This window comes from Myotis nattereri (assembly GCF_964212035.1).
Source record: "Myotis nattereri genome assembly, chromosome: 2".
Lineage (NCBI taxonomy): Eukaryota > Metazoa > Chordata > Mammalia > Chiroptera > Vespertilionidae > Myotis > Myotis nattereri.
Window position 1 is genome coordinate 183,200,330 of NC_138076.1, and position 72,089 is coordinate 183,272,418.

General features: G+C 40.6%; 1 protein-coding gene across 1 annotated transcript; it reads left to right on the forward strand.

Moving 5' to 3' along the window:
* Positions 1–28,074: 28,074 nt before the first annotated feature.
* Positions 28,075–33,681, forward strand: LOC308536198 (transcription initiation factor TFIID subunit 1-like; the record flags this gene model as incomplete). Its single annotated transcript, XM_081115278.1, is given in 9 exon segments — positions 28,075–28,482; positions 28,486–28,699; positions 28,702–29,126; positions 29,130–29,828; positions 29,832–30,606; positions 30,609–30,658; positions 30,662–31,621; positions 31,625–32,105; positions 32,108–33,681. Coding segments are annotated over 9 exon segments (5,586 nt in total).
* Between the last annotated feature and the right edge of the window lie 38,408 nt (positions 33,682–72,089).

Sequence of the window (72,089 nt, forward strand, 5' to 3'; positions counted from 1 at the left end):
CTCTCTTATAATCTTCCATTTACAATTTTTGTGAACACTTGAATGACTTAAATGTTAAATTACAAGGAACTGGCAAGACATTTGATGTTATGTTTGGTTACATAAAGGTTTTTGAAAAGAAACTGGAAGTCTTTAAGAGGGATGTGGATGGTGAGAGATTTAGATATTTCCCAAACATCAAGAGGCACATCAAAGACCTCCCAAAAGATGACAGAACAGACTGTCAAAGCCTTCAAAAGCTGTTTTTAAACATCATTGAGTTAACTATTGAGCAGTTCTTCTCAAGATTTGAGAAATTCACAGAACTGGAAGAGACAACAAAATTCATGAGGTTTCCAGACAGCATGAAACTGGAGGAACTAAACTTACAAATGTTTTCATGGATAGACATGGCTGACTTTGAAATGCAGTTGATTGAATTTCAGAATAGCTCAATTTGGAAGCAGAAATTTATTGACCTTAGGGTTGACTTGGAAAACATTGAAAAAAAGCGATTAGAGACAGGAGTACCAGAGAGAAGTGTTGAAAACGAACTATTGAGGACTTGGAATGCCATTCCAGAAAATTTTTTCTGTTTAAAAAACTTTGCAACAGCGTTACTCTCCATGTTTTCATCCACATACACTTGTGAATCTTTGTTCTCAGTGATGAATTTTGTTAAGTCTCATAATAGGAGTAGCCTGACGGATGACAGTAGTAGCTTGTGCATATCTCTGAAGGTCACAAAATATAAACCTGATGTAAAATCTCTGTCATCAGTGATGCAGCAGCAAAAGTCCCACTAATAATATCAAACGGAGTCATAAAGTTTTCTGTCGGACTATCAGTGTACAGGTATACATTAAAAAATAAATGTATTTTTCATCATCATATATGTGTTTTTGTCGCTCGAATGAACTTTATTATTTCTTCAAGGTTCTTCACATACGTACACCTTAAGAGATATCAAATAGGTGTAACATGTTCTCAAAAAATTAGGGTTGGCACGCAGAAAAATTTTGAGTCAGAGATTTTGCTGGTTTTGGCATGCACTCACAAAAAGGTTGCCCACCCCTGATCTAAGGCCTTCTATCAACTTGGCTAAGGCCTTAGCTGGGGCCTGTGCACAGAAGGTCACTGGTCATTCCCTCAGCTGGGGAGGAGGTCCAAAACCTAAGTTGATGGGTCCCTGATCCATGCAGTGGCAGGTCTTCTCACTAGGGCAAGGTGAGTGGGCATCCCAGGCCTGGGTTTAGGAGAACCTTCAAGACTTTGGTAGAAATACCCACTCCCCCCAGAGGTTGGGATGCAAAGTCTATGGCCTGAGAGTCAGGTGATTCCAGAGAGAAAAAAAGACAAGGAGGAGAGGAAGGTTCATATCCTAAGCTCCCACCAGGGATGTTTCCACAGAATTGTCACAGAAGAGCGAAAATAGCAATGGAGAGCATTAGTACAGACATCTTGTTGTATATAGGTCCCCGGGACCCAAGTGGGATAAAGTTGGAAAGACCCGTAACGGGCAGAGTTAACACTGGATCCAGGCTTCTGAATCCTCTCCATCACCGCTTTCCCTACTCCTGGACACAGCAGAACACACTGGGACCTGACAGCCTCCCTGGCAAATAGTTAGGTACAGCCTTACCAGAGCTGACAAGTGTCACTGAGGAGAAGGATGAGTGTGCTGTGCATCTGAGCAAAGACTGGTCCCTTTACAGGGCTCAGTCTGGCTCCTCCCAGGCACTGGGAGCCCTTAGGCCATGTTCTCTGTCTACTTCCTGGGCCATTGCCTCACTCAGGTTGGTGGGACACATATGGGAGTGTGTGTTCAGCATGTTCCAGTAAAATCCCAGGCAACTCCCAAGGGAAAGGAAACCTGAGACTAGGATGGGGAAGACAATGGGATGTGTCTTAAAAGCACAGGGATTCTGGTACAGGAAACTAAGTTTCTGAACCTAAAGAGGATGGGACTCTGAAAGGCAGCATGGTCTGTGTTTGCTCATCACCCAGTCCTTCCACAAGTTTGTTCTGATATCTAACAAAAACTCTCTCCAGTGCTTTATACGTCCATAACTGTACCAGGCATCAACTTACCTGTCGTATTGACATTCCTCCTAAACCTTCAAAACCTTGTGAGATTGTGGGAAACTGTTTATTGCCTTCACTATCTGATAAGCATAGACAGAGAACTCCCCAAAACCCCCCCGAAGGCTGGGTGCCTTTGAAGCCCTAGCAAAGCTCGGAGCTAGGCGCCACCTCTGTTTGTCCAGATAGTGGTAGCTGAAACTACTCCCCCATTTATTATTATGTAAATCCTTGCTGATGGGCTAGTCTGCCTGTTAATGGTGGGTCACCTGCCTCAGGGCTACTCCAGATCAATAAAAGATTGGAGCAGCCTGAGCATGGGTGGAAGTCCTTCTGGACTTGCCGCCTGGTCCCCCAATATTGCAAAATTATCTCGTGTCTTTTTCTCTCATTTGTTGTATGGCTCCTCTTTCAGATACCGAACCCTACTCCACGCAGGTCGTGGAAGGAAACACACTCAACATGAGATGGTGCTGTGACCCTCATGTTAAGGATGGGGAATTGAGGGAGTAAGAGGTAAGCAAAGTTCCTGTGTATACAAGATTAATAGACATCCAGGTCAAAATATGATGCCCAAAAAGCCTGATTCAAAACTTCCCTCCTAACCCCACTACTAGACCTATGGGGTCACTGCAGGGCCTGTGAACTCAAAGTCCACAGGAGGGAGGGAGGGTTACCTTACTCCCATCTTCATGTTGGGTCCTCACCAAAACGCTAGGAGAGAAAGAGGTGGCATGACCCACAGTGACAGACCAGGTAGCACAGAGAGAATAGCACATCACCTTCAGGTGAGGGAAGACATGAGATCAGAGCTCTGAGTTCTGGCGTTAGCCCCACACTCTAGAACATCGCTTTGTCGCTCCAGGGGTTGCCTGGGCCCACCAAAACAGCCACAGTCTAGATTCAGTGATGGTGACCACCATGAAATGACACAGCAGGAGATTGGGCAAACTTGCCTCCCCTCCCATGATGATGCTTCCTATAAACTCTTCAATGATGTCCCTCCTTCCCTTATGCAAAACAGTCTGCTTAGGAGTTAGTGGCCATGCCCTAGGGCCGGGGTGGGCAACCTTTTTGTGAGTGCATGCCAAAACCAGCAAAATCTCTGACTCAAAATTCTTTTGAGTCACATGTGCCAGGGGTTGCCCACCCCTGCCCTAGGGTTTGCTGTGTCCCAATCTGCTATGGAAAATCTAGTTCGGGTATAGGAAACAGGAGTTTGGAGGTCAGGATGAAGCCTGGGGACCTCTGGGAAAGGGCCCTGCTGACTCACTGCGGAGTCCTTGTTTCTGCTCTCTGCTTCCCTTAGAACATCCTCCCATGAGTGAGGGGACTGCTCAGGCATTGGGCACCCTGGGACCAGGGCCACCGCTGGCCTGGGTCAGGCCCTCAACACCCAATGCATTGCGCTTCTATGCCTGGTCTTTCTGTGTCCAGTTATGCCCACATTTGCACCAGCACCAGACCTCTCTAGTTCACTTATTTAATGTATTCTCACCAACACCAAAAGCCTACTGTGAAAGCTACAGAGGAAATCTGGCGCAGGGGGTACCTTAGAGCAGAGGAACTAAAAGGCCATTCCCACATTCGCCCTGGTATAGCTTTTGAAGTTTGAACAATGTCAAAATATTTAAAATTAGTTCTTAATTTTTATATTTAAGTTTTTTTTTTGTTCAATCTTGGCCTCACTTTCAGAGTCTGAATTATGTATAGTCCTTGGCTCCCAGAATCTAAACATCATTAATCTGTTGAAAGGTATGTTATTTTTACTTATTTACTTATTTTTCTTTAATCTTCATTACCATTACCTTGGTTAGTCCTCACAGCATCAATATAGGAAGATACCACTATTATACCCATTTTATAGAGGAGAGAACTGAGGCATGGAGAGAACAAATAAATTGAATTAACTACACGCCTGCAGTGAGTGAGTAGCAGAGCAGGATTCAAACCCATGAATCCAGAGCCCATGACCTCATGAACTACATTACTCAGTTCCCTTGATCAGCTCACAGTGGGCACAAGAAACTCACGAGCAATTGCCCGTTGGATTTGTCCAAATATTATCCTTCCATAGCATTTAAATTTCTTCTTTTGATTTAGGACTAGGGGAGAGTTTCAGAGTCTCCACTGAGAATAGAGCTAGCCAGAGTCTGAAAGGAGAACTAAATGCTGGCTGCTATCCAGAACATTCTAAACGTAATAAATATGCAGCTGATTGTAAATAATAAATGATGTGGCTCTGTTTAATTTCTTCCTAGGAAGTGGTGAAGCCCTTAGAGGTGAGTGTGGCTACAGCAAATGTTTTATCTTGGGTTGCAGGTTGGGCATTGTTCTCTGGGCCTTCTCTATGCTGTCATTGTCAGCTGTCACAGCAATAATCAATTTTTTCTTACAAAAGTCCGAATTCTAATGGCAGAGAACTCTCAGTCTCCTATCTGCAATTGCTTACAATTCAAACTAAGTTCTGCCTTAACATACTTAGTGACGCCTAAATTTAAGTGACGACCTCCTATTTTAAGGACATTCTGCGAACTTCTCAATGTCTCTTTTCTTTCCTAGGGCTTAAGCCTTTCCTTTGTGTGTGTCATAGCATTCTTCTCCAGAGCTCTAAGGATTCTTATGATTTGCTTGCTGTAGTCATGATGTTATCTATCTTAGTTATGGATCTTTGGATAATGAAATATTTCCATGTTGAAATGTAATTGCAAGTGTTCCCCAAGAGGGTAGAGAATCTGGGAGCAAATTATAATATCTGAGCATCTCAATTTATTGTCCATCTTCTTGCAGCCCCTCAGGACCCTAAAGTTAACCGTCTACTTGCTGTTATGCAGACTGCATAAGTCTGAAATAACTATCAAACAAGGAGACAACAATCTTTTGAACAATGTATGGAGATACTGCCTAGATTATCAATCTCTCAAGGCCTCTTTTACTATCTGTCCTGAAAATGATCTTTTGATGGGAATGAAAATCTACCAAATTAATAAACAAATGAAAAGGGGACAATCTTATATGTCGGTATCCTATACAAATCTTAACTTAAAGGCAAAGCTTGAAGACAATCAGCTAATTTTGTTGTAAGCACATTTCTTTCAACATCATAAAATAATGCATTGGCAAATTAACATAAATACTGTTTTAGTTCTTCACAGAAATAGAATATATTTTATACTGAGTGCTATAGAATGAAGCTAAATATTTCAAGAGTTATATTTTAAGGGCCTAAGAAACATTACATATATAAAACGGAAGAGGAAAAGATAAGAGGCAAGCTGTACTTATACTGTAGTACAGTGGAAGTTCCCAGAAGTTAGGGGAGACACACTTCGACTCTGTGACAATGTTATTCCTACACTAGAGGCCTGGTGCATAAAATTCATGCTGGGGGGAGGGGATGTCCCACAGCCCGGCCTGCACCCTCTCCAATCTGGGACCCCTCAGGGGGTGTCTGACTGCCTATGGGATCGGGCCTAAACCGGCAGTCAGGCATTCCTGTCACAATCTGGGACTGCTGGCTCCTAACCGCTTGCCTGCCTGCCTGCCTGCCTGCCTACCTGATTGCCCCTAACCACCTCTGCCTGCCTGCTTGATCGCCCCCAGCTGCCCTCCCCTGCTGGCCTGATCACCCCCTAACTGCCCTTCCTTGCAGGCCTGATCACTCCCAACTGCCCTCCCCTGCCAGCCTGATCAACCCCTAACTGCTTGCTCCCCTGCCAGCCCGATCACCTCTAACCGCCTCTGCCTCAGCCCCCACCACCGTGGCTTTGTCCAGAAGGAATTCGGATGTCCCGTCGACCCCATCTAATTAGCATATTACCCTTTTATTAGTATAGATGTTACTGCTGCTTTTGGTGTGCTCTGAGTTCAATCCCCTGCTCTGCTCTGCTTTTGGTGTGCTCTGAGTTCAATCCCCTGCTCTGCTCTGTACCTCAAGAGGCTTCAAACTATAATCCAGCTAAGACCCACCCATGTGGTGGGATGTGGGAGGGCAGGAAGGGGAATGCCAAACTATTTCTTCCCCTTACTGCTGCAGGCTCCTCCAAATAGTAACCTCTGTTCTTAGCTCTCTCTGGGCACCTCTTTCAACAAGGTCTCTGATGAGCATCTCCTGGGACCTGTTAATGTCACTGCCTTCTATTGGGTGGTGCAACTTCCCTCTATTGCTAATCTTAGATAGTCTTTCTAAACTCTGGTGGCTTCTTAGCATTTCTAACACTCCTTTAACTAGTTCCTTGTATCAAGTTCATTTGATGGAGGTCAGCATGTGTTTGCAATGAGATCTTATATATACTAAACCTTTCTGAATCCCAGTTTCTTCATCTATAGAATAAATTCAACAATATTATTCTTTGATGTTTTTTCTAGTGACTATAGGTAATGTAGATAACAGAGGTCACCAACTATGGATCGGCAGTCAAATGCAGCCGACTCCTGGTGTTTATATGGAAAATGTTATTGGAACACAGCCATGCTCATTCATTTCTTTCTTTTCCAATGCTGCTTTCATGCTACACTGGCAGCTTGGAGTAGATGCTACTCAAGGAGACCAAATGGCTTGCAGCCTAAAATATTTACTCTTTGGCCTTTTCAGAAAAACTTTGCTGACCACTGGCATATAGCATAGTGTCTATCCAGTGGTTCTCAACCTCGTGGCCCTTTAAATACAGTTCCTCATGTTGTGACCCAACCATAAAATTGTTTTCGTTGCTACTTCATAACTGTAATGTTGCTACTGTTATGAATCGTAATGTAAATATCTGATATGCAGGATGGTCTTAGGTGACCGCTGTGAAAGGGTTGTTCGACTGCCAAAGGGGTCGCGACCCACAGGTTGAGAACCACTGGATCCCATAGTAGATGTTCCATAATTGGTAGTTTTTATTTTCCTTTCATATTGAATATTCATATTTCTAGTTACACATTCCTAATTATAACACTGCGTAAAGAATTATCCTTGCCCTAGCCAGTTTTGCTCAGTGGATAGAGCTTTGACCCATGGACTACAGGGTCCTGGATTTGAGTCCAGTTAAAGGCAAGTACCTCTGTTGCAGGCTGGATCCTGGTGCATGTGGGAGGCAACCAATTGATGTGTCTCTTTCACATCAATGTTTCTCTCTGTCTATCTTCCTCTCTCCACTCTAAAAATCAATGGAAAAATATTCTTGGGTGAAGATTAACAACAACAAAAAAAGGAATTATCCTTGAGGTGTTATTAAATCTATGTAAATTAAAATTCAGAGGGGACATTAGAGATTATCTATTTTTTCCTCCTATTTTCTACTGATTCTTGTGCAAGTAGATCAAACACAATAAACGGAAAAAAGTAGCTTAACATGGGTGACCCATGCAATAAGTAAAGAAAAACTGACATTATTGAGACTAAATCTCAACTGAATAATGAAGTTACACAAAGAAGTACTTTTCAAGTTCTTACTTGTGTATGTGATGTAGTATTCAGACTATATGAAACTGTAAAAACTATAGTCAATAAAAAATCAGTGGGAGAAAAATTGCTCAATCTACTCTCATTTCTAAAGCAAAAATGAACTCTATTTTTTGAGAGAATTGGCAGGTTAATTAAGAAGCCTGTCAGTGATTATGCTAAGAACACTGACTCATTTTTAATTTAGCTTGATGTTACTTGACATATAGATGTAACCAATGTTTGTGTGAGAAGGTTAAAATCATGTATGTGAGAACTCTGTAATATACTTTGCAGGTGATTTCCACCCACAAGTTGAGTGTGATCTCATAAATAAAAAATGGATATATAAATTGAAGGAATTCCATAAGGATGTACTTGAAAAACATGGGAAGGTGTTTAAACACTTATTTTCCTTAATTGTAAAATAAAAATTATATAATCTTTCATGAAGAGAAAATGAGTAAAAAAAATGTAAATGTTTAGCTTAGCCCCTAGAACATAGTAGTTACTCAAAAAAATTGAAGTTTTCATCTCTGTTTCTTCAGGACACAAATTAGAGCCAGTTGATTCTCATTTAAAACATATTTATCTTGTTCCAATTGATTTATATCATACATGGTGCTCCAAATATGAAAAAAAAATCACTCTTTGAATTCTTTAGAATATTTGATTGATGGAATCCAAAAATCGAAGTATAAGACAATGGGTTGGCATTTTATAACAGCAAACTAACAAAGGTTTTTTGCATTGTTATACGTTATAACATTTTTGGAATGAATAAATAATATCATTATAAAAGATGGGACCTCAGTAAAATGTGTGTAAGCTTTGTTTCATTTTTAAATAGAATAAAATAAAGAGTGATTATTTTGCACTCATGTTTTTCTTGCCTTTATTAGAAAAACATCATTGTTCTAATATATAAAGGAAATTATAAAAACATTATTTGAGTAGCCTTCATTCATTCCTATTATAATTAATTCAGTTAAATATGTTTCCTACAAAGGAGTTTAATGGTCAAAGATGAGGCTCAGTTATTAATAGCACACACACACACTATAGAGACTGTAAAACTGCTAAAATATTTTAAGTCTCAGGACATGAATACCATTTTAAAATGATGACAGAAAAAAGAGATGGTCTTGTTATAAGCCCAGTGAATGACTTCAAATGACATTCAAAATATGGCATTCTGAATCAAGTGGTTTTAAAGGTACTCTGTGTGTGAGAAAAAAATCCTTATTGCATAGACAAGTTAGGAAATCAATATTATGAACATCTAAAACTCAGGGGAAAAAGTGGTTGAAAGGTTTGCAATTCACATTTACCAGAAAATACTGAAGTTAACCAACACTCCCTCAGAACTATTAAAAATACATTCACATCTTGCTACTTATAACACATCTTGATTGAAAGACCCCTAACTTTGGTCTCCATGGTCAGCAAACTGCTGCTCACGAGCCACATGTGGCTCTTTGGCCCCTTGAGTGTGGCTCTTCCACAAAATACCACATGTGAGTGTGCACGTACAGTGCGATTGAAACTTCGTGGCCCATGCACAGAAGTCGGTATTTTGTGGAAGAGCCAGTATTTTGTGGAAGAGCCACACTGAAGGGGCCAAAGAGCCACATGTGGCTGGCGAGCCGCGGTTTGCTGAGCCGCAGTTTGCCGACCACTGGTCTAGATGAACAACTGGCCAGATGAAGAATAACTGAAAAAAATTTTTGTTTGTTTTAGCTCCTGAAGAATCAGTTGGATGATTAAGACAATGAGACCAAACTTATATTAGTTTGGCAATTACATTTTAAGCTACTTGAAAAACTGCTAGGTCACTTAATAATCTGATATTCTGAGTGTCATGAATCTAGAGTTTATTTTAGAAAATTAATAGAAACATGTCTGAATTTGTAAAATCTGATAACCTAACTACCAGAACTTTGCAGCTGGAAGACCCCATTTCAGAATTTCTCAGTTCTCAGCACAATAAATGCCAAATGAATGAAGTAGAAAGAAAGGCAGCGACAGCATATTCAAAAATGTCAGTGCTGCAACTAAAATCAAACACTTCATGTTACAAAGTGCAATTAGTTTGTATTGTCCATGTGACTCTAACAATGCTTCTGAGTTCATCTGAACCTACATGGGAAGTTTGCACTCCAATCTCCTAATAGTTCATTTTTCTCTTACCAACAGATTTTTATGTGGAAGATGCTTTACTATTTCAGTTATCTAAACACTAACCAAGATGAGACACATTGAAGAGTAAATACCGTGGAATTTTAATTCCAATAAGTTTGAAAAATTGGCACGGCAATAAGTCAATTTTGTACTTCTTCTTCTCTAAAGAAAAAAAAAATTCCACTTCCCAGAGAGAGAGATATAGAAATGTTGTTCATCATAATTAAGGCTGTGTAACTAGAAATGTGTAGTATAAACATACTTAGTGCAAAATGTAAATATGGCAACAAAGTGGGTTGGGCACCTGGGTCTCATCTGGATTTCCCCAGAACTGGTTCTAGTACACAGGTAAACACAGGTGTAGATGTTTCAGATTTGCAGTATGCTATTCTAAAATTATATACTAAATCATCTTGTAATGGCCACTTTAATTAACAGCTGCAAGAGCTTCAAAAATTAACTAGAACGCAATAACTGTTGGCAATAGATGAGGAAGTTTGCATATACACACACATGCATGCATGTGTGTAAAGTAAAAATATATACCTGGAGAGAAAACCTTTGTAGGAAATTATGGTAACAGAGATATGGAAGCAGATAAACCTGAATGGAATTCAGATTCAGATCTTTTTAACGATAAAAAAAAAAAGTGGGGGAAAACAGAAAAGCAAAGTGGCCCCTTAACCTTGTTTACTTACACAGAGTGGATGCCTGTCTATATTTAAGATGCCTCTGTAAGGGTAAGAGGAGAATGAGCCCTTACTTTTTTTCATGGCCTTCTTCCCATGATTCTCTGCAGTGTGGCAGAGCATCCAACTGCGAGTCACCGCCTTTCAGGGAGGCTTTGTTCCAAGGTTCTCAGCACACACGTATTCTCCACAATTAGCTTTCCACGGAGCCCATTGCATGCAAGAATGTTTAACAATTTGAAATGCCACCGTGAGGTAGGACTGGCATTTTCCCTACTGAGGCTTCCAACTGACTTCATGACACCTAGTTTACCACGCAGGATGTGATCTAGAAAAATCAAGCGTAGGCTATCATTTTGATAATGATCACTGCAGATAAGGGTGATACCAATTTGGAGAGGATTGGTGTTGAAATTCCACAGCAAACGCTGAGAGATGGAAAGAGAACTTTGTGCAACTTTTTGTATGTATGGTAGATGGCATTTAAATAAGTAAATATACCTTATGCCAACATTGGGAGGGACTTGGAGGGAAAAGGCTGAAGATAAATGCAGGTGAAAATTCCAAAATTATGTTCAAAGTGAATCAGTACCATTTAAAGGCTCTACTGCCTCCCAGGCCAGCCTCCTATCATACCCTACTATAGAGTGCGCACATCCTTTATGCTAACTCATAAAAGTTGGCAATTTTAATGGGCTGGTGCTTCCTGTGGCCATTAGCAGGGGGCAGGGTGTAGAAGACGACTGCCCTAAGAATTTGTATGTTTAAAACTCATATCCCAAGACATTCTAGACTATGAGTTTTATACTAAATTAAAACTCAAACTCCTGTGTTGAATATACAGTAGTCAGCCCTTATCCTCAGGGTATATGTTCCAAGACCTGCAGTGGATGCCTCAAACCATACCAAACCCTACATATACTATGTTTTTCTATACATATATGCTTATGATAAAGTTTAATGTATAAATTAGGCCTAGCAAGAGATTAACACCTGTAACTAATAACAAAATAGAACAATTACAACAACATACTGAAATACAAACTATGTGAATGCGGTCGCTTGTTTAAGAGGATCCCTTGCTGAAGTCTTTGTACAGGCTCGGTGCTTTCTGATGCAACACGTCATTGTTCAGAACACATTTTCTGTTCCTGTCTTGTACCTACAAATGTATTGCCTTTTTCATATGAACTAAGCACTTATCACACACTGTGGCCAGAACTTGTGTAGTTTGAGGTGGATCAGCAACATGGATACAAATTTCTTTTTACTTCTATACAATTTCACAGATATAAAATTCATCCTTACCATAGATCTTAGCAACCTCGGCATACGTTTTTTTTCTTCCTTTATAAAGTCACGAACTTTCACCGTTTCACTTCAAAGGAAGCTCTTTACAGATTCTCTTTGGCATACCCGAAACGTCAGCATCCCTACCCCTACTCTTGTGCTTTGGGGCCATTATTAAGGAAATTAAGGGTTATTAATTGTGCTTTGAACATAAGCACTGCAATACCATGACAGTCAATCCGACCACTGGACATGGCTTCTACGTGACTAATGGGTGTGGATCAGGTACATCATGGGGATATGCAACAAAGGAATTACTCACGGCTCAGGATGCTTTATGGTATGATATTTTAACACAATACTTAGAACAGTGTCCAATTTAAAACTCATGAATTGCATATCTGGAATTTCCCATTTACTATTTTCAGACCACGCTTGACCACGGGTAGCTGGAACCATGGAAAGTGAAACTACGGATAAGGGGGACTACTGTAAACTGATGAACAAGCTCATTGTTCACCCTTGAAATTCTCTTCAGTGACATCTGACAGAACTTCGGGGTGTCTCAGAAGTATGCAGACATAATGCTCTAACATTTTGAGGCATCCTCCTATCCTCTCCTACTGACAAGACTACCTCAGGATGATACCCCGTCACTTTTCCCTAAGGCAAGGGATGGGGCTTTCAATACCATCAACAGGTATGGAGCCACATAACAGCATTCTTACATCATCGTTGAACTGCAGTCACTCTGTCTTCCACCCAGAACTTTGTGGAGAGAACTTTGTCCCCTATATACCAGAGAAGTACTGGTTATGACCCTCAAGACTAATAAACCTCCTTTAAAAACTAGCTCCTTTGGCTTCAGCCAGTAGTCTCTTTCTCATGGGGCCCAGCAACAGTGCTAGAGGAAGGCCAGGAATTAGACAGCTTGCAGCCTTCTCCAGGTGTTGCTCACACACCAAGCTCCATTGCCGGGAGCCGGTCCATGCTTGCTGTTTCAAGGGACCTGGCATATATGGCATACTGTTCTTAATATGTTTGCTCACCTTCTTGGCACTATGTGTTTTAACCAAGGTCGCCTCTCTGAGAAAGGTTGTTTCCCCAAGTAGGGATTTTCCCCTGAAGTTAGGGAGGGAATAAAATCCCTTAACTAAGTGCCAGGCGGGTAATTAATCACTTTAACTACGAATAATCATGCTTAAGCTACATAATCTTTACTCCCTGGAATGGAGATAAGAAACGCCCTAACTTTTGTAATAGAGATTGATAGGATTGGAATCAACTGGTATAAATACAGTTGAAACAAGACAACAGCAGACAGAACTTAGGAGACAGAGAGGAGAGACAGAAATTGGCACAGAACCTACACAGAACGTTCTCTAGAGACAGAAGAACTTCGCTGGAGAGAACATGGCAAAAGATCCTGGACTGAACCTGACTACAGAAATTGGCAAGGGAACCTGACTAGAACCTGGTGACTGAACCTGGCTGGAGAACCCAGACAGAACCTGGCTGGAGAACCTAGCGAGGGAACATGGCTACAGAGCCTGGCTGGAGAACCTGGAGAACCTGGCTGGAGAACCTAGCAAGAGACCATGGACACAGAACCTGGCTGGAGATCCAGAGCAGAACCTCTCTGGAGATCCAGACCAGAACTTGGCTGGAGATCCTGGCTAGGCTGCTGATCAACTGAACGCTGCCTCCTTGTCATTCCTTCTTCGCCGACTCCGTCCACACCTTTGGGGACCCCTGGACCCGCTGGGGTTGGACCCTGGCACTCCATCTCAGGGACCCTTCAGTCCCATGCAAGTCTCCTGGAAAAAGAATCAATGAGTCCACAATCCCATCGCTTCATTAAACATACCCAGCTATGTTAGAATTCTCTTAGCTCACTGGGATCGGGACTTCCTGTATTTCACTAAAGTAAATTAATGATTAGTAGCATAGTCCTTTGGGATTTCCACTCATTTGGCAGTGAGATGCCTCTGATTCCCTCCATGACTTCCTTCAGCTTTTATATTTATTTCTCTGTCACTTACTAAAATTAGTTTTTCTTTTGGTTTAATGTGTCCCATCAGCCTTCCCCCCTTCCAAAACTAACATCTCACCACCCCTCACCTTACTGGAAATGTAGTCAGTTTCCTGTTGAAACAATATTATAGTTTGTATGTATGTATTTATTTATTTTTAAATAATTTTATTGATTTCAACAGGAAGGGAGGAGGAGAGAAAGATAGAAACATCAGTGATGAGAGAAAATCATTGATCAGCTGCCTCCCACATGCCCTACACTGTGGATCGAGCCCACAACCCGGGCATGTGCCCTGACCATCGAACCTTGATCTCTTGGTTCATAGGTCCATGCTCAACCACTGAGCCATGCTATCTGGGCTGGTAGTAATTTTTGACTCAACAAAATGGTCAGTGGCTCATAAAAAATTTTCCACTGAAAAATAACGATCTGCTTTGTAGTCATTCCTTCATCAATGAGGGGTCCTGTGGCCTTCGGAAAGTTACTCAATTTCCCCCTGATATGAGTCTATAAAATACTAATTGTGAGAGGCATTAAGTTATGATGTCATCAAAAATTGTGAGTGATACTCCAGAAAAATATTTTGAAAGATGGATATGCATATAAAATCTGGAATAATACCTTAAATAATTTTAAATTTTAATAATTTAAATTAAATGAATTTAAATTGACGACATCTCAACTCACCCAATGTTTTCATCACAAAAGATGGTTTGACTTTGGGTGAGGGGCACACAGTGCAATATAAAGGTCTTGTATCATAGCAATGTACACCTGAAACCTATATGATCCTATTAACCAATATCACCTCAATAAGTTTAATAAAAAATTAATTTATTGTTTTGAGAATTAGATTTATTTTGCTTTTTCTAAGTATGTCAACGTTTGTTTGTGAACAGATAAATCTTATGAACCCTGTAGACTATAATAACAAACAAAACATTTGCAGTAGGATGGTATTGAAACCTGCTGTTCTCATTCCCAGTTTTTCTTATTTAGTGCAAATGCTCAACTGTTTAGCGGCTCAGATAACTTAACCAATGAAGCTCTTATTTTTGGCATTCTCACATTTCAAATTAATATTACATTATATTTTTTGGGGGAAAGCCCCCCACCAGTACCATCTGTGAATTGAATGGTGTCATTACATCAAAGTACTGCAATTAGAACAATAGGGTAAAATTAATGCCAATGTTAAATACAGATGTGCCAAATATGATGGGTAGTTGATACACAATTCAAATTGACAACCACGTGCAATGTGGAAAGTATCCAGGCATAACCCGAGATCCAGTTGGCCAATGGATGTCATGATTGCCTCACTGAGAACATATTTAAAAGAGATTTATTTGGCAGTAATAAAAAGTTACTTTCAAAAGACCATGGTCTCTCCTGGGTTATTCATGCAAAGCTTTTATTATCTCAGGGTAAAAATGAGCCCAAAGAAGATCATCCAAATGGGACATAACATTCCATAACCACAGAACAAAATTCCCATTTTGTTCACTTCAGGAACACAACATTTGGTATTTGCGTTATATGGCAGATCATATGGCATTATCAGTCTAATGGTGCTGCTCTTTCATTGTTGTAGCTGCAACAAGCTATTAGATTTAGCATGCATTGGGGATTTCTTAGTATAGGTTAACAGGATATTTTATTATTTGGTTTCACCATTTGAAAACATGATCATGGGCTAGAGTTCCTTTCAGTTAGGGTCTTCTAATGATTGGTATTAATGTAAATGCTGAAAATATGGTTTTACTCAGGCAATCATTAGCAGTTTAATCTTTGTCATTTCATGTTGGTTTCATTTCATGTCAAAACATGGTTCAAGGTGTGAAAGTATCGATGAGGGGTGGGGGCTATCAGCCCTTAGCTGAAAATGATAAATAGCATTTTTTTGTGTTAGAATAAATTTGATACTAAACCCAGAAATTTTTAGCAGCAACTTTAAAATAAACAATGTTTTTGTGAATAGGCACAAGTAACCTAGAAGCCTCATAGCAGCAGCCCTTATTTAATTTCCAAAATTAGACAATATTTATATGGCAAGGATATCAGTTGCTAGGTCAACAATTACATCGTGATATCATCTTATGTGTTTCTGTTAATGAAGACTATCTTGAACAGAGGTCATGATGACATTTTTCTACAAAACAAAAAAAAAAGTAGCTCCAAAATAATGGCATATCCAGGTTCTTTTCTAAAATGCCATATTTCTGAATTCTTTTCTTTCACTATCGCTTAATTTTTTCAGTCTTAAATCAGGGTTTAGAATAGAAAAGGGAGCATAAAATAATGTAAATATAGGATGCCACATGGCATAATTCTCATCTCTTTTCATCACCAATTGTTACGAATCCCAAAATTTTCCAAAGTCACTTTACAAGTAATAGTAGAGTACATTATGACCTATAGCTTTTAATATTTTCCCTGTCAAATTCTATTACCTAAATAGAGACATACATAAGTATATACTTACTGAGAACACAGTGCATACAAGCTGCTGTAGATGCAACCATGATGACTAGAACTGCTCTCACCTTAATGGTTATCACCCTATTAGGGATTTCAGATAACTGCAGCAGAGCAAAAACAAAACAAAAATAAAACAAGGGTCTAAATGTGGGAGAAGTCAGAAATGAATGCCTAGTAGAGGGGACATTTTTGGCTGAGTAGATGGAGAACTCCAGGTAGAGTATATAGAGTGAGGAAACCTAAAAACAATGTTAGGAATTAAGACTCACTTGTTCATTCAATAAGGTAAGAGATGAGGGCGGCTTGGACTAGAATGATTGAGGTGAGGATATGACTCAGGAAACACTAAGGCTTAAGAATTAGTTGATTATTAGGATGTCGGGTGCAAGAAAAGAGGAAGAGTGAAGTTTAATTATGACTACAAGTAATTTAATGGGGGTGAAACACAGGGGACAAATATTATGATGGAAAGAAAAAAATCAGAAATACTATTTGTTTCAGTTCTGTAGGTGCTTGAATTCCTTGACTAACTTCTTTTAGCTTAAACCCAAAAGGAGACTCACAGTTTGGGTTACTGGGGAAGACTAGAAATGACTTAAGGACACCCAGCCAGAGTGGCTTATTAGTTGAGCATCAACCTATGAATCAGGAGTTCATGGTTTTGATTCCTGGTCAGGGCATATGTCCGGGCTGCAGGCCCATCAATGATGTTTCTGTCTCTCCCTCTCTCAAATCAATAAAAATATATTTTTAGAACAATAATAAAATGTGGTGGTAGTAAATTGTTGCTTTAAAAAAGAAATGACTTTAAGGACAGGGACACAAGCAATGTAAGGAATCTATTCTTCTCCATCTCCTCTCTTTGACACTTTTGAGGCTTAGTTGAACAGCTTGTGAATATGGCAGAAAGCTTTGAACTTACAGCCTGGCATTATTGTGACCAAGGAGAAAAGAAGTAACTTTCCTCAGATCCTATTTTAAAAATTCAGAAAAGGACACTGAGCAGTCACATGATCATACCTGGACCATTTAATACAAATCACTGTGAATTTTATCTTCATCACTCTGGTCAACGGGCAGCCCACATCCCTCTCCAGAAGCACCCACTTCGAATGAACAGGAATTTTCCAGAAAAATGGAATGGAGAGAGGGGCAGGCAAAATATTACTCATTAAATGAGACTTAAGTCTGAAATATCTTATATATGTAAATAAACATAATATATACATACATTATATATACATTAAATATGAATATATTATGTTCTTTTATATTATATGTATTATATATAAAGTATAATTAAGTCTGAAATATATATGTAAATAAATATATAATATATTAACATATCATATAGATATATGTAGTCTAGACAAAGTATATATGTATAAAAATATATATATGCCTGTTACTATATTTTCCCTTTCCTATCTAGTACATTGCATTTTCACTAATTTACTTGAAGAAATTGCTCTAGAAATTCTTTTTTCTCTCCTATATCATCAATTTTCCACTCTATGGATCTTTGCCATCAGCACACAAATATGCTATTTGTTCTTTCATCTTAAAAATAAGCACTTTCTCTTGATCCCATATTCCTTATCTTCTCCCCTTTAGAATGAAATTTCTTAAAAACAATTATCTTTACTCTGACTTCAATTGCTCTGATTCTATTCTCTCTGCACTCAGGCTTCCATCCTCCACCACGTCACCAATATCACAGGAACCCATTTCACCAGTGACCTCATACTGACACATCCAGGGACCAGTTCTTAGACCCCATCTTATTTGACTTATCACCAATACTCACTACGTCTGATCTCTCTCTCTTCTTCTTCTTCTTCTATTTTTTGCTTTTTTTCATGGCTTATTCTATTTTCTTATAATCTTCCCTCAGTTTTATTTGACAGTTCCTGCTTATCATTGATTACTTACTGTTGGGGAGCCCGATGGCTCCAGCTTTGATCCTCTTACTCTTTTCTACTTATCCATACCTCAAGTCTCATGGCTAACTTCACTGCCGACAACCTAACATTAATCTGTTGAGCTGTTCTCTCTTATACGAATTCCAGACCCATGTTTCACACTACCTATTCAACACCTCTAGGTAGATGTACAGAATATCTTAAATTAATATGGATATTTAAACTCCTTAATCTTCTGGCCCCAAACCTACTAACCCACTGTTGTAGGCTCAATTGTGTCCCCTTTTCCAATTCATATGTGAAAGATCTAACCCCCAGTACCTCAGAGCATGATCGTATTTGGAGACAGGGTCTTTAAAGGGGAAAGTAAGGTAAAATGAGGTCATATGGGTGGGCCCTAATCCAATATCTGACCAGTTTTCTTATAAAACCAGGAGATTAAGACGACACAGAGAGATACCAGACATGCATGTGCAAAGAGGGAAGACTATGTAAACACATAGAATGCAGCCATCTGCAAGCCAAGCAGAGAAGCCTCCTAAGAAAATAAAACCGCTGACATTCTCCCATCAGACTTCTAGTCACCAGATCTATTAGACAATAAATTTCTGTTGTTTAAGGCACCCACTCTGATACGTTTCCATGGCAGCCCTAACAAACGAATACACCACAGTCTTCCCTAAGTCAATTCATAACATCTCCATTCTTTTGCCCATGCCAAAAACTGGAGTTTTCCTGGACTCTTTTTTTTTCTTCCCACATTCCATGCTCTGTCCATCTAGAGTTCCTGTTGTCTCTAAATTTAAAATAGAATCTGACTACTTTTTTAAAAACTATTTTTCAATTACAGTCTGCATTCAATATTATTTTGTATTACTTTCAGGTGCACTGCATAGGGGTCAGACAATCATATACTTTACAAAGTGTTCTCCCAGATATTCCCAGTACCCACCTGGCACCAAACATAGTCATTACAATATTATTGACTATATTCCTTCTGCTGTTTTTTCATACCCATGACTATTTTGTTACTTCCAACCTGTATTTCTCAATCCCTTCACCCTTTTCACTCGGTCTCCCAATTCCCCTCCCCTCTGGCATCCACCAGTCTGATCTCAGCATCTGTGAGGAACCTGACTACTTCTCACCAGCTCCTGTACTGCCACTTTGGTCCAGATCACCGTCTCTTGCCTTGGTTACTGCAGTGGCCTGTTAAGTGGTTATTCCACTTTTATCCCTGTCCCCACACAGTCTGTTCTTCACACTATTCTTCACACCTCAGCTGGACAGATGCTTTAAAAAGTTAGTCAAAATATGTCAATTCTCTGCTCAAAGTCCTGCATTGGCTCCCCGTTTCACTCAAAGCAAAAATCAAAATCCTTACATTTGCTTTGAAGTCCTGAGAATATCTCTGGCCACCACCCATGACATTCCTGACCTCGTTTTCTGCTACTTTATCTGTATCTCGCTCTGAGCCAACTATGTTGTCATCTTGGCTAGTCCATGAACTCTCTAGGCTGCCCCAGCCTTAGGGCTTTACACTAGCTCTTGCACCTGCTGAAGTGTTTTTCCTTCAAAATATTTTATACTCCCTCATTTCCTTTAAGTTTTGCTAAAATGCACCTCAATGAGATCTCCTAGCCTACATTCAGAATGAATGTTCCTTCTATAACCTGTACTGCCAACCCTTCTTAGGTTGCTACACCTTTCCTTCTGAGGTACTAAATAAATGAATTTAACATATTTTTTACTTATACTAGTAATATTTTTGAATTTATTTTTGTATTCCTCCTCTAGAACATTTAAGCCCCACAAAGGCAGTGATTTTTCATCTGTTTTGTTCAGTGATGCACCACTTAATTGCCTTAAACCTGCCACATAGTGGGTGACCAATACATCTTTGTGGAGTAAATAAGTGAATTTAATATAGAACATAAACAGATGTTAGTAAAACAACACCCAGCTTGAGAAATAAAATATTATTAAAACTTTGAAGCCATCCATGCACTCCTCACACTCGCCTTTCCTCTCCACTTCTGGAATTAAATACAAGCAGACTTTATCATTCCTTTGAACATCGTCATAGTTATAGTTCACAGGTACGTATGCCTAGATTAAAGCACATTCTTTAGTTTGCATGTATTTTAAATTAAAAACATGTTTCTCTACTTGCTTTTTGTGCAACGTTATGTTTGTAAGGTTCATCCATGTTGATAATGGTGCTGTAGTTTACTCATTTCTAATGCTATAGTTTTCTGTTAAACATTAGAAATATTCTAGACCTTTGGCTTATTTTCGCATTTGAAATGTGTCCTGGAACATGTATGCAATCCAAGCATTTCTCTAGGCTATATAAGCAATGGGATTGGCTGGCCCAACATTTCCCTCTGAGCTCATTTTGCCACAAGATAGATCCTACCATTTCAATAAGGGTACAGAATGGGATCCAAGTTCAGTTTCCTTGACATGTATGGGCCAAAGGCTCTGGCATTTAATTTCTTGATATATAAAATGACTCCCTCTCCTTTTCTAATTCTGTTTCCTACTGAGTTTTAATTCTCTTTTCATTTTGGCCTTGGGTGGATTGAGCTCACTTTAAGCCCAGAAATCTATTATCAGTGCAGTTTGTTGATTCTTATCTAGATTTTCTATATTTTAAACAGTGCGATTTATTTATTTATTTATTTATTTATTTATTTATTCATTTATTTATTTTTAATATTTTTATTGATTTCAGAGAGGAAGGGAGAGGGAGGAAGGGATAGAAACATCAATGATGAGAGAGAAACATTGATTGGTTGCCTCCGGCATGCACTATACTGAAGATCTAGCCCACAATCTAGGCTGGGAATCGAACCGTAACCTGTTGGTTCATAGGTTGATACTCAACCACTGAGCAACACTGGCCAGGCTAAACAGAGTGCAATTTAAACAGAATACTTTGTCTGCCAGATTGCAAAAAGCAACAGCAAGATTAACCTTTTATATTTAATTTTTAAAAACTGTCACATATTGCTGGCTTTGTGTTGTTATTTAGAGTAGATGTTATATAGGAACAATTGTGATTTGTAATATTAATATAACAATAGCAGCTGACACTGAGGAGCTATTGATAATAAAAGGTTCTTCATTTATACATCTAGTAGTATACTGTATTAAAAATTATCAGATCACCTGGAACAAAGTTGAACATTTTAATACAAGGTATTGTGAGAAATGAACAGTTTTGTTTAAAGATAAAATTAGGTTCATGCTTCACACCATGCACAAAAATAAATTTGGAATGCACAGATGATCTAAATATAAAAATTAAAACCATACAGGTAGAAAAAGTAAGTGAATTCCTTTAGATTTTGATGAGAAATGGCTTTCTAACCATGACTCAAAATTAAATGTTGATACATTTAAATATCTAAAAATAATTTTTTGAATGAAAAAAATTTACCATAGGCAAATTCAAAAGACAAATGACAAAATGGGAGAAAATATTTGCAATATGTCACAAATGAAAGGCTAATATTCTTAACATATAAAGAACTTTTTTAAAAAATATATATTTTATTGATTTTTCACAGAGAGGAAGAGAGAGGGATAGAGAGTTAGAAACATCGATGAGAGAGAAACATCGATCAGCTGCCGCTTGCACACCTCCTACTGGGGATGCGCCCGCAACCAAGGTACATGCCCTTGGCCGGAATCGAACCTGGGACCTTTCAATCCGCAGGCCGACGCTCTATCCACTGAGCCAAACCGGTCAGGGCAATAAAAAACTTTTTAAAAGTTGAGATAAGAAAGCAGAAAAATAACAAGAAATTTTAAAAGTCATCTCTAAACAAATGGAAAGATTTTCAACTTTACTCACAATAAGACAAATGAAAATTCAAACTAGTGAAGATACCACTTTGACCTCTACTTTGGCAAAAATTAAAAAGTGTGACCACACAACTTGCTGTTGAGGCTGTGGAGAAATAGTCACTCTCCCATATTGATGGTGGAAATGGAAAGTGATACAATGACTATGAAATGGGATTTGGTAATAGCTAATAATACCACACCTGCACTTACTTTTGCCCACCAAACCCTAGGTATTCACCCTAAGGATATGTCTCCACTAATATGAAAAAATTGTACAAGGTATTCTTTACAGCATTGCAGCATATTGCATTACTTATAATTGTAAAATTTCAGAAATAACCCTGTTTAGGGAAAATCTAACTTCTCTTATGTTTCTCCTTTACCCATGCTTACAGCTCTTCTGACACCAGGTTTGTGGGAGGTTTTCCCACACCAAGCAATTCTGAAGTCATTTTTTGTGAAACATGGGAATCAGGAAATGAGTAAATATATTGATATTATTAGCAACTAGGGTTCTCACTGTGGGTAAAGTGAGATACCAAACAGGAATTGGGGGATGCAAGGAAGAGTATCGTGGCATATATCTTCATTCTGGCCATTGAAAGGTCCTGGTAACAATGACATCCCAGTAGCAATGAGCTCATTTTGCACCCATATCTTGGTTTCTAAATGCCCTTCCTCACTAGAGGAACAAGGGAACCTTGAAAAAATGACTGTTTACAAGGTTAAGTAAAAGGAAGAACAAGTTGGGCTTGAAACATGTTGTACCAGAAAACAAGAAAAGGTTCAGAAATGAAAAGGGCGCTTATTAAAAAGACACAAGAACCTAGATAATTTTTGTTAACAAATATCATCCCAATAAATTTAATTAAAAAATAAATAGATGCCAATAAAATAAAATAGACACAAGAGCCTGTTCGATGCAACTCCCACTGGCCAAATATGAGTCAGTTTGAGTAACAAGATGAATAAAGTCAGTAATGGATTATAACACAGACTTCTAAAACATCTAATAAAGACAAGAAAGAGGGGCAAAGATAGCTCGGAAAAATTTTCTTTCTATATACGAGTATTTAACCAATACTCAGTTAAAGGCATCTTAGAGTTAGAAAATTACGGCTTAAAACTACAGAATAATTGTTTCAGGGAGGAATCACGAATGCCCCCTCACTCAATAGGGGAATAGTTTTAGGTAAGCCAGTGTTTTCAGACAGTCTTAAGTATCCGTCCGCTATCATGTGCAGTGTATGAATTACAAAGGGAAATGAATACACCTTTTGATAGAAAAATTTGATGGATGCCACCTTTCGCCAAGTTACCAAAGGCAATGTAGAAAATAATGACACATGGTGACCTGCTGTGACTCCTGAGGTAATGTCTTCAGAGACGCGTGTCTCATGGAGACTTTCTCCCCAAATGCACAGCCTAAATGTAATCATGGGCAAATAGACAAACCCAAGTTGTGTAATACTTTTATAAAGTGTCCCTGTTTATGTCATTTTATAAATGTCACAAGGAAAAGGAGAGGAATTAATGTGCATGGAAGAATAACTGCAGAATGTGGCCATTCAGACATGTCTTAGGACACATGATTAATTTGGCCCCATATAGAGTTGACTTCAAATGCACTCAGCTCTTCAGAAGCTGTAATGAATAAAACTAATGCCTGGTAATAGCACCCAGGGAGCTGACATAGGAATACTCCTTTGTTCATCTTTTTCTTCTCTTTTCATCTCTACTCTTTATTTCGGTATGCTGGAGCAATTACAGTGCTAATGTCACCTAAATAAATCAATGGTTAAATAATAAAATTTTAGGCAGCACATAGCAAAGTTCAGATTCAGATCCCGATGTTATTTCCACTGCTATGTACCTTAGTTTTCTTATCTACAGAATGGGATAATAATAGTGCTTATCTTGCAAGGGTTGTAAGGATTAAATTCGTTAAAATATTTAAGAAATACAATTAGAGGCATACATTTTCAATTTCATAGCTGTAATCAAAGAATAAAATATCATACCAATAAATTAAATTAAAAGAATAAAATAATTTACCGTTGTCCAAACTAGAATACTTCTGAAAGTAAAAGAGAGCAACATGAATAATTATGCTGGGATAATAGGTATAAACAAGGGCTCTTCTAGGAAAGCCAGACTGTATTATATATTAGTCAGGTTCCCCAGAAAAATAGAACCAGCAGGACACTAGGAGATCAGGAAGTCCCACGGTTTGCTGTTTGTAATCTGGAGAACTAGGAAAGTTGGTGGTATAATCCAGCCTAAGTCCAAAGGCCTAAGAACTAGAATTGGGGTGGGGATGGTGGGGTGCAATAGAATAAATCCCTGTTTGAGTCAAAGGACTGAGAACCAGGAGCACCATGTCTGAGGGCAGGAAGAAATGGATGCCCCAACTCAAGCCAAGAGCAAATTTGTCCTTCTCTTTCCCTTTTGTTATATTTAGGCCTTTAATAGATTTGGATGGGGTCCACCCACACTGGTGAGGGTGAGTTTTACTCAATCTACTGATTTGAAATGCTCATCTCTTCAGAAAACACCCTTACGGACATGCTCTGAGATGACGTTTTACAAGCTATCTGGCATCCCTTAGCCCAGTCAAGTTGACATATAAAATTAACCATCACATATGGGGCCAGCCCAGCTATTATTATTATGCCTCTCAAAGTAATTATTATGTCTATCTAATAAGAGTTTATTACATGTATGGCACTGAATAAAAATTCTGTCATGACTTTACTTAATCTTTTTAAAATACATTTAGGGAAATGTTTGTTATTCCTATAATTTGTATAGAGAAACCAATTGACTTTCCAAGATCACACACCTTGAGAAAGTTAAACTGGGATTGAAAGAGGCTATCTCTCATTTCAAGATTCATGCTCTTAGCGAATATTATATACTTGCCCCACTCACATCAATCCATAATCTCTCAACACGCTGGTATATGAAGTAGATGAAAGCTTCCAGACTCCAGACCATTTTATGTTTCTTTTTTTCATGCTTTTTAAAAATTTATTTTAGATACAGAAATGAAGGGAGAGGGAGAGAGAGAAACATAGATGACAGAGAACCTTCTATCAGCTGCCTCCTGAATGGCCCCTACTGGGGATTGAGTCTGACACCCAGTCATGTCCCTTGACCAGGAATCAAACCTGTGACCTCTTGGTGCATGGTACTACACTCAACCAACTGAGCCATACCACCTTGGCCCATTATCTATTGCTAATCTTAATATGTGTTTTTGGTGTATAGGAACACGTGGTGCTTGTCATACATGTTTGACTCCTGCTTCCATCCATTCAGAGTAGCCCTAGTATGTAATGGTCTCTGATTTAGCACAGAGTTATACATTGTAGTTATTACAAAAAGAAAATAAAAACGAAGATAAGAAGGCAGTATAGTAACATAATGGCACTGTGTCTGAGAGCTCAGATGAAAATCCCCATTCCATTACTTATTGTCCATCTGATCATGAGATTGACACCATTTCAGAACCTAAGTGCATTACTCAGATTGGAGAAAACAAAGGAAAGATGGCAAGCTTGAGGAGGGCCAGGTTCAGGATATAAAGCTGTAGCCAATCAGACCACCCTCCCCTCTGAGTATGTCTACTTACTGAAGCAACCTGTAAGCCACGGCAGCAGTCCCAGGAGCTAGCCCTCCCCTCCTCAGAAGGGTTAGGTCTTCTGTAACGGAATGCCCTGTTTGCATCACTGCTCCCTCTGTTTCTCCTTCCTTCACCAATCTATTTTTAAAACCTATTTTGAAAAGTCCATATTTACTTCTGCACCCTGTTCCCATCAGATCTCTCATACTATGCTATGCAAGCTTCCACTATGAGTATTACATCAAATCCTGAAATAATGGGTGATTTAACTAATATCCTATAATGCAATACCCATTAGTGCAATACAAAATAATATTATGAGATTTTATTAGCTCATAGCAGTAAACACAGATTGCATTAAAAGCTGTTCCTATTTTATTTTTGAAATGCTTGGATATGATAGACTAATATAAAATACCCAATTATGCTGCTCTGAAACTGTAAAGTTAGTTTCCTGCTGAGCAGGTTATGTTAAATCTTTTCCTTTTATTTTATTCTTATGAAGGATAAGGAAATGGTGGCTACGGGGTTTCTCTTTGTTCACCTTCCCTAACTGCATAGAAAACAGTTTAAGAGTACTTCCCAGGAAACTGTTTCTGACCTCCTGCCCCTTGCTTTCCACCAGACACTAGTAACAACATCAAATGCCACTTCTTAGCATTAAAAATTAGATATTACCTAGCATTAGGCTCTGCATAGCACAAGGTAAAGGGGCTTTTTGGCAGATAGCCAGGTAACTAGCTCCATGCTGACCAAACAGGACTATGCGAAGCCTCACTGGAGAGTCCTGGTTATGCTTCTAAAGTTTCTCTCATCCTTGTTATAGGAAAACCTGTCAAAAGAGGAATTTAATATTTCCATTTTAGGTGTTCATTTTTAATTTTTTTTTTTACCACCCCCTACAAGTATACCAACTCTTTCATTTAACAAAGCCATTGTCACACCAAGGTGAAGGCTACGTAGTAAAAAAATCTCATTCAAAGTAATAATGCCGTATTGATGGCTTTCTGTGCTAATAATTTTGAGGATGAGAATAGAGTGACACCAAATGACCATTTCTGAAGTCTACTAGTCAACATGCTTTTGTTCTATTAAGCAAGAAAAAACGTTTGGTATTAGAATAAAATATGGTAAGTATAACTAGAATACTGCAACTTTTACTTTGTGAGTAAAGTATTTCTAATGTCTGTCAATAGGGTATAAACTGTTTTAAAAGTTTTCTTGCTTAAACAATCATAAATATTTCAGTGCTATTCACAGATCACAGAAAAATATTTTAAAACAATGGAAGGCTTCTTCTCCAGCATAACCACACAGAGTCATTTTTTATCAGACACATTAATTAATCAATGCAGTGGAAAGGGGTCATCGCTGATAACACACAAGCCATACACAAAATTCTCCAGTAAGCATCTCCAGTTAGCATGTCCACTTATTGTGCTAACTGATAACCCTTTGAACTACTGTCTCATCTTTCTCTTTACCTATAAATATCTCAGAGAAACTCTTATAATTATGGTCCCTATTTACTTACTGTACAATTTCTTCTCAGTCCATTGGAATCCAAATTTTACCCTGAGCTTTTCCAACAATGTTCTCCTTAAGTTTATTGATGACCACATGCTACAGGTAAATGTTTCCCTCATCAGAAATCGTTCTGATGAGGGAAAGAGGAAGGAGGAAGGGTGGAGCAGGGTTTCCCTGGTCAATGGTTCATGCTTGCGCCAGACTTCCTAAGTGCTATGGCCTGGGGACGCCCCATCTAACCTCTTTCAGGAACTCCTAACCAGGTGCAGGAAATGCTAATTAGACATCCTACCAGGTGAGAAAAATGGGTGAGAAGGAGCTGTTGGAGCTACATCCGAACCCAGATACTCTCAGGGGGGTTGGGAGAACACCACAAAGCAAAAAGCTTTTTATATAGTTTTCATTAATCAGAGTTACCTGCCGGAAGCTGGTCCACCCTTGTTGCTTGACACAGTCGCTGCAGGGAAGAAACATCTGCACAGCTTACGTTTCAAGGGACCTGGTGTATATGGCATATGTTTGCTCCCCCTCTTAACACTATGTGTTTTAAACAAGACCACCTCCCCAAGAAAGGTTGTTTCCCCAGGTGAGGATTTTTCCCTGAAGTTAGGGAGGGAATAAAACCCCTTAACTAAGTGCCAGGCGGGTAGTTAATCACTTTAACTATGAACAATCACGCTTAAGCTACATAATCTTTACTCCCTGGAATGGAGATAAGAAACACCCTAACCTTTGGAATAGAAATTGATAGGATTACAATCAACTGGTATAAATACAGATGTAACAAGACAATAAAACACAGAACCTGGCTGGAGATCCTGGCTATAACCTGGCTAGAGAACCTGGTTAGAGAACCTGGCTAGGCTGCTGATCAACTGAACACTGTCTCTGTGTCATTCCTTCTTTGCTGACTCGGTCCACACCTTTGGGAACCCCTGAACCTGCTGGGGTTGGACCCCAACAATTGGCACTCAACAGGTGCCATGGCCGCCATCATGTCAGACATGGACAGCAATGAAGATTCTACTGGGGGCTGCCCATTTTCTTTAACTGGATTCCTTTTTGGCAACATCAGTTCAGCCGGGCAGCTGGAGGGGGAAAGCATCTTGGACGATGAGTGTAAGAAGCACTTGGCAGGCTTGGGGGCTTTGGGTCTGGGCAGCCTGATCACTGAACTCACGGAAAATGAAGAATTGACTGGGAATGATGGTGCTCTGGTAAATGATGAAGGATGGATCAAGAGCACAGAAGATGCTGTGGACTATTCAGACATCAGTGAGGTAGCAGAAGATGAAAGTCGGAGATACCAGCACACAATGAGGAGCTTGCAGTCCCTTTGCCACTCAGATGTTGATTATGATGACTATGATGCTGATTGTGAAGACATTGATTGAAAGTTGATGCCTCCTCCACCTCCACCCCCAGGACCATTAAAGAAGGATAAGGACCAGGATGCTATTACTGGTGTGTCTGAAGATGGAGAAGGCGTCATCTTGCCCTCCATCATTGCCCCTTCCTCTTTGGCCTCAGAAAAAGTGGACTTCAGTAGTTCCTCTGACTCAGAATTTGAGATGGGACCTCAGAAAACAACACAGGCAGAATCTGAGAATCGAAGCTGACCCTACCATTGGCTGAGATTATGCAGCATGATGCTACTAAGCTATTGCCAAGTGTCACAGAACTTTTTCCAGAATTTCGGCTTGGAAAGGTGTTATGCTTCCAACGTCTTTTTGGACCAGGAAAGAATGTCCCATCTGTTTGGCGGAGTGCTCGGAGAAAGAGGAAAAGGAGGCATCGTGAGCTGATACAGGAAGAGCAGATTCAGGAGGTGGAGTGCTCAGTAGAATCGGAAGTCAACCAGAAGTTTTTATGGACCTATGACTATGATCCGCCACCACCTCTAGAGCAGTGTCTCTCTGATGATGAAATCACAATGATGGCTCCGGTGGAGTCCAAGTTTTCCCAGTCTACTGTAGATATAGATGAAGTGACAGATACCAAACCAAGAGCAGCTGAGTGGCGTTATGGGCCTGCCTGACTGTGGTATGATATGCTGGGTGTCCCTGAAGATGGCAGTGGGTTTGACTATGGCTTCAAACTGAGAAAGATGGAACATGAACCTGTGATAAAAGGTAGAATGATAGAGGACTTTAGGAAATTTGAGGAAAGCAGTGGCACTGATCCTCTGGCTGATGAAAACTTCCTGATGGCGACACAACAACATTGGGAGGATGATATCATCTGGGATGGGGAGGATGTCAAACACAAAGGGACAAAACTTCAGCGTGCAAGCCTGGCAGGCTGGCTTCCTTCCAGCATGACTAGAAATGCCATGGCTTACAATGTTAAGCAAGGTTTTGCAGCCACCCTGGATGATGACAAGCCTTGGTACTCCATTTTTCCCATTGACAATGAGGAGCTGGTGTATGGACGTTGGGAGGACAACATTATTTGGGATGCTCAGGCCATGCCCTGGCTGTTGGAGCCTCCTGTTTTGACACTTGATCCCAATGATGAGAATCTCATTTTGGAAATTCCTGATGAGAAGGAAGAGGCCACATCTAACTCCCTCTCCAAGGAGAGTAAAAAGGAATCATCTCTAAAGAAGAGTCAAATTCTCTTAGGGAAAACAGGAGTCATCAAGGAGGAACCACAGCAGAATATGTCTCAGCCAGAAGTGAAAGATCCATGGAATCTCTCCAAAGATGAATATTACTACCCCAAGCAACAGGGTCTTTGAGGCACTTTTGGAGGAAATATCCAGCACTCAATTCCTGCTGTGGAATTACGGCAGCCCTTCTTTCCCACCCATATTGGGCCCATCAAACTCCGGCAATTCCATCGCCCAGCTCTGAAGAAATACTCCTTTGGGGCATTGTCTCAGCCAGGTCCCCACTCAGTCCAACCCTTGCTAAAGCACATAAAAAAGAAGGCTAAGATGAGAGAACAAGAGAGGCAAGCTTCAGGTGGTAGAGAGATGTTTTTTATGCGCACATCTCAGGACCTCACAGGCAAAGATGGAGATCTTATTCTAGCAGAATACAGTGAGGAAGATGGACCGTTAATGATGCAGGTTGGCATGGCAACCAAGATAAAAAACTATTATAAGCGAAAACCTGGAAAAGATCCCGGGGCCCCAGATTGTAAATATGGAGAAACTGTTTATTGCCATACCTCTCCTTTCCTGGGCTCTCTCCATCCTGGCCAGTTGCTGCAGACGTTTGAGAACAATCTTTTTCGTGCCCCAATTTATCTTCATAAGATGCCAGAAACTGATTTCCTTATCATTCGGACAAGGCAAGGTTACTGCATTTGGGAATTGGTGGATATCTTTGTGGTTGGCCAGCAGTGCCCCTTGTTTGAAGTTCCTGGGCCCAACTCCAAAAGGGCCAATACACATATTCGATATTTTCTTCAGGTTTTTATTTACCGCCTCTTCTGGAAGAGTGCAGATCGGCCACGGCGGATCCGAATGGAAGATATAAAAAAAGCCTTTCCCTCTCATTCAGAAAGCAGCATCGGCTAAAGCTCTGTGCTGACTTCAAACACACAGGGATGGACTCAAATTGATGGGTGCTGAAGTCTGACTTTCGTTTACCAACTGAAGAGGAGATCAAAGCTATGGTGTCTCCAGAGCAGTGCTGTGCTTATTACAGTATGAGAGCTGTAGAGCAGCGACTCAAGGATGCTGGCTATGGTGAGAAGTCCTTTTTTGCTCCAGAAGAAGAAAACGAGGAAGGTTTCCAGATGAAGACTGATGATGAGGTTCGCACTGCTCCTTGGAACACCACAAGGGCCTTCATTGCTGCCATGAAGGCCAAGTGTCTCCTGGAGGTGACTGGGGTGGCAGATCCCACAGGGTGTGGTGAAGGATTTTCCTATGTGAAGATTCCAAACAAACCAACACAACAGAAGGATGATAAAGAGCCTCAGCCAGTGAAGAAAGCAGTGACAGGAACAGATGCAGACCTCTGTCGCCTCTCTTCGAAAAATGCCAAGCAACTTCTACGTAAATTTGGCGTGCCTGAGGAAGAGATTAAAAAGTTGTCCCACTGGGAAGTGATTGATGTGGTGCGCACAATGTCAACAGAACAGGCCTGTTCTGGGGAAGGGCCAATGAGTAAATTTGCCCGTGGATCAAGGTTTTCTGTGGCTGAGCATCAAGAACGTTACAAAGTGGAATGTCAACGTATCTTTGACCTACAAAACAAGATTTTGTCATCAACTGAAGTCTTATCAACTGATATAGATATCAGCTCAGCTGAAGACAGTGACTTTGAAGAAATGGGGAAGGCTATAGAGAACATGTTGCAGAATAAGAAAACCAGCTTTCAGCTGTCACATGAACGGGAGGAGCAGGAGTGGAAGGAACTACAGAGGATGCTACTGGCAGCAGCAGGAAACAATCACAGAGATGATGATGCAGCTTCTGTGACTAACCTGAACTCTTCTGCCACTGGCCATTGTCTCAAGATTTATCGCACATTTCGAGATGAAGAGGGGAAAGAATATGTTCGCTGTGAGATGGTCTGAAATCCAGCTGTCATAGATGCCTATGTGCGCATACAGACTACAAAAGATGAGGAGTTCATTCGAAAATTCGCCCCTTTTGATGAACAGCATCAAGAAGAGATGCGAAAAGAATGGCGGAGGATTCAAGAGCAGCTGAGGCGGCTTAAGCAGAACCAGGAGAAGGAGAAGCTTAAGGGTCCTCCTGAGAAAAAGCCAAAAGAGTTGAAGGAGCGTCCTGACCTAAAGCTGAAATGTGGGGCTTGTGGAGCCATTGGGCACATGAAGACAAACAAATTCTTCCCCCTCTATTATCAAACAAATGCTTCACCTTCCAATACTGTTGCCAAGACAGAGGAACAGGAAGAGGAGTTGGAAAAGACAGCCATTTATAATGATAATGAAGAACTTATCAAGGTTGAAGGGACCAAGATTGTTTTGGGGAAACAGCTAATTGAGAGTGCAGATGAGGTTCGCAGAAAATCTCTGGTTCTCAAGTTCCCTAAAAGCAACTCCCTCCTAAGAAGAGACAGCGAGTTGGAACCACTGTTCACTGTGACTATTTGAATAGACCTCATAAGTCCACCCACCGGCGCCGGACAGACCCCATGGTGACACTGTCATCTATCTTGGAGTCTATCATCAATGACATGAGAGATCTTCCAAATACTTACCCTTTCCACACTCCAGTCAATGGGAAGGTTGTAAAGGACTACTACAAAATTATTACTAGACCAATGGACTTACAGACACTTCATGAAAATGTGCGTAACCACCTCTACCCATCTCGGGAAGAGTTCAGAGAGCATTTGGAGCTCATTGTGAAAAATAGTACAACCTACAATGGGCCAAAGCACTCCTTGACCCAGCTCTCTCAATCCATGCTGGATCTCTGTGATGAAAAACTCAAAGAGAAAGAAGACATATTGGCTCGTCTAGAGAAAGCTATCAATCCCTTGTTGGATGATGATGACCAAGTGACATTTTCTTTTATTCTGGATAATATTGTCACCCAGAAGATGATGGAATTTCCAGATTCTTGGCCATTTCATCACCCAGTTAATAAGAAGTTTGTTCCAGATTATTATGAAGTGATTGTCAGTCCAATGGATTTAGAGACTATATGTAAGAGTATCTCCAAGCACAAGTATCAGAGTCGAAAGAGCTTTCCAGATGATGTCAACCTTATCCTTGCTAACAGTGTTAAGTATAATGGGCCTGAAAGTCAGTATACTACGACTGCTCAGGAGATTGTGAACGTCTGTTGCCAGACATTGACTGAGTATAACGAACATTTGACTCAACTTGAGAAGGATATTTGTACAGCTAAAGAAGCAGCTTTGGAAGAAGCAGAATTAGACAGTTTGGACCCAGTGACCCCAGGGCCTTATACACCTCAGCCACGTGGTTTATATGATACCAACACATCCCTCAGTATGTCTAGAGATGCCTCTGTATTTCAAGATGAGAGCAATATGTCTGTCCTGGATATTCCCACTACCACTCCAGAAAAGCAGGTGACACAGGAAGGTGAAGGTGCAGATGGTGATCTTGCAGATGAAGAGGAAGGAACTGTGAAACAGCCTCAAGCCAGTGTCCTGTATGAGGATTTGCTTATGTCTGAAGGAGAAGATGATGAGGAAGATGCTGGCAGTGACGAAGAAGGAGATAATCCTTTCTCTGCTATCCAACTGAGTGAAAGTGGAAGTGACTCTGGTGTGGGATCTGGTGGGATAATACCCAAACAGCCCCGCATGCTTCAGGAGAACACAAGGATGGGCATGGAAAATGAAGAAAGCATGATGTCCTATGAGGGAGACAGTGGGGAGGCTTCTCATGGTTTGGAGGATAGCAACATCAGTTATGGGAGCTATGAGGAGCCCAACCCCAAGACGAACACCCAAGACACAAGCTTCAGCAGTATCGGTGGGTATGAGGTATCAGAGGAGGAAGAAGATGAGGAGGAAGAGCAGCGCTCTGGGCCGAACGTGCTATGCCAGGTCCACCTGTCAGAGGACGAGCGGGACAGTGAGGATTTCCACTCGATTGCTGGGGACAGTGACTTGGACTCTGATGAATGAGGCTTCCTTTGGGCCTCCTTGGTCAGCCTTCCCTGTTCTCCAGCCTAGGTGATTTAATTTGTTTATATTTGTACAGTGTCTGATCCTGAAATCACCAGGTTAATTCACACCTTAGCCTTTAAAATATAGTAAGTAAATAATATTGAACTAATTGCCTCTCCTGATCTTCCTGGGGGCAATGTCACCCTTTGGATTAAAATCAAGCAACTTCCTTCCCCTTCCACTGATAAAAATAGAGCAATCTCCTCCTCCTTCAGTGCTTGCCTTTAACTTCATTTATTGTTCTTTGTATCATTTTTCTCTGGGGAAGGAGGAGAAATTATGAAAGGACTAATAGCTTTATGTCCTCTTGGTGTATTAGAAATTTTCCAAGCATGGTATCATTTCAGTTTTCTAGCAGGCTGGAACACAAACATGACCCTTGGTCCTTTCCAGTCAATAGAGAGGAGAGAGGCCCCCCATTCCAAACAGGCTCCCTAAATTAGAAAGGAAGCCTAAATTAGGTCCTTCGGCTCCTATGAGCTCCATGTCTAAATTTCAAAGAGCGATAAGAGAAGCTGAAGCTAATGGAGATCTTGAATTCTCACTCTGCTTCCCAGTCATGTATGAGAGTGAGGGGAATGAAAACCCCACCTGGGAGTCTATACCTTACAAAATACTTAAAGAATTAAAATTGGCCTGCTCTGAATATGGACCTCTAGGTCCTTACACACAAACCTTGGTAGAAGCCCTAGCCAGTAAATGGATGACTCCTTATGATTGGTCACAAGTTTGTAAAGCCTGTCTCTCAGGAGGCAATTACTTATTATAGAAAACTGAATATGATGATCTTGCTAAGAGAGCTGTAGCCACTAGCAAAAATTCCAGAGGAGGAATAACCCTAGACATGATATTAGGAGAAGGTGAGTTTATCATGGCTCAGGAGCAACTGTATATGCCCAAAGAGGCACTTATTAAAGTAAACAGTTGTGCAGTAAATGCCTAGAAATCCCTACCTTGTACAGTAGGAAAAACAACCACCCTTACAGAGGTTAAACAGAAGGTCGAGGAACCATATCAGGATTTCCTTTCTTGCCTCATACAGGCAGTCAAGAGAGTAATCACTAATGAAGAGGCAGCCAATATCCTAATCAAACAACTGGCTTTTGAAAATGCTAATAATACCTGTCAGGCTTTATTAAGGCCGATTCGCAGAATGGGAACTATAAATGATTTTATAAAACAGTGTGCTGATATAAGTCCAGCATTTATACAGGGTGTAGCTATAGCTGCAGCTCTCAAAGGGGAGACATACCCTCAATATGTACAGGACATAGAACAAGACAGCAATAATACAGGTAATAAAAGAAATATGAACTGCTACTCTTGTGGCTTATCTGGGCACTTTAGCAGAGAATGCCCAAATAAAAATAATAATACTCAGGCCAGATGGCAAGCTCCTCGACAGCCTGGAAATACATCAGGGAATAATATTAACCCTCCAAAAATTGTTTGTCCCCGATGTCAGAAAGGATTCCATTGGGCAAAGGAATGTAGATCAAAATACCATAAAAATGGTCGGCCTTTAAATTCTACAAACCGCTCCCAAGGAGGTTCTATCCCATCACCTCAATTGAGAAACTTGAGAGGGGGCCAGCCCCAGGCCCCTGCAATAATAGGGGCATCAATCCTCAACCCCTTTGCAAATTTCAATCAGTCAATGACCTCTTCAGGGCAACCCCAGGCAGTGCAGGATTGGACCTCCACTCAACCACCCACGCAATACTAACCCCAGACTCGCCAGTAGCAGACATTCCTACAGGAGTGTCTGGGCCGCTGCCTGAGGGAACTGTAGGTTTAATATTAGGACAGAGCTCCACCTCGTTACAGGGGATCTTAGTCATCCCAGGAGTTTTTGATGCAGACTACACAGGAGAAATACAGATTTTACTTTCCCCACCCACTATACAGATTCAGTCCAACCAGAATATTGCCCAATTACTCCTGTTACCAATACATAAAATAGGGACAGCTGTTACCCAGGAAGCCAGAGGGGCCAGAAGTTTTGGATCTAGTGATGCAGCATTTTGGATACAAGAAATCCATGCTGCTAGACCTACAAAAATTTTACAAATTTAGGGAAAACCAATTGAAGGTCTATTGGATACATGAGCAGATGTTTCCTGTATAGCAGAGAAGGATTGGCCCTCTTCATGGCCGACGCACACCACCTCCACTTCCCTAGTAGGACTAGGCAAGGCATCTAATGTAAAAAAGAGTTCTCAGAATTTAACTTGGGCTGATGAAGATCAACATTCAGGAACATTCTGTCCCTATGTAATTACAACTATCCCCTTTACATTATGGGGAAGAGATATCTTGTCTCAAATGGGAGTTCTATTATATAGCCCCAGCGGTGTTTGATTTACTCCTGTTACAAAAAATTACAAGAAAATGAGTTTAAATAGTCCTCTCCTCATCACGTTCTACAACATACTCTATTTGTAATTAATATACTAAATGTAGTTTCTGAGGGGAATTCCCTGATGTACAGACATTGGAACCCTGATCTAACTAAACCTAAAACCCTCGTCAAATGGAGAGACTTGCTTACAGGAGCCTGGAAGGGACCTGATGTACTTTTAACCTGGGGGAGAGGACGTGCTTGTATATTTCCACAGGATGCAGACTCACCTGTGTGGATTCCAGACTGTCTAGTCAAACCTTATGTCTCACCGCCCTCCGTCTCCACCTCACTCTAGCACACCTGACCATTGCCCGTCTGCAGCAGATGTGCAGCCCTGAGCTGGAACCACTTGTCCATTGGGAGAATCACATGTGCCTCCTTTTTGTCTGTCCATATGTCCCACCTTTGCCTCACATCTCCTTTCCTTTTTCTTTTTTTTAAATCTGACTAATTGTTTGCTGGTTCTTTGGCCTTTCTCCTTCTCTCCTGAACACAGGCTTTTCTAGAATCTCCCTACCCTACTGTTCCAGGAAGGGCACCTCCCTTTTCTGTCATGACTGGGGGTGTCTGGTATATGCCCCATACGTGGAGTTGTCTTGTGCCAAGAGCCTGACATCCTGGGCTGAGAGAGCCCTGTCCCGGGACTCCATGCTGACAGGCCGTTCCTCCCTTGTCCTGTATTGGCCTCTCTTGCCCTTGTGTCAAGAGGGACCCTCTTCTCACAGTCCATTTGCAGGCGAGGGGAGCCCAAGGCAGGTGCTGGGTGTGGAGGCCACGGGGGCATAGGCTACCAAGGAGACAGAACTGAATCTCTTGCAGGGGGGTGCTGCCCCTCCCTCATTCACATCACATCACCCTGCTTGGCCCCAGAGGATGGCTGGTTAGCCAGAGACGGGTAAGATTCCTCAGGGAAGGAACGACCTAAGACAGGCACAGTCACAGAGGGGTCATCAGGAGACAACTTAGGGGTCAACAGAGGTGGGGCACAGACCCTTACCCCCCCAACTTTGCAGAGGCCTGAACCCTCACCCCTTCTGAGGGAGGTCTCCTTCCCCCATGGCTGCTTCACTTCCCACGCTCAGCTCAGATTGGGACCCAGGTAAAAACAGAGACTGGCTGACAGCAGCTGCCCTCTCACTGCAACAGGACTTGTTCCCCATTTCTACCTTAGACCACAGGGAAAGGGGCAGCTGAAGGAAAGGGCTGTGTCAGGATGCTGCCTTCTTCCCTTTCTTCTTTCTCTTTTCTAAACACTTCCATGCCTTGTAGTTCTTTTGCTTTCTCTTCTTTTTCTCTCTATTACCCTCCATCTCCACCTCATCCTCCTCCTCCCCAGTATCTTCCCTATCAGCTGACCCAGAAGGCACAGCTGACTCCTCCCCAGACATCGATACCACCATCAATTGCAGCCTTGATGGACCTTTTGATGCAGCCCTTCAACTCGCTGATGCTTCGGGAAGCCCGTCACCAATGATGCCGCCTGCTAGCCAGATCAACAAGGACAACCAAATCACCAACTTAAGGACAGCTGAAATTCCTTGACTGAAGAGGCCAGCAACCTTCTACAGGAACAAGGCTCCTTGTGCATTCCATCCACTATGTTTATAGCTATGCTCGCTATCATTGCTTGTCAGTCTTCTTCCGAGTCTTAAACAACCCAATCCGAGAGGTGGCCGCTGATTTACACGCGCTATCATTTAAAAAATAAAAAAGGGGAAATTTGCCGGAAGCCAGTCCACCCTCGCTGCTTGACACAGTCGCTGCAGGGAAGAAACATCTGCACAGCTTACGTTTCAAGGGACCTGGCGTATATGGCATATGTTTGCTCCCCCTCTTAGCGCTACGTGTTTTAAACAGGACCACCTCCCCGAGAAAGGTTGTTTCCCCAGGTGAGGATTTTTCCCTGAAGTTAGGGAGGGAATAAAACCCCATAACTAAGTGCCAGGCGGGTAGTTAATCACTTTAACTATGAACAATCACACTTAAGCTACATAATCTTTACTCCCTGGAATGGAGATAAGAAATGCCCTAACCTTTGGAATAGAAATTGATAGGATTAAAATCAACTGGTATACATACAGATGTAACAAGATAATAAAACACAGAACCTGGCTAGAGATCCTGGCTATAACCTGACTAGAGAACCTGGCTAGGCTGCTGATCAACTGAATGCTGTCTCCGCCCACACCTTTGGGAACCCCTGGACCTGCTGAGGCTGGACCCCAACAGTTACCAAAGAAGAAATCATAATTGACATTACTGATTTCTGATGCTTCTTAAAGTTCCATTATTTCCCCAATAGTTTTCCTTCCAAAAACTGGCTGCATGACCTCCCTCTGTCTTTTAATGTTTAATTGTAATACTTTTTTCTTTGCCTTCATCTTCATTAGCCACCCTCCATCTTTAAAGATTGTTGATGAACTCCATTTCCTCTTTGAATCCCTTTCTGTTTTGTTCTGCTTTTTGCTGGTACAGTAAACTTATTTCTCCTCTTCCTCCTCTTTGCATATCTTTCTCTTCTTCATATTGTGATTTTACAGTTTATTCTGCTTCTTTATTGGAAAAACATAACTTTCAGTCTGAGTACAATAAGAAAACAATTTCTCATGAATTCTCAGGCACTTCTTGTATCACATGATCAACTATCTCTCTGAGTAAAGCAGCCACACATTTTACTTTTAATATTTCATGTCTACATCATTTAAACTATACAGAATAAAGGCAATCCAAAATAGAGGGCAGGCTATTAAACAATTCAATATGCAAACTCCTTTCCATCCAAATAGAACAAATTGTAGCATATTTTTACAATAAACTTGAGGATATATATTAGCATAGCCCCACTTTGCCTAAAATAGGAGTTAGCAGTGAAAAGTAGGAGACCTGCATATTTTTAAAAAGAATAAAGAGGTTTGTAAGCAAATAATCATTGATATGCACTTTGCTGATTCAATTATGTGAAAGTCCTGATTTTTAAAGATGACATCCCTGGTGCCAATCATTAGGTGGCTCTTGGTGCGATTAATACATAGACTATTGGGCTTGCTAGAAAGTGCCTTTGATCCAATGTGGTCTTTCTTGTGTTCTTATGAACTTCAATTTCATGTTTAAATTATAACTCTTTCTCTCTGAAATTCCATCTGTGCATGAATAATCAGAACACTTTTCCCTTATCTACATATTTCACCATTATTTTAGATGATAAAAAAATTCTTGTACTTGTGTTTCGTTAAACCTAAGAAAGCGGATCTGTGCAACACTTGACTAAGGATTTACATGCTTCTAAAAAAACAGCTGGGTTGAAATGTGCTGATCTTCCTGCTCAGTAATCATGCCTTCCCATACACCCATATTTCAATAGCTAATAACCTGGCATGCTCATTTCACTGGCGATGTAAATGACAAGCTTTCATTTTGTTGCAGATGATCACACTGCCACAAACAGTGTTTCATTTTATGGAAACATACCTGTGTGAGTGGAATGCTTTTGATTCTACAGCCTGTGCAATGGGACAGCTAGCACCCAGTCATGCAATTTATTAAAACATGGTCATTCCTAATCCTGAAATCTTACATTTATAGGCTTCTTAACAACATAAAAGGTAAACTTTTTCTTTGCTGGAATTTTGCTCACATTGGACAATTTTTTTAAGGTAGAGTGCTTGATGAAGGCCCTGGAGTCTTTAACAGCAAAAGTGAAGCCAAAAGTTGCATTTCTATGGGGGAAATCGGCAGTGTTCAACAGTGAGCCATAGACAATGGCATTATGCATTCCTTTCTTGTTTCTCTGTAACATTTCCCTTGAACTGTTCACTTGCTAGTATCTTAATTAAAGGCATTTTTCTCGGAGCAGAGGTTGTTACAAATGAATCAGAGCAGCATAAACTTGTCAAAATATTTAGAATTCTGGATAAAATAAATAAAATTTGTATGGAAGACTATTACATGAGCAAGTGCCAAACCATGTCACATAGAGATAGTATGATCAAAAAAACAAGCAAAATAAAGACCTAATGTGTCAAGAAAATTCTGTAACTAATGTTTTGATTCCAGAAGAGAAAAATGCTATACAGACACAGAAAGACAATATGACTGTAGTGGGCAGTTAGACAGGCATGAGCAGAGTAAGAACGATAGGCCAGGCACAGAGGGTCAGCAGGGCGGAGAGCTCTGGGTGCCTAGCCATGGGCAAAACTGTAAGTCCTGGCACAACCACTCCCTTGAGCATTAATCCCTGGAAGATAGCATCTATACTTCAGCTAGGTTTCAGCTCCAGTCCTAGAGAAGCAGCAAAATCGGAGAAAGTGACCCCATGGCTGACATTAGGACCAGCTGCATTGACTAAAGACCCCCTGATGCCAATCAATCAGTGGAAACCATGAGGGGGCACACCTGGAAAGCTGATGAATATTCTGCTGAGATCCTCCCCCTGAGACCTCCAGATAAAAGCACTCAGGATGGAGGACCCAGAATGGCTGTCTCTATGGAACAAGCCCGTGCCTTTACCCACCCCCTTCCTTCCCCAGGGTGCCTACACCCTGACCCCCCAGTGCTTCAAATATTTCCCCCTCAAAGCATCTTTTCCTTGGTCTTTGTATCTTGTTTTCTCCTAAGCACTGAGGGCCCTTCTGCTGTAACTTGTTTCCTAAACCCATTTTTTCTATGGCTCACTTTTCCACCTCTTTGATTTTTCTAAACAAACTTTCTCTTATCATTTGAATCTTGGTTCTGAATTCTTCTCTTAGCCAGAACTCAAATACCCAGGTTGCTGAGCCAAGGCCTAACACCTAGTGCCTTTTCTGCCACTAACATTATCATGGGGGATTGATAAGACAAAAAAGTGTTTATGTAATTCATGGGAAGTTGTAGACAGAACATTCTTTGACTGACATGATGACTAGTCTGGGAGTTGAACAAGGTAGAGATTTCATGACTGACATGCACTTAATCTTTTCCCTGTTGGACATGACTTGTCTCTTTCCAGCCCTGAGCTCTGTCAATCAAGGTGCAAAATTAGGGTGAAAATATTTGGCATGTAAGCTGCCCCTTCATGTACGCCATGACATGAACCATTCTATCTCAATGTTCTTAAAGGAATCACATGCCAACCCCTCAAAATATATATGGCATTACTTTGCCATATATACTTACTTTTAATTTACTCTATAAATTCTTTCCACTTGAAAACGTTATTCCTTTGATTGGCCCCCATCTAATATTATTCTGCCCAATAATATAATCAACATCTGCATCTGCTTATCATTTTAAATCTCTTTATTCACATAAAACAAAACAATCAAGCAAACAAACAACAAAGACTCGAGAGCTCATTAAGACAATCCCACATAACTCTGGATCCCTGTATCTCATCTTAGGCATATAAACCATGTATAAATAGTCCAAAGTGAGTTGGCAAACATGAATCTTGAATCTTAAAAACAAAGAGATGCATCATTTTGCCTCTGAGGTTGTTTTCAGGTATATTTTCCAATTACTCTCACACTTGCAGAGTTGAGAATCAAGACAAAGATCCTTATCTTTTAACCCACCTGTATTGCCTTAATCTTACCTATCTATGAGAGATTATTAAAAATTAATTTCCCCTTAAGATTCAGACATTTTTTAGTCCTGCCATCTGGAAAGGACACTTTCAAAGTGGAATCATAAAGCTAACAAATCTGCTTTCAGTTAAGATTATAATGTCAACCTCTGAACTCTCTCTAAAACACAGAACATATTCCTTGAAATTATGATCCGACTTCCTCATAAAATCAACATTTATACTTTGAAATACATATCCTACATCCTAACCTGGTATCCACACATGTACAGGACATTGTAAAATTTTCAAGCAGCCAATATCTGACCTAAAAATTTTAAAGTATTTATGGACTTTTTAAGGCAAAATAAAGAAGTAATGAATAATATACTGATCAACTTTGTAGACATTAATTTTGACACCAGGCCTAGAGGTATAACACTTGTGTGCCCCTAGCCAATGCCACACCTGATTTTTTTTTTTTTACCAACCTCATGGATTTTATTTCTTTTATTACATATCTATGTCTAAATCAGCATAAAATTATTTTGCATGCTTTAAAATTTTATGTAAATGGTCTGGCAATGCAAACAATCAATAGCAGATTTAGTCCCTTAATGTTTCTACTAGTATATATTTTCCAATGTTTGATTTCCACAATATATTTAACCATTCTACCATTGATAGATTTGCATTGTTTTTAGATTTTTGCTATTTCACAGAGTACATTCTCCTACATGCCTCCTGGTGCCCATTTGTCAGAGTTTGTCTAGACTAGAGTATAAAACAACAGTGAAATTGCTATGCCATCCTTAACCTGCCTTTACATTGAATTTTGTAGTGAGTACTGTCATCAGGATGGTGACATAGATTCTTCCTGACTTTACTCCTCTCACAAGAAGAACAACTAACAACTACTCAAAAGTAAGACATCACTGAGAGAATTGTTTTCCAAAATTATTTCTCTTGGTGAATTTGTTAATTTCTGTTTCAACACCACACTGACTTAATTATTATGACTTCAAAATAATTGTTGCTCTATAAAAGAAAAGTTTCCATCTTGTTCTTAATGAGTTCCACCGAAAAGATTGTTGAGATTTTGAAGGAATTGCATTGACTTTATATCCTCATTTATGTTTCTAAATGTTATAGAGCAAAATTTAGAAATTTCTCCATAGACATTATTCTGGTTATCTCTTACTAGAGGCCTGGTGCACGAAATTCATGCACCAGGGGATGGGGGATCCCCTTAGCCCAGCCTGCACCCTCTCCAATCCAGGACCCCTTCGGGAATGTCCAACTGCCAGTTTAGGCCCGATCCCTGGGATCGGGCCTAAACTGGCAGTTGGACATCCCTCTCACAATCCTGGGCTGCTGACTCCTAATCACTCACCTGCCTGCCTGCCTGATTGCCCCCAACTGCCCCTCCCTGCCATCCTGGTCGCTCCTAACTGGCCCCCCTGCCGGCCTGGTCACCCTTTCCTGTCCCATCCCCCTGCCGGCCTGGTTGCCCCTAAATGCCCACCCCCCTGCAAGCCTAGTTGCCCCTCACTGCTTCCCCTGCCAGCTTAATTGCCCCCAAATATCCCCCTGCTGGCCTGGTCACTCCCAAGTGCACCCCCTGCCAGCCTGGTCTCCCCTAACTGCCTCCCCTCGCCCCTGCTGGCCTGGTCGCCTCTTACTGCCCCCCCTGCCAGCCTGGTCACACCCAACTGTCCCCCTCTGCTAGCCTGGTTGCCCCTCATGGCCCTCTTGCTGGCCTTGTCACCCCACGCAGCCTGCTTGTTCAGTCGTTTGGTTGTCCCTCACTAACCCCCCTGCCGGCCTGGTTGTAGGCAGCCATCTTGTGAAGGCATGAGGGTTAATTTGCATATTACCTCTTTATTATATAGGATTGATGTAATGCATCATCCCCAAATTCAGTAACTTCAAAACAATGCAAACATTGCATTACCTTTCATGGTTTCTGTTTCCAGGGTTTTTGAAAGGGAAGGACTTATCTGGACAGTCCTGGCCCAACCTCTCTCTCTCTCTCTCTCTCTCTCTCTCTCTCTCTCTCTCTCTCTTTCTGTGGTTGTAAGAGATGATGACTGAGACTGGAAAATGTGGGGGCCCATGAGGAGGGAGGAAATGAGCAGCTGGGAGATACAGATTGCCCTGTATCTTTCTCCCTATAGTCTCAGGGCCTTTGCCAGGGACTCTCCACAAGGGGTAAATGGAGCACCTTCCAGTAAGTGACTGAGTCCTAACAGTCAACATTGTAAGTAATAGGAAGCAGAAGTGCCAATTTCTTTAAAACCTGTGTCTGGAGACTGGCACAGCATCACTTCCACTAGATTGTATTGGTCAAACAGTCAAAAAACCAGATTCACAGGGAAGGCTATATACCTCCCCTTGCAATGAGAGATTGTCAAAGAATTTTAGGATAGTGTTTGTAAACTGTACAACTGCTGTTAGATTGATTGTGAGGAAGGTTCTATTTTTAAATGCTATTGCAAACTGTTGCAAATGGTGTCTTTTTTAAAAGAATACTTTTTCTAACGGTTGGTTGCTGAGGTATAGAAATAGGTATTTAAAATGGATAACCAACAACATAGGTAAGCTTTTAATGAATTCCCATAATGATTCTTTTGGATTTCTAAGTACAAACTCACATCATCTCTATATAATGACAGTTTTATTTCTCTTTTTCACATCTGGTTTCTTTTATTTACTGTTCTTACCTTACTGCACTGCCTAGACCTCTAATACAATGTTAATAGAATTGAGGAAAGCAAGAACTCTTGTCCTTGAGTTCAAAAGAATGATTTTACCTTTTTGCAATGAAATGTGATGATTTCTGTATGTCATTTGTTGGTATTCTTTTTCAAGTTAAATAATTCCTTTCTATTTTTAGTTTGCTCACATTTAAAAAATACTAAAGAATAGATGTTGGATTATATCTAATTTTTTTCTACATCTCTTGAGAGAATCATATAATTTTTCTCCTTTAATCTGGTGAATTTCTAATGTGAAACCAATGTTACATTTCCCTAGAATAACCAACTTGGTCCTGATATATCATCTTTTTATACATCACTGTATTTAATTTGCTAATATTTTTAGCATTTTTTTTATCTATAATTATATACTAATTGATACCATATTTTTTTTCTTTCTTATATGGTCTTCGTCTGGATATTTTTCAAGGTTATGTTAGACTCCTCAAATAAGTTAGGGATTATGCTCTTTGTCTTAACTTTAGGGTACTTTATACTATAGATTACAATAATTTGTTCCACAATTGTTTTTGTAGAACGCATCCTTGCAAAATATCTAGACCTGGTATTTTTCTTTTTTGGGAGGGTAGCATATTTTATTTTGATTCACTTGATTTAACATTTATAAGACTATTCAGGATTTTCTTACTTTTATTGAAATAGTTTGGGTAAGTTATTTTCCTTTATTTCTTCCTGTCTCTTTTTTTGTTCTGTCTGAGGCTAAAAAAACCCAAATAAACTAACATAAAAGTTATTAATGCCTCATAAATAATTGTTAATCTTTTTAAATGTTTCAAATCATATTAGCTTTCTTTTTATTTACTGATTAAATTCAGAGATGGAGAGGAAGGGAGAGAAAGAGAGGCGAGAGAGAGAAACATCCGTTTGTTGTTCCATTATTTATGCATTCCTCTGTTGGTTCTTGTATGTCCCCTGACCCAGGATTGAACCCCCAACCTTGGCTTATCAGGTCAATGCCTAAGTGAGCTACCCGGCCAGGGCCTGCATAACATTTTATTTCTAAAATGAAAGTGATTTCAGAAAAACTCTTCTATGCATTATTACTCAGTTCATTTTTAATCGTATCCAAAGTGAAATAAACATGAAACACTTTAAGGGTTAAAGCTCCTCTCATTCCAGTATCAAGAGCTTTACCTCACTAGGAAAGGATAATCTTGGGATAAAAAAGAGCCTGAATTTAGGCAAATGAGTAAATGTAGAGGCTCCTCTAGCTCAACAAACATATCAGAACCATCTAAGATTTTTTTTTTCAAACCACACACTATGCATGACTTTACTCACATCCTGGGAGACTCCAATGCCCTCCCTTAGGTTGAAAACCACTCTGGAGTGATCCATCATTTTATTTCAAAAAATAAAGGGTAGGATACAAAAAAAAGAGGGTAAGATAAACTATTGTAAACTGTTAATGCTACCTCAGAATTGGTGTCCTAATTTGATTGATTAAATCAGAGCCGATAGACTTACTGGCATGATTCATTCTATTCCAATTTAACTGGAAGAAATCGTAGATGCCTGGCTACATAATGTGGAGATCTCCCCTCTAACATTCCTAATTATTATTGAGCCAGCCTAGTCCACCACTGGAATATGTCATGATGTAGTCAGTTCTACTGTTCTAATGCATTACCTTATAGAATTCTTTTGGAATCCACTTTCATAAAGCTTTTTTGCCTCTTGGCCTATTTCCAATATAATCTATTTTCCACACCCAGACCAAGAATTGTCTTTAAATTAAAGAGTTCCAAATTCCATTGGCACATTTTGCATATTGGGGTTCCAAATCCTTCACCATCTTTATTGCTCTCCTCAGAATGTACTATAGTTTTTCTGTTCATATAATCCCTGCACTAATAACAAGTCTTCTCCCTAGAATGTTGTCCCCTTTCCACCTTGAAAAATTTAAGATCCAGTTCTTAATTCATTTTTCCTCCCCGCTTTTCTCTCTTCTTCTCTTTCTTCGTCCTTTCCTCCCTCTCACAATAATCATTAAGAACTATTGTGCCAGGATGGGGACATAACACAAAAAGTTCCTGTCATTAAGATGCTTACAATCTATAACATGTGATTGACAACCACACACAAGCAAGTAATTGAATATTATAGCAGATAATTAAGCGCTATAGAATAAAAACTAAGGTTGACAACCAATGGTTGTTGGCACCAATTTAACACCAACAGGAATCCCCAATTTGGGGTGCAGTAAAGAAGAAAACTTTATTCAGTGCATGACAGCTCAATTGTAATATAGCATGGCCATGAAAACAGTATGGCTGTGATGCGGCCCTGGTCCCAGGCCCCTGACAGGCTAGACAGCTCTGCTCTGCCCCTTTATGGTCTGTTCCACTCTGTGAGTGCCTGTGGTCCTGCCTCACTGGTTACCTTCACTCCGCTCTGGAGATCTTCATTGTTTCAGCTTAGCCAGGGAGACAGCCTTCATTCTTCAGTGAAAAGGGAAGTATACTCTGGAAGCCATAGAGGAGCTGGCTTATAGGGACAGAAGTCCCCACTCCTGGCCTTATGTCCATCCTCATGCAAATGAGGACTCCAAATCCTCACCAAATGATTGGTCCAAAAGGCAGCTCCCTGATTGATCAGAATAGAGCTGCTCTGATTGGCCAGAGCTGTTCAGCTCCGATGGAATGGGGAAAGCCTCAGTCCTATTGGTTGAAATAGGATTCCCGGAATTCCTTTCTAAAGGCTGGCTCAAATGGTAGAAACACAGTGCAGGCAGGAAGGCCAATGCAGAGGCAGGCAGTTAAGCACGGGTTTCACTGTGAAGTGTAGTTTGTAGAAGAGGTTCCTTTTTAGAAATAGCTACTAAGCTCTGCTTTTTTTAAAAAAAAAAAAATTATTTGAGTCCAGTTAACCACCAGGAACCCTTCTAGGTTTGTGCCTTCCCCACCCCACCTGTTAGAATGGAATCCTTTTCCTTCTTTACTGAACATACTTCTACTTTTTCTTGGAGTTTAAACTTAGACATCATCAACTATTAAACACATGTTAGGTTGGTTCCAAGGAATGAGCAGACAATGGTTACAAAATAGGTGTGGTCCTGGTGATTTTAATTTCATGGAGGAGATGGAACTGAAAAAATGTTCCCAAATAGACATACAATTTCGAACTGCAAGATCTAGCCTCAGGGAAAGATAAAGGGGGCCAGAATCTGACATGCACATGGCAGTCCGGAAAAGCTCGGGGAAAAAGCGATCTCTTCAGTGGAGTTTCTTCCTTGACCCCTCAAAGACTAGTTGGGTACTCTCCTTTATACTTCTGTAACACACAGTGCTGAACATCATTACAGCCTTATACCGGTTTTTAAATTGTCTGTTCATTTGACAACTAGAGAAAATGTCTTATTCATTATTGTATTGCAAGAATCACCACAGGTCCTATTCCATATTAGGTGGGTACCCAATAAATGTTTGTTGAGACATGCATCTAATAAATGAAGTACCCTAACATGACAAGAATAAAATTAATATTTCTAAAATGAATGGTTAAACACCGTATTCCATATGTGCATTTGAGGATCATGTAGAGTGGAATTCATTCAAATAAATTTATCCTCTAACATTAATGCAACTTGAGATTATACTAGCTTTTCTTAGTGGGCATGTCACACTATAACAATAAACATCATACCATCCTGCAATACTACCAGAATTTGTTGTAACTGTTATATATTTATGAATATATTGTATTCATATACCTATGAATAACCTTGTCTTCCGGTTTTAAAGCAAAACTTGTGTTATAGGACATACTGAACAGCACTTAAAATTTTTAGATTTTTCTACTTTTCATGTCAACTTTTATATTGTTTTAAAAATGTATGCTTAATTTGCTTCTTCATTTGGATAATGCTAATGGACTGTTATTGACTAGTGTCTCTGGTTCAGTTCATCGCACACTGGGCAGTATTCAAATATGCTCCTTACATGCCAGCTGAAATTGGTAGTGGTTTGAAGGCAGAGAGCCAAATTCATCCGAAGGATAATGGCTAAATATATTTTGTTTTGTTTTCTGAATTTTAATGAGTGGATGAAAGACTTATTCATTATTTATCTATTTTTGAATTTTATCAAATAGTTCTAGTGGTAATTACCCTCTCTCTGTATTTATAGAAAAGTGGCAGATTATCAAGATAATAGCCTGATTCCATATTTATGAAGTATCTGTTAAAATTATAAATATAGATACATGGAACTTTGTGATTAATGCCAAGGAAAGACACTTATAGGTTAAAGATGGGAGGGGGAACTACAACTAGCTAGCTAGCACCTTCGGTGAAATTAGTATCCACATTTGAGTTCCATGTGGAAAAAAAAAATCATTATTCTTCTTTAAAATGCAGTTTCGTTCAAAGGGAAATGTTCACTTATTCTTATTAGTAAATCAGATAAAAATTAAAAAATGCAATAGGTACTTCATTATATTCTATATTACAGATCAAATACATTGAACCAAATTTTATTTTCTTTTACTATAAAAACACCAAGCCGTGGGTATAGATATCAGTGACTTCATATGTCCACACTGGCATCTATCATATTTCTGAAAACTCATATTGATATTTCTTTTTTTAAGAGAACCACCAAGAAAATCTTATTTTTTTAGAGAAAAAATTGAAAATTAAAAAGGACATGAAGGCAAATTTACTTTTAAAGAACAATGGTTTCAAAATAGGTAATATAAAATAATAAATATCTAAAACATCTAAATTGTCTGCATTAGCAATAAAATTGTATAAAATTACTATTTCAAATTTATAAATATTTGCAAGTAAAAAATTTGCAAAATCATATATTTACATTTTTTAACTTAAATTTGATGGAATTGGGTAACTCAAGGGTCTCTCAACTCCATTTTTCTTTTAAGTACACATACTGTGTATGTGTGAGTGTGTGTATTGTGCTTCTTCCACTGATTAAAAGTAGACTGAATTGGCCCTAACCGGTTTGGCTCAGTGGATAGAGTGTCGGCCTGCAGACTGAAAGGTCCCAGGTTTGATTCCGGTCAAAGGCATCTACCTGGGTTGCGGGCACATCCCTAGTGGGCAGTGTGCAGGAGGCGGCTGATCCATGATGTTTCTCTCTCATTGATGTTTCTAACTCTCTATCCCTCTCTCTTCTTCTCTGTAAAAAATCAATAAAATATATTTTTTAAAAAGTAGACTGAATTGTTATTATTGGTCTTGTTCATAATAATTATCCTAACAGGTGTAAGGTGGTATCTCATTGTAGTTTTGATTTGCATTTCCCTAATAGCTAGTGAAATTGAACATCTTTTTATATATCCATTGCCATTTGTACATCTTCTTGGGAGAAGTGTCTGTGCAGGTTCTCTGCCCAAATTTTAATTGGATTGTTTGTTTGTTTGGTGCTGAGTTGTAGGAGTTTTTTTATATTTTTTGGATATTAATCTTTGTAGAACCTGTTGTTTGCAAATATGTTCTCCGATTAAGTTGGTTGCATTTTTGTTTTGTTGGCAGTTTCTTTTGCTGTGCAGAAGCTTTTTTTTAGTTTGAAAGAGTCCCATTCATTTATGTTTTCCTTTACTTCTCTTGCCTTGGGGTCAAATTCATAAAATCCTCTCTAAGATCAAGGTCTATAAGTGTAATACCTATGTTTTTATATGTAATTTCTTGTGTCAGGTCTTATATTTAGGTCTTTTCTAAAAATATATTTATTGATTTCAGAGAGGAAGAAAGAGATAGAAACACCAATGATGAGAGGGAATCATTGATTGGCTGCCTCCTGCAGGTTGGACCAAGCCCGCAATCCAGGCATGTGCCCTTGACCAGAACTGAACCTAGGACCCTTCAGTCTGCAGGCTGACACTTTATCCACTGAGCCAAACTGGAGAGGGCTAATATTTAGGTCTTGATTCAAGTATTGGAGAGGTAGTGAAGAAAACATAACACTCATTCACTCCTGGTGGGAATTTAAACTGGTATGGCCACTATAAAAAATAGTATGGAGGCTCTTCAAAATATTAATATTAGAGAGTTGGGAAGATGGCGGCGGTATAGGCAGATGCGTCCCAGGTCGTGTCCCGGAGCAAATGGAGTGAGCAGCTGAAACTAGTAACATCCACCCCGAATTGGCGAAATTGCTCAGCTGGTGAGTCGGTTTCCAGCCGGGAAGAGCAGAACTCCCCTGGAAAGGTAAAAAAAAAACAGGGATTTGGGCAGGAAAGTTTGCCAGACCTCTGAGCCCAGAGAGTCGGAGGGAGACCGCGTGGCAGACAGCAGCGTCCCTTGGGACAGGCACAGCCCCTGACTGGGGAAAGGAGAACCGCGGGATTCCTGGCGCTGCCGGGGGGAATTGAGAGCTGGGTTCTGTGATCACAGAGGACTGAGCCTAAAGGGGGCAGCCTGAAGAGCTGACCAGACCATGCAGTCCCTGTAAGAGAAGAAGCTTACAGAAACCAAGCCTTTTCCGTTTCCGCGGCCGGCGTTTGTTTGTTTGTTTATACTGAATCCTGTTCATGGGACATTTCGGATACAGACACTCACCTGGGCTGAAGAGAGGGAGAGTGTGCGGAGGAGTGGAATCTGGGGAGAGACTGAGGAGAGAAGGGGGGCCGGGAGAGGTGGCAGCGAATTGAGTGCTGAGACACCCCCGAGCCCAGGTCTGGGGAAGACATTCTCTCCAGAGAGTGAGACTCCTCCCCCCAGCCCCCAGGCAAGGAGCACAGCCACACCCAGATTCCACCCTGTAGGAGATCAAGGATTAAAATAACCTGATCAGTCCCTGGGAGTTAACAGGGTCTGGCCTATAGAGGGATTTTCAATCCCAGCAACAACACAGCCCCGGTAACTAACTATTACGCAGCCAGCTCTGGGCAGTGAACCTCCACTGGACAGAGAGGCCCTATAGCCTCAGAGGCCAACCCCAGAACACTGCCACCCAGAGGCTGACCCACAAACTGACTCTTTGCTAAACACAAAATAAGGCAGTCTGGGAAACAAATGCGGCTTGCTTTAAAATAAGGACTGTGGTTTACAACACAGAGGAACAATGTATCGCAGGGAAACTCAACACTCTCCTGAATACCTGGCAGGTCTAAGGCGAGCCACACTGAAGAATAGAAGAACCAAAGGACCTTCACTACTGCAATTTTTTTTTCCTTTTTTCACCTTTTAACTAAGAAGCCAATTTTTTTTTCTTTTTTTTTTCTTTTTTTTTCTTTTCTTTTTTTTCTTTCTTCTTTTTTCCATCACCTGATTTTACCCTTTTAATTACTACCTTCTTATTTTTAACCAGTATTATTATTGCTACCATTTGACCATTTTTTTTTAAAGTGCCATTTTATTTTCTCTTTATTTTATTTTGGGATTAGTGTTCTCCATTCTATTTTCATGGTTATATTATTGGTTGTTTCTAGTTTGCATTCATCTCCAGGGAGCTGTTGCTGGAATTTGTTGGGATTAATGGCTGTTCTATAGGAGTATTCTCCTCATATAAAAAAGTCTCCTCCCCTCTTCCACTTCATTCTCCCTTTTCGCTCTTTTTTTTTTCTTTTCTTTTCTTTTCTTTTCTCGCTTTTATTTTCCCCCCTCCTTTTTCCCAATTTCATTTTTGCACTCCTTTTTTTGGTCCCTACTTTTCTTTTCTTTTTTCTCTTTTATCTTTTTCTCTTCCTTCTTCTTTATCCCCTAATTCTCTTAATTCAGGTGGTCACCTTTATTTGGGGTTATTAATATCATGAATATATTTGTGTATAGTGCCTGGTACGTGGTGCCTTGTTGTGTTGTATTTTGTGCCTTTAAATCAACGCAGCAGATCCAAGCAACAGCAACCTTCTGAGCACCAACACCCTCTGCTGAGGAACAGCAGCTGTACGTGAAACCTCGCCCCACCAGCCAGAAGAGCCACCACAGCTGTGAACAGCACCCACCAGAGGAGCTGCTGCCAACTGAAGAGCAGCTGCTACTGCAACCGCCCGAAGAGCAACCACAGACCAAGGAGTCACTGCCACCAAGGGAGCAACCACTGAACGACTCAACGTCTAGATATGTCAGTGAGATCAAACATGGGTAGACAAAGAAACCCCCAAAGGAAAGAGAAGGAGGACTCTCCAGAAAAGCAGCTAAGTAATACAGAGGCATGCAACATGACAGAAAAAGAATTCAGAATAAGGGTCCTAGAGTGCATAAACCGGATGGAGGAAAAAATCGACAACCTCTGCAAGAAGCTAGAAGAAACAGATGAAAAAATCAACAACTTAAGTAAGACCCAAGAAGAAATGAAGAGTGATATAGCTGCAATGAAAAACTCCATTGAAAGTATCACCAGTAGACTAGGAGAAGCGGAGGACCAAATTAGTGAATTAGAAGACAAGGAAGCAAAACACACCCAAACTGAACTGCAATTGGAGAAAAAAATTAAAAGACAGGAGGAGAGCCTAAGGGAGCTTTGGGACAACATGAAACGAAACAACATACGAATAATAGGGGTACCAGAACAACAGAAGGATGAACAAGGATTAGAAAACCTATTAGAAGAAATAATATCAGAAAACTTCCCTGAGGTAGGGAAGAAAAAAGTCACACAAGCCCAGAGAGTCCCAAACAAGGTGAACCCGAAAAGACCCACACCAAGACACATCATAATTACCATGGCAAATGTTCAGGACAAAGAGAGAATCTTACAGGCTGCAAGAGAGAGACGGAAAGTTACATACAAGGGATCTCCCATTAGATTGTCAAATGATTTCTCAACAGAAACACATCAGGCCAGAAAAGAATGGACAGAAATTTACAAAGTGATGCAAAGCAAAGGACTGAATCCAAGAATACTCTATCCAGCAAGGCTATCATTCAAACTTGAAGGGGAAATAAGAAGCTTCACAGACAAAAAAAGGCTAAGGGAGTTTATCACCACCAAGCCAGCAATGCAAGGAATGCTAAAGGGACTGGTATAAAAATAAGAAATAAAAAGCTCAGAAAGAAAACAGCCACACAAAAACAGAAATGGCTACAAACAAGTACCTTTCAATAATAACTTTAAACGTAAACGGACTAAATGCTCCAAACAAAAGACATCGAGTGGCTGAATGGATAAAAAAACATGACCCATACATCTGCTGTCTACAAGAAACCCACCTCATTAGAAGGGACTCACACAGACTGAAAGTGAAAGGATGGAAAAATATCTTTCAGGCAAATGGAAAGGAAAAGAAAGCTGGGGTAGCAATACTTATATCGGACAAAATAGACCTCAAAGTGAAGGCCATAACAAGAGATAAGGAAGGCCACTTCATAATACTAAAGGGATCAATACAACAAGAAGATATAACTCTGGTAAACATATATGCACCCAATGCAGGAGCACCCAAATTCATAAAAAAACTCCTGGAAGATATCAAAGGAGAGATCGACAACAATACAATCATAGTCGGGGACTTTAATACATCACTGACAACACTGGATAAGCCCTCTAGACAAACAAAATATTAATATTAGAGTTATTATATGACCCAACATCCCTGTTTTGGATATCTGCCTGAAATTTTTGAAAACATTTATTTGCAAAGATATATACACTCCTATGTTCATTGCAGCATCTGTGAGATATAAAACTGAAAGCAGCAAGTAAACAAGCAAGAAAAAAATACTGATAGACACAGGCAACAGTATGATGGTTACCAGAGGGAAGGGGTTGGGGGGCTAGGAAAGGATAAAGGGGGTCAAACATATGGTGACGGAAGAAGATTTGACTGGGTGATGGGCACACAATGCAAAATACAGGTAATCTATACTAATAAAAGGGTAATATGCTAATTAGACTGGGAGCTTCCAAATGTCCTTCTGGACAAAGCCATGGTGGCAGGGCTGAGGTAGAGGCAGTTAGGGGCGATCAGGCCAGGAGGGGAGAGCAGTTGTGGGTGAGCAGGCCAGCAGGGGGTGCCAGTTGGGGGCGAGCAGACAGGCAGGGGAGGCAGTTGAGGGTGAGCAGGCTGGCACTGGGGGGCAGTTGGGGGCAAGCGGGCTGGCAGGGGTGGCAGTTGGGGGCAAGCAGTTTGGCGGGGGCGGGGGCAGTTGGGAGCGAGCAGGCTGGCAAGGGGAAGCAGTTGGGGGTGAGAAGTCCGGCTGAGTTGGGGGAGCACATGGGGGCAAGCAGGCCACAGGCAGAGTGGTTAGGGGTGATCAGTCAGGCAGGCAGGTGAGCGATTAGGAGCCAGTGGTCCCAGATTGCAAGAGGAATGTCTGACTGCCAGTTTAGGCCCAAACCCTGAGGGGTCCCAGATTGGAGAGGGTGCAGGCCGGGCTGAGGGAAACCCCCACCCCCCACCCCCTGCATGAATTTCATGCACAGGCCACTAGTGTATCATAGAATTCTACACTTGAAACCTATATAATCTTATTAACCCATTTCATCCCAATACATTTAATTTTTAAAATGACCTAATTGGATAAATTTGAAAAAAAAATAGACTGAGTTGGAAGTGAACTGTTTTTTCTCCCTCATATTAATGAAATTACATTTCACTTAAACGCCTATCTAAAGTTTCTGCACAGGCTTTCTGAACAAGGCAGGTTGGGCTTTCATCAAATTCAATGGCTTGAACACCTGACAATAAATTTTCCTACTTAAAGATCATTCTGTGAAGCCATGTTATATTTTGCTCATCAAAAGAGCAAGGACCACTGAATCTCTACAATTTGACATCTTCTAAATACAGGACTTTAAAAATTCAACAACAAAAAAGTAAGTTGAGAAGAGTAAATCTTTACTATTAAGTAAATTTTGAACAGTTCAACCAAATTCTTATAGGATAAATACCAGTAACTATAAATCCCTAAACATTAAGGTAGTAGTAGAAAAACCCTTAATTAAGAGTGTCCTGCTGGGATTATTCTGGTTTAGACACTTTTTCTTTCTTGGTTTTGTTTATCTTCAAACTCTGATCTGTTTCTGTGTCCTTTGATATGCACATATTAAGCTATTGATGAATCTGTGTCAGAGATGATATTTTAATTTAAAAGGTAAGTATAATAAAAGCTTTATTTTAAAATATTAAGTGTGCTCACTTCTATGAGATGTGCTGTTCCCATATCCTGTCAGATAAACCTGGAGAATATATGCATGCATATATATTTGGGGGTATACATCTACCTACCTACCTACCTACCTACCTACCTACCTATATCTATCCATTTCATGCATTCACACAGATACTCCCTACCCAGCGATTTTCAAACAGTGTGCTGCAGAATTGTTAAAACTTGCAATACCTGGTTATTTAATCAGGGGCACTGACCTCTTTTCCCTTAGGTTGTCAAATAAAAATTGACAACAACCAACACAACAATAGCCATCCAATGTGAATGAATAAAAATTACACTTATTTTTTGTCAGCTCAGCAAAAAAAAATAATATATTTTTTGGTGTGCTGCAGAATTTTAGTAATTAGTTTGTATACCATGAGATTTAAAAAATGGTTGAAAATTGCCGCTCCAATCTAATCCTAAAACACAGGGTTTATTCTAGTATCTTACTTTCAATATTTTTAACACCCTTTCCCAATAATAAGAAACCTGATTCCATTATAATTTACCTGCTTGCTTTGTTGGTCAGTCCCCTGTAGGTAACCAATCTCCTCGTTCTGCTGCCAGTCCCTCCCCCCACCCCTGCATGTGTGCCCTCCTCATCCTGTGCCAAGCCACGGTGTGTGAACACCCTCCACACCTTACTTGGTTTCTGATACACCATGCCAGGCCACTCCCAAGCATAGATGCCTTCTTCATCCTGCTTGGTGGCCAACCTGCTATGGCAGGCACCTCCCCATTGCAACCCCCTTCACTTCATCTGGGATTCACCATCCCACTCATGACTCCTACATCTCCACTGCCCCAGGGCATCGACCTTGTTCTGACACACCTAATGCTTTAGACTTGACCTGTTCAGGAAGGGAAGGAAACAGGAAGAGATATAATACACAACTTTAAAGTGCAGAGAACGTCTGCCTTGTACTATGTAAATGCCTTCCGCATTATTCCATATTTCATTATTTTTAATGTAAACAGGTCCTATGTGAGCCGGAACAAAGCAACGTGGATGTAGGTGATTGTGGAGCAAGGCATTTTTTCCCAATGTGAACATGGTCACAAAATGGCCTTTGTAAAATATTTGGTGATCAAATATTTCCATATTCCTTCTAAGAAGGAGGCTGAAGTTATGGGTTAAACCTTTCTACTTTATATGAGAAAGGCTCAGCTTATGGCCTGAGGGATGCCTAGAAAATTGTCCTCAATTATTCAAAAGTACTCTCTTTTAGGCTGTTTTGTTTGTTTGTTTGTTTGTATCTTTGCCTGGTATAGCAGCTAAGCTTTAAAAAAGTGTGTGGTTTCAATGGAGTTTTGCTACTTATCTATTTGAGTAGAGGATAGCATTTAAAACAGCTCTGCTAGACATAAATTATCTCCATTACTTGTCTCTATTTATTATTACCTGTGTGACATTGCATGGCTCAATCTTTCCATGGCTCAAGTTTACTTGTCTATTAAATAGAGGTAGCACATATCCACCTGTCAGGATTAAATGAGATAATGTGTGCAAGTTATTTTAATGCCTTAAGAGTAAGGGACCAACAATGCTGTTCATTATTAATATTAATATGATAATTGTCACAATTCAAGTATTGATTAATCAATTTTTACACCCTAACTAATCGGGAACAAAATATCGAAATGACTTCTCCTTGTTTGTCACCACAAATAACTTCTCTTACTCATTCCACCTATCACTAAACTAGAGCTGCTCTGGGGGTTCTAAGGAAGGGTGTTATTTGATGTGCATTAGACACAAAAGTTTAGAAGTAGCATGAAGAATGCTACTCACAATTAGAATAGAAATTCAGAAGAGCATTTAACACTTAGTATTTTGCTATATTCTAGATCTGGACTCACATTGGCTTATGCCCAAGATAGTTCAGCTAGATTTACCCAAACAGACATCCAAAAAGAATAGCATGAGCTCACTTCAGACCATGGCAGGCTATGCTGCTTCAGCATTTCTTGAAATGGAATTCATATCCGTCAGGACAGATACTTGACTCTGAGGTGAAGTAAGTGACTCAAGGAACTGAATTCACATATGTAGCCTTCAATGTGGCATATTTCATTTCACAAAGGCTAAAAGCAACTTAAAAACTGCTCAAGATCTCACTGCTTTCTTTCACCACATACCCACTCAGTGGGCTGTAAGAGTTCTTTCCTACAGAAACTTAAAAAAATGTATTTCCATAAAGTATAGAGCAATTTATTACAGGAAAAGAAATCCACTTTTAACACAGAGTCCATCTTATACCCATATGGTTTTCCTTTTCTCTGAGTTTGAGGATTCCACCCACCAGTAGTCTTTGAAAAAAGCAAAGCATATATATAATTTGTTGCTTACTTTCTTTGATGCATGTGAAAGTTACAGGGTAAATTTAGATCTGTGTTGCCCCCTTGCAGTCTATAAGAAAATTTGATTGCAAGCAATTCCATTCAAAGCCTAGCATGCTCACCTTTGAGTTCCAGAGATTCTGGACACTGCTCCTATGCCAGGAATAAAATTGGGGAAATAATATAGATTGCAATTCATGTGATGCCCACTCACGTCTCAAGTTCCTGATCTTGGCTGACAAGGATAATAATATATTGCAGAATTGAAATAAATACCGGTAATATCATTATTATTATTTAGATAGTATTATTTAGAAATATTTTTAAATGATTAAAAATCAAATATAGTCAAGCTGGGTTTGGCTCAGCTGTTGAGCATTGACCAGGAACCAAGAGGTCACCAGTTCAATTCCTGGTCAGGGCACATGCCCGGGTTTCAAGCTCAATCCCCAGTAGGGGGCGTGAAGGCATGTGATCAATGATTCTCTCTCATCATTGGTGTTTCTATCTCTCTCTCCCTCTCCTTTCCTCTCTGAAATGAATAAAAAATATTTAAAAACAAAAACAAATATAGTCTCTAAGATAATAACAAAAATAATAAAAATAGAAACTCTACTAAACAAAATAGAGAAGTGAGTAACAGTAATTGCATTTGTCAATCGTATTTTGAAACTTCTTCAGTAACTTCTACACCGAGGTAATGAAGCATGCTTTCCCAGTCTGCCTGGACTGGAGGGATTTCCTAGAACATTGTGCTTTCAACACTAGGATATGTTAATACACTAGGCAAACCAGGTTGGTGAGAGAGCACATAAAGAACTCGGCTTCATGTGGGGGTGGGGAGATGCTATCACACACGCCTTTAACCCAACCATGCAACCTACAAAATATAACCTATTGGACATGCCAGAGACTCCCACACAGATTTGTTTGCCAGAATGAGTAGGCAGGAAGTGTAATTAACAGAAGGCCGACAATAGACATCACATTAACTATAAGTACTATAGTTTCTTAATACACTGCTAAGAGTATTACTTAATCACCTTCAATAACCTCAGGGAACTGCTCCACTTTAGGATCCTTGCAGCCTAGGTCAGACCACCCGCATGGGGATGCCATTGCAATGGCTGATTTATCTCGGAGACGTTGTGCTTCCTCAGGCAGGCTCTGTGATTTCTACTGACCAGCTGGTCTTCTCCTGGAAAACATATCCTCTTTTCAGTCATCCTTTGACACCCCTGCCTTTCGTAGAGAAAAATCTTAGGTATTTGCTTTTTTATTCACTCACTCATTCACTCATTCATTCATCTATTTATTTAGTGAGCATATACTATATGCCAGACCATGTGCAAGGTGCTAAGGATACAACCATGTACTGTCTGACATAGTCTCCATGGTCTTTGAGTTTTTAGTCTAAGGAAGGATATAAACAATAAATAGACTTAGCCTAAATGACCAGAGATAACATTAGCCTGTGAGTAAGAATCTATAATAATAAAAGCGTAATATGCTAATTAGACCAGACAGCTAAACGACTTTCCAGACGTCATTCTGGATGTCCTTCCAGATGACTTTCCAGAGGAAGCCATGGCGGAGGGGGCTGAGGCAGAGGCAGAGGCAGCTGCAGTGGTGGGCGGGGCTGAGGCAGAAGTGGTTAGGGGCAATCAGGCAGGCAGGCAGAGGCAGTTAGGAGCCAGTGGTCCCGGACTGCAAGAGGGTGCAGACCAAGCTGAAGGATCCCCCCACCCCTGCTGCTATGCATGAATTTTGTGCACCGGGCCTCTAGTGTAATTATATTAGCATGAAAGGATCAGATACATTTTCCATTGCCTCTGCAGATCCACTCTCCATCCTTTTCCATCCTGCTCTCTGCTCCGATGCTGACCAATGTGGAATAAGTCAACAGTGTCCATGCCCTCTGCCTTCTGCTTTTCCTATGTAAATGCTGCCTTTGTAAATAAACCTTCCATGCACTCTTCTATTTCACTGTGCCATCTGCTTCTTGGTAGAACCTTGACAATTACAAAAATTAATGCTTTTCTATTTCTGGGTCCCCATTGCCTTCAAGAACATACCCATGCCCCATTGAAGATGAGATTCCTGCTCTGTAGAGCTTACAGTAGAGCAGGAGAGAGGAACCTTAACCATTCACTATTGTGAGTGCTTCCAAGATGGGCACGTGAGTCCCTGACAATATATTATAGGGGACTTTGCAATAGTTAGGGAGGTGAGGGAAGATTCTTTTAGTAAAGTGATAGGTGAGCTGAAATGTGTATGAAGAATGTGTGTGTTAGTAGGCAAAGAATGGAAAAGTCTTTTCAAGTGGATTGAGCATTGTATAGAAAGGTTTGGTGGAAAGATAGAGCAAGATGCCCTCATGAAAGTCAAAGGCAGCCAGAAGGCAGGCTTACAGAGGTTCAGGGAAACATATCACAGGATTAAGCTTGAGAGGTATACAAAATCAAGAGCAGGCAGAGTCTAGATCAGTTAGTTAGGGCATCTAAAGTTACAATGAAAGTTTTGTTCTTCCAAAGTTTGCCATAAACAATGCCAGTGGTGGTAATGTGCCCATTTGTATTTTACAAGTTCTCTCTGACTGCTGTACAAAGAATAAGCTTAAAATGGAACCAAAACAGGGTTCTTTTAACATGGATTTCATGAAATGAAGACAATAGTTTGTTTGTTTGTTTTTACCCATTACAAAGGAACAGTGGATTTGACTTCCTTAAGATCTTTTGTATCATTAAAACACATCCATTTTTTGACATCTGGAGACAAAAGGTGGCACATTAACAGAGATGATGGTTTGTATGCCTGGACTTTTGTTTTTCAGTTTGATTTGTATAAATATGACATTGTGGAATTTTAACTTTAATAATATCTAACACTTAAAAAAAAGAATAAGCTTGAGGGTTAAAATAATTAACAGGAAATAAATGTATTAGTCTGCCCTAGTCTATCCTTTAGTAGCCTAATGCCGAGGTCCAGAAAGGAGATGATAATAGCTGGAACTGTGTGGCAGTGGTGGTGGTGGGGAGGGTGGGGGGATGATGACAGACTGGGAGATTTTTTTAGGAAGTAAAATAATCAGGACTTGGTGATGGATTGGTTCTGGGTGGTGAGAGAGAGGAAGGTGTCAGTGCTGACATCTGGGATTGAGGAGCGTGCCAGGCATTGAGGGAAGGAACACACAGGAGGGCCACATGGACGCAGGTGGTGATGGGAAGGTGGGAAACTGGAATGGCTCCTTCGGCTTTAGTCAGACTGTGTGTGAGGTGCCTTTTAGAATCCAAGTGAAGTTGTCTAGCGTGCTGCCAATTACACATTTGTTATATAGCACTTGTGGCCTGGTCCTTAATCAGAGCATGACTCCTTTGAGGACATATTCCATGTTTTTCTCAGTCATAAGGGAGTGATCTAATAACTTTTCAAACAGTTGAAACTGTAGCTCTTGGCGACAAATAGAGTCGGCTTGTTCCAAAGGGAACCGTCAATAATTCTATTCTGTAAGGATGAGTGACAAACCCGTCCCTCCTCTGGGCTCTCTGTTCTAGCATTAGCTCAATTCATCTCTCACCCAGGATCCCCCAGGAAGAAAACCTCTTGTCACTCCAAAGGTAATGTTTTCTGTCTGTTTCTGGAACTTACTTTCAACATTCATTAGCCCTATAACAGCTTCCTCAGTGAAATTCCAATAAAAGCTAAACTCCTTGTGATTTGGCCTTGCCTGTGCCCCAGGCCTCCACACATCCAGTTGCCGTGCTCCCTCCGTGTTGCCGTACTGACCTACTCCCAGTTCCTTTCGCAAGCCTGTTCCCGTTTCCAGGCCTTCGCACATGCTTTTCCTCCCTCATTTCTAGGCTACTTTCTACCCACCTTTCAGAGCCCAAGGTAAAGGCACACCTTCAGAGATGTCCTCCCGGCCCCTCGCCCCGTCTAAATGAACTCTTCCATCCACTCCTCATGGTCTCTCGTATGCTCTGTTTTTCTATCAAACCACATATTAGAGACAATAATTGCATATTTATTTGTGCCTCTCCACCTACATTATAATCTCTGTTAGCGGAGACCATGTTTAATATGTCTTTCAATAGTAAACCAGAAAATACACCACATTTATTCAACAAACGAATGAATGAATGACTATCTGAAGTGCTCTCTTTGTGCCAGGCACTAATCTAGACCGAAAGATGGATGAGATACAACCTCCATGCTTGCTGCCCAGTGGGGAGAGCTACATTCAGTGTGGCGTGAGCTTTAGAAGATATTTGTCTAAGCTGGAACTGCAGCAGACAGCGGCTACACTGTCTGTATTGGGAAAGGCTCCACAGAAGGTAACACTTAGTTTGGGTCTTTAAAGATAGCAGGAGATCACGGGGAGGAGAAGGGGAATGTAGACAGAGGTTACAGTTTGTGCAAAGGCTAAGAGGTGTAAAGGAACTTGATGCTTTTCAGGCAACACTGAACTGTTTGGCCTATCTGAACATACGGTAGAAGGGAAGGGGTAGGGATACGATTGGTAAAGAAGGTTGACATAGACTGGAGAGCCCATGCTGCTTTGTTTTGGCTTTATCCAACAAGGAATGGCAAATCCGTGGAGATGTTTAAGCCAGGGATTGCCGTGGTCAGGCTTATGCCTGGAGCTAGGGAAGTGGGACAGGTAGCAGTGGCCCACATGGGAGATGAGGCCAGACACAGAGGCAGTGGCTCTGAAGAAAGACGGAGGAGGATGAATTTTGAAGGATCTCTAAAATTATCCCTTTTGGGGACTCAGAATCTGGGTGAAATATATTCCTAAAGTGTTTCCACTTTCATAAAAAGAAGCTCAGGAAACTTAGATCTCTTAGAATAAAGCACAAGTGAACTATGCATTATACAGAAGTAAGAATGGCATGCTTTCTCGCGGATGGGGCCAGCGCTGTCATGAGGAAAGTGCTCTCAGTGGGTCACTTGGGATAGGGTAGCAAAGGGAACAACTTGTGCTGGGCCTCAGACCAAGGCACCCTAATAAACCTTTCTCCCCGCACGGCATAGCCTTAGGTGGATATATTGTGAGGGGAAAATGCTCCACACTTTCTGGGCCAGAAAGAGGGGGATTAATATGTCCATATCCCTTCTCTTTCATTGTTACTAATGTGCATTTTTGACATAGATTTACAGGAGTTTAATACAAATTGATAGATGAATGTAGATGTAGTAGATTTAGAAACTGCCAGAAGACTAGGATGGAGCAGGAGGAAATATAAACCAAATAGTCGTTTATATTTAGACTGGAGGGAATTGGGAACCATGGAGAGAGGGCAGGCCTGAGGGATGTTCACTCATCAAATTGACCCATCTTTGAGTGAAATGAACAGGCATGAATTTGTAGAGACTGTTTAGATCAGTATGTATTGGGTCTGTGTGACGTTTCCTAATTGTCTTTAAAAATATATTTTATTGATTTTTTTACAGAGAGGAAGGGAGAGGGATAGAGAGTTAAAAACATTGATGAGAGAGAAGCATCGATCAGCTGCCTCTTGCACACCCCCTACTGGGAATGTGCCTGCAACCAAGGTACATGCCCTTGACCGGAATCGAACCTGGGACCCTTCAGTCTGTAGGCCGATGCTCTATCCAGTGAACTAAACCAGCTAGGGCTAATTGGCTTTAATGTATGCCCTCAGGAAACACCAGATATGGAAGAAATGTCCCAAGGGATGGTGCCTCCAGGGTACTATAGTCAAACGGCAGTCAGAATACCAGAAGGGGGAGAGTGTGATCAGCTAAATGGTAACTGCTCAGTGACTTCAAAGAAAATATCCATATACTTGCCAATGTGGTGTGTGTTTTTTTTTCTTTTTTTGCAGTGTAAATTAATGGGGAAAATATCCAGAGTCATAACAAGTAATTTGAAAAAGTTTGAGGAAGGGGGTTATTCACATGCTTTAAATAGTAATTTGTTGATTTATTTCACTCTCTGGAAAAGAGACGTTTCCACAAATAGTTTCCCTTATTTCCAGAAAAGCCTTTCTGTATACTTCAAGTGTCTCGAGAACCTTATCTTGTGGCCCCAACACAAACATTGTATTAAAAATAGTTTCAAAACTATTTAGTTAAAGTTGGTAACACATAATCCTCGCCTAACATTTCTCATTTCTCTGCTGAAGTTTTAAACGGAATAGATACAAAGTAACAGATCAATCCTGTTGCTGGGAGTCTGACCTCAGCATCATGGCCTGCTGAATAGTTTTAACCTGTGCCATATGTCCAGTTCGTTCAGCTAATTAATTATTAGCTACTCATTGCTAGCAGTTTCTACACATGATTCTAGTGCCAGCTCCCCTGAGCTGAATCATTTGACTTGAGCATCTTAGTCTTCCTCACTCATATAAAGAGAATTGCTATTAACGCCTTCATATAATAGATGGGAAACTTATCCTTTTCTTAAAGCCATCTTCCTAGAGCTACACTATTATTAAAAAAATTTACAAATTACCTATCACACAAACAATCTGAGGGTGTAGACTGTACTTTAAAAACAACACCAAAACAACGATTTGTAATCACTGTGTAAGTTCAGATGTTTTCATAATTTGGGGGAGCCAGGGGTCATTGTTCTGTATAGCATCATGATTAGGAACATGGGCTCCAGAAGTTACCAGTTCTGTGCTATTGGGCAGATGATAACCTCTCAGTATTTTCCTCATCTGAAAAATGGGTATGCTGATGGTGCTTTCCTCATAGTACTGTTATGACTGGCTGACTGGTGGCTATTATTGACAAAAGGAGTCAAGAATGATTTCCAGATTTCTGACAAGGATAACTGGAAGCAGAGTGCCATCCATTGAAATATGGACTGCAGGGATAAGAGGAGATAGGGAAGGAAGGTGGTGATTCAGACATACTCAATTTGAGCTGCCTGCCAATTCTATTACAAATGAGGACTGTTCCAGGTGGATTTGAAAATAAGCCTAAGAATAAGCCAATAAGCCAGTCAGAGAAAGATAAACATCACATGATCTCACTCATTTGTGGAATATAATGAACATCATAAACTGATGAACAAAAATATATGAAGAGACAAAGAAGCATCGAGCAGACAGTCAAACTTCAACAGGAAGGCAAGGGAGGGTTGGGGGGGGGCGGGGTAAGAGATCAATCAAATGACTTGTATGCATGCATATAAGCATAACCAATGGACACGACCACTAGGGGGGTGAGGGGACGTGCGGGGAGGGGGAGGCCACGGGAAGGTCAAAAGTGGAAAAAGAAGATATATGTTCTACTATTTGTAATACTTTAAACAATGAAAAAAATAAAAGAAACCTAAGACTGTATGGGGTTGGAACTCCATTTTCCTGAACCGCCCTGATTGAATGACTCGGGGAACTTTGGACTATTAAAGATAGACTTTAACACAACCTCTTAATCTGACAGTTGAGGGAGTAATTCCTTAGGTCACATTACTTGTGATAAGGTAGCCTGTTGCATGGGTGGCCCCTGATAAACCATACCTTCTGATAGTCACACACACACACCCCAATCTAAGATTCACTACAACGACTAGAACTCAGCGCAAGTGACACTGCACAACTTTCAAGACTAAGCCTTGAGATGACTGGGCAGATTCTGCTTTTATGCTCTTGGAATCCCTAAGGCCCACCAAGAAATCTGGTTATTCTGTAGGAGAGGCCACATGAAGAGGCCACATGGAGAGGGAGAGGCCCTGAGACGTCATGGAGAGAAAGTTTTGCTGGCCCAGTGTCCCAATGCCAGTGACCTCCCCCAGATGAGTGCAGCATCTGGGGACCACCCTCGAGATTGGCTTAACCAATCCAGCCAACCCACAGAACCATGACATCTGATTTTTCTTAAGCCACTGAGTTTTAGAGTGGTATGTTCTATAGCAATAAGTAATCAAAACAATGGTGTAACCAGGTCAAAAATCTAGGTGTTCTGAGCTGTAGAACTAAGGTCTTCTAGCACCTAGAGTGCATACTGGTAGATTTTACTCTTAACTTTCATAAAAGCTGAATAAAGAATGCATGCATGTCCCCGGTGTGCTCAATGGCAAAACTGGTATAATAATTAACTTATTGACTAAAACATACTGTATTATCCTATGATTAATGACAGCTATCTATTATTTAGCCATGAGACAGGTATATATGTCCTTCCATTCATTTATCCATGTACCCATTATCTATCCATCTATATCTTGCTGCCAAGTAACTAGACTGAAATTCTATATAAACATATATTTTACTCCTTGGCTTTCTGAGCCACCAGGGAGTATGGGAGAGGTGGAATAAAAAGCCAACGTTTTTGTCTTTCTTAGTACCTCAATTTTAAGTCTTTATAATTCTCATAGGGAAATATCAATGGCACAGTGTTTGCATTGACTATTGAATGTCTAAAAGTTTTATTAATTTTTCACTGTTCATAAAATAGGGTTGCTTGAGAAAATTCACCCTAACTTCAAGACAGGGGTCACAATCTTCTGAAAAGAAATGACTGTCCAAGTAAATGGAGTTTAGACATTGACGACATGTTATTTCTCAGAGGCGATGTTTATCTAGCATGCATCTTTAAGATAATTTTTTTTCTTTTTACATTTATTTTTTTATATTTTGGTGTGTAGTCCTGTATGTTTGTGGGTTTAATATTAGATATCATTGTACAAAAGCAGGGTTCTTATTCATTTCTATATTAGAATTATATTTGTTTGGGAACTGCTCAGAAGTCTGTCTTGTGGCATCTGACAGCTTGACAGGGCTTGTTGCCATGGAAAACGTTTGTGATGCTATATAAATATATTCCTAGGTCATGAGTTGCCATGTATATTTTGGACATTGACGCTAAGAGGGAAATGACTAGACATCATTTTTAGAAAGGAAGAATAACATCATAAACAAACAATAATGCCAAATAACAAATACGTGTATCCAGTAAAGTAGTATTCTGTTTTCTCAAGAATTAGACTTATGTTCTAGAAGCCATTTTAGTTATAAACGCTCATTTATTGCAAAAGCTTTCCCCCCTTAAAATATTTTTATTACCAGTCATTTTGCAATATTAATGGCTCCACTATTAATAGACTGAGAGACAAGGGAGCTATTATTCTTGCTCTCTATCTGTTATTCCATTAAGTAAGGCTGCCAACCTCTGACTGCTAGCAGCTCTATAATGAACCATGTGCTCAAGCCACAGGGTATAGCCTAAGTCAAAGTTGTCCTCACATGTTGTTTTTGGTGCCTATTATGACTAGACAGGAAAAAAGTACAACAACAAGATGCAAAGGGGGAAACACTCCATTCAGGGTAGGATCTAAAATAGCCGTTGTTTTTGGAATTGAGGGGAGGTGAGGAAGTGTTGGGGAAATGATGTGGAAAGTCATGGGTGAATGTCTCTGTAATCCGTCGCCTTCTTATGACTGATGCCCTTTGTGAGGGCTCCAGTGGTACCTGCAATCTGACACACACAAGCCTGTTATCCATCTTGTTTTCTCTGACACCCTATCACTTATTCAACCAGTAATGAGACCTGCCAGATTGTTCTGCGTGGGCAATCGCTGACTACCTTAGGAGTCAGTGTTCGCCGCCTGTGGGGATGCTGCCTTCGCATCATCACCACCGTGGCCTCTACTGCTGTTCACCCCTGGAGTCAATGAAGGATGTCACCAATACCACCTTCTTATGCCACAACAAAGAGAGTGTGTGACCCCGATCTGTGAGCATGTCGTATTTCCTAAGTGAATGCAAACGTGGCTTTTTACCAGTCCGGATCCCTTGACATATTAGAATCTATTGTGAGATATGCCACAGCGATTTTCCTAAACATTGAAGAATTATTTACTTTTTAAAATTAATTTACAGGAAGTCAGGGTGTGTTTTTTCCCTCTGATAGTAACACTCCTGTTTCACCTGAATTATGCTGTGCTTTCTCCAGTGGGGAGGGGAGAATGTAATTCATCTGTCATTACCCTGAGTGTTGGGCCTCCTACTTAGATGGTGCCACACAAAGCAGTATCATCTCCTGTGTATAGAAAGAAAAGAGAGGTTGAGGGCAGATTGGTAGAGAAAATAAATCAGACATTGATTTGATTTTTATCATTGTAGGTTTTTACTTTTACAAACATCATCTCCTTTGATTTTCCCCTGAATCCTGCAAGGTGTGTAGGCAAGTGATATTTTAACTATTTCACAGATGAGGAAATGGAGACGTAGAGAGAATTAGGGATTCAGTCAAGTCACACATCATGGAATTGATCGAGGTTTGCTTCTCACTAAATAGAATTGCCTGGCTAGCAATGTGTTCAGAACCTACGTGCACAGAATTTGCTTTGGCAGAGTTCTCCCTACTCGGCTGAGAACACGTTTTAGTTAAGTCCTCTGCCCGGGATGGAGCAGGGAGAGGAATGACTGGGTGGAGACCGACTTCTCCACGGCTTCTGGGCTTCTTCCACCCACTGAGGAGGTTGCTCTCTTTGGGTGAGATGTCTGTTGTTTTTCTCTCAACGTGTTTGGGGCTTTCTCTGCCCTGGAAACTGGAAGGACAGAAATAGGAGACATCGATATCTTCCAAACTAAGGAAAGCAAGTCATTTTCTTTTTAAATACTGCACCGCTGAGTAATTTTTTTTCTCTAATTCACCCAGGTAATTCTGGCTGCAAGAAAATGAAGCAAAAGTAACATTTGCTTGAATTATCTTCATTCTCAAATTTACTTCACAGAGACAAAGGAAACTCTTAAGAAGATTAACAAATAGGTCTGCAGATACAAGTAAATTTAAAATAAAACATTTTCAATTTTTCCACTTTAACATTAATGTTCTTAAATTTAAAAATTTAACTTTGTAAATTTAAAACTGTACCTTAATTTTAAAACATGAAGTTGTTTTGTGCTTTTAGGTAGCCTCAAGCACCCCAATAGTCTTTGGGCACAGGGATGTAAAATTATAATAAAATCTGAACTTTTATGTAATTGAGCATATTGGAATATTCTACTTCATATGATACCATTCTTATAATATTCAGTTTATTTTCCTTTATGTAAATATATATATATACAAATTATAATCTTTGATTAATTATATTGTATTTCAAGTATTTTCAAATAAGTAATTACATTTATTCCAGAGAGTAATACAACTATCCTATATAATAAAAGGCTAATATGCAAATAGACTGGATGGTGGAACCGAACAACCAGCTGCTATGATGAGTGCTGACCACCAGGGGGCATGCGTGGAACATTGTAGGTGTCAGCCGCAGTAGGATGGTGGAGCAAGAGAGCAGGGGCGCCAGACCAAGGCAGGGTGCTGGTTGCTGTCATCAGGGCGAGCCTCTGGTGGTTACTGAAAATTCTTTGCTTCCACGCGCTGTGGTCCCACCTGGTGCTTGCACCTGCTGCCAGCGCCGACCCTGCTCACACCCACTGCTGGTGCCCGGTGCCAACCTCGATCTCTCGGCGCCGTCAGCAGGTGCGAGCAGCGGCTGCCGACCCCAATTGACCCTCAGGGTTTCTCCACCTCCCCATGCTCCTGAGGGGAGATTGGGGCCGGCAGCTGCCTCTCGCACCCACTGCCAGCGATGGCCCCGCTCGCACCTGTTGCCTGTGCCGAAGCAACCACTCGCATCCACTGCCAGTGCCAGCACCAGCCCCGCTCGCTCCCACAGCCCACACCAGAGCCACCACTTGCATCCACGGTTGGTGCCCGGCGCCAGTCCCAATTGCTTGGAGCCATCAGTGGGTGCGAGCGGCAGCTGCCAGCCCTGATCACCCCTGAGGGCTTCTCCATCCCCCCTACTCCTTAGGGGCAATCACGGCAGCAGCTGCTGCTCACACTCGCTGACAGTGCTGGTCCCAATCGCACCTTCAGTGGGTGTGAGCGTGGCTGTCACTGTCAGTGCATGGGAGTGGCAGCAGCAGGAGCAGAGATGCTAGCAGACAGGTGACCTGGGGTGTGGCGAGAGGGGCTGTGCGGATGGACCAAGACCAGCCCCTGTGCCTACCGCAGCCTCGTGTCCTACAGTTCCTTTCGAGGTGCACAAATTCATGCACTGGGCCCCTAGTCTATATATATATATATATATGGCTAATATGCAAAGTGTGCCCTCGGGAGTTCAACCGGGAGACCAGGAGTTCAATTGCTTGCTATGAAATGTGCTGACCACCAGGGGGGCAACGCGAAACATGGCAGGCAACCAGCAATGGCAGTGGGGTGCTGAGGGAGCGAGGGAAGGAGGATGGGGGGAGGCAGGGAACCTGATCGGCCCTGATCACTGGCCAGGCCTAGGGACCCTAACCATCCCTGCACAAATTTCGTGCACTGGGCCTCTAGTTTATAAATAACTAGTTTTTCTCCCTTCCAGCATATATTTGCCGGGAGCTGGTCCATGCTTGCTGTTTCAAGGGACCTGGCATATATGGCATACTGTTCTTAATATGTTTGCTCACCTTCTAGGCACTATGTGTTTTAACCAAGGTCTCTGAGAAAGGTTGTTTCCCCAGGTAGGGATTTTCCCCTGAAGTTAGGGAGGGAATAAAACCTCTTAACTAAGTGCCAGGTGGGTAATTAATCACTTTAACTACGAACAATCATGCTTAAGCTACATAATCTTTACTCCCTGGAATGGAGATAAGAAACTCCCTAACCTTTGAAATAGAGATTGATAGGATTGGAATCAACTGGTATAAGTACAGATGTAAGAAGACAGAACAAAGAGAGACAGAAATTGGCACAGAACCTACACAGAACGTTCGTTCTCTAGAGACAGAAGAACTTCGCTGGAGAGAACATGGCAAAAGATCCTGGACAGAAACTGGCCTCAGAACCTAGAGACAGAACCTAGCGAGAGAACATGGCAAAAGATCCTGGACTGAACCTGACTACAGAAATTGGCAAGAGAACCTGACTAGAACCTGGTGACTGAACTTTGCTGGAGAACCTGGACAGAACCTGGCTGGAGAACCTAGCGAGGGAACATGGCTACAGAACCTGGCTGGAGAACCTGGAGAACCTGGCTGGAGAACCTAGCAAGAGACCATGGACACAGAACCTGGCTGGAGATCCTAAACAGAACTTCACTGGAGATCCAGACCAGAACTTGGCTGGAGATCCTGGCTAGGCTGCTGATCAACTGAACGCTGTCTCCGTGTCATTCCTTCTTCGCCGACTCCGTCCACACCTTTGGGGACCCCTGGACCCGCTGGGGTTGGACCCCGGCATATAATAAAACTACACTTCTCAACTCCTTTGAAGTTAGATATAGCCATGTGACTTGTGTTAACTCATGAAATCTAAGTAGAAGCAACATATATCACTTTCAGACAGAAATACTTAATTGCCAAAGCAACTTTTCTTCTCTAGTAGCAATCATGAAAGCATGAAAATAGGACCTCCATAAGCCTGAGTCCTTGAGTGACTACAATAAAGGATCATATTGGTTAATGCAACATAGCATAGTTTAGCCTATCCTGACTGATATGGCATTTTATAGACTATATAAAATGAAGTGGCTCACTCAAATTGGCAAAACAAAGTTGCAAAACAACTCCTATGGTTCTTCTATTCTAGATTTGCTATATCAACCCAGGCTCAAATAATATGTCCTCTAAGAACTTCAAAATTAAGCAACACCTGATTTGATGTGTATTTATTATACAGGTGTTACCCCCAAAATGTATATACACTTTAATAGCCGATAGCTCAATTTTGAAAATGAAGTATATTTTAATAAACACTGCCTTTATAATTATTCAGAGTATGTGTATATATTTTCGGGGACATCCTATATGTACCCACATAAGAAATAACTGGTTCTTTGGATTGAACTGGCAAATTAGATTAGTTAAAGCAACAGTGGTATTGGATGTTAAAATAAACAAAGACTAAATCTACCAATGTATGTTATGTTACGGATTTAAAAAATGCTATATTATGGCTTTCTAAATATTCAGAATAGTGAGGTCTCTGGATTACTTAAACTTCTAGCTTTTTTATTAAGACAATCAGTAAGTGACCCTGAATCGATCCTCTACCTAAATAATTATTATTTGAGATTAATAAGAGATATCAGCCAAGGAGACAGTTCCTTGACGGCTCTGTGACTAGATGAGACTTCAAATATAGTTGTAAGAAGCTTAGAAATGTTACTTGCCATTTACGTTAATACCCATGGATCCCTGTCATCTGGACATGCTGATCTATCTTCAAGTGAAAATGTACTTGGCAAACAGGCTTTCGGTTGAAATATGTTTT